The sequence below is a fragment of the Dromiciops gliroides genome, chromosome 1 (assembly GCF_019393635.1).
Source record: "Dromiciops gliroides isolate mDroGli1 chromosome 1, mDroGli1.pri, whole genome shotgun sequence".
Classification (NCBI taxonomy): Eukaryota; Metazoa; Chordata; class Mammalia; order Microbiotheria; family Microbiotheriidae; genus Dromiciops; species Dromiciops gliroides.
The window spans coordinates 591,807,632-591,879,720 of record NC_057861.1 but is presented as its reverse complement, the minus strand read 5'-3'; the positions used below and the strand labels follow the sequence as shown (position 1 = coordinate 591,879,720).

The 72,089-nt window shown below is 40.3% G+C and overlaps 1 protein-coding gene across 2 annotated transcripts; it reads right to left on the bottom strand.

Moving 5' to 3' along the window:
- Positions 1-25,310: 25,310 nt before the first annotated feature.
- On the bottom strand, positions 25,311-64,433 carry TMEM114 (transmembrane protein 114). 2 transcript variants are annotated; one of them, XM_043978724.1, is made up of 4 exons: positions 64,020-64,433; positions 63,194-63,274; positions 29,852-29,989; positions 25,311-25,697 (listed from the first exon to the last, which is right to left on the bottom strand). In XM_043978724.1, exons 1-4 carry the CDS (start codon positions 64,267-64,269, stop codon positions 25,465-25,467), a joined length of 702 nt encoding a protein of 233 aa, XP_043834659.1. In that variant the 5' UTR covers positions 64,270-64,433; the 3' UTR covers positions 25,311-25,464. The 2 variants fall into 2 exon arrangements, with proteins under 2 accessions (XP_043834659.1, XP_043834660.1); XM_043978725.1 differs by lacking the exon at positions 29,852-29,989.
- Positions 64,434-72,089: the final 7,656 nt, after the last annotated feature.

The following is a 72,089-nucleotide window of genomic DNA, read 5'->3' as shown; positions in this document are numbered from 1 at the left end:
AGGGCATTAGCCACCTCTCACCTCAGGGTATGTACTTTCCCTGCTCAGCTACTTTCTTCTAACTCCTCTTAATATTCACTTTCTCCAACCTATACCCTGTGCTGACTGCTTCTGTTCTCTCTGCTGCCTGCTGTTCAGTCTGTCTTCTGCCGCTTTTGCTCCTAGTCTTGCGTTGCTGTTCCTCTTGTCCCCCATCTCTCCTTTCTAATCTCGTCAGCCGCCCTCTTGACCTCTTCTCAGCTCCCTGTCTCCTTGTCCGAACTGAACTCTCTTGCTGTCTAACTCCCAGGTCTATATATACCTTTTCTTCTCTCCACTCGAATCTTGGGGCTTCCTGCGCCCCCACAGACCAAGCTAATCTGCCAGTCAGGGCTTCGGCTGGGGCTGGGGGGGATGCTCCAGCATCACGTGCCTCACCTGAGCCCAGCCTGGACAAACCCGGTATCTCTCGGATCCCTCTGCTCAGGTCGAAGGGAGCTGGGGCTTTTTCCCTGCAGCTGTCTGACCTGGCGTCTTGTACAGTCCACATCTTGTACAGCCCACAGGGCTTTTGGGCTCAGCTGAAGCTGAGGAGGAGGGGGAGAGACCCTGAGGGCCTAAGGCTTTCTAATCTCAACCTAAAGGTAGGGTCCCCAAATCAAAATAAATTTCCACACCTAATAATACCATTTTTACACTTACACCTCAAAAAGATCAAAGAAGGAAGGAGAAAACCCTATGTACAAAAAATATGAAAACTAAGGGGTTCCACATCTTTAGGCAAAAGCTAAACAAATTATGGTATATGAATCAAATGAAACTGTTGTATGATGATAATGTTGTGGGGAAATTTATGGGGTTTGAGGTAGGACTTCTTAGGAATTCCTTTTTAAAGAATTACACCCTCTTGCACATAAATCCAATTAGAATAAAATAATAGTTTATTTAGATTCTAGGGAAAGGAAACCAAGAGAGAATTCCTTGGACTTCTCATGGGGAGAAGGCATGTCACAGAGGTATGGCTCTCTGAGATACCTTTCTCCTCTAGTGGGAGGCAGGCAGATACTATTATAGAAGACCAATGGTGGTCCAATGGAGTGATCATCTGACTGTGGAAAGTTCCCTTATTGGGTGGTGGGTTGGAAGCAGTCTGGTGAGGGGCAGTTGTTCTGTCCAGTCAATCCACTTTGGCAGCATCCAGGCCTAATAGAATTATCTCCTCAAGGGGTGGGGGAGATTGGAATAAAGGGTGGTGGTCCTGGAGTTATCTCAGTCCAGATTGGTGCTGCTTATCTCTTTAGGTGTGTCTGTCCTTTGGTTTAGTTTCTCAAGGAAAAGGTTCTTTGATTTACCCCCAGAAAACTTCTGAGGTATCCCAGGCCCATAGCAATAGGAATAGTTTCAAAGAAACCTAGGAAGAAATGTATGTTTTGATACAGAGTAAAGTGAACAGAACCAGGACAGCAATTTATAGAATAACAAAGCTGTAAACACAATAATGAAAGACTTAAGAACTCTAATCAGTGCAATGACCAGCCATGATTCTAGAGGACCAATGATAAAACTCTCTTATTAGAGAGGTGAGAAACATGTTTTTTTTAACACGAGGCCAATGCAAGAATTAGTTTTGCTTGACTACACATATGTGCAACAAGGGTTTTCATTTTTTTCCCCTCACTGGATTAGGGAAGTAGAAGGAATAGAAAAATAGATATTTGGTTTGTCAATTAAAAAAAAAGTTTTAAGTAAAAAAATTTTAAAAGCTAGCATACCAGAGGAAGACTACAGCTAAGGGACAGAGGGAGACTGAGAGAGCTGACTGAAAGCACATTCACCCTCCTCTGCAGGTGATAGGCATATCAATCAGAGCATCTTTAGTAAACATTGGATACAGTATTGGGTGACCCTGGATACCTGGATAGCTAAAGACAAGGTTAAACAGAGATAGGATACCTGGAAGGAAGTGGAAAAGATATCCAAAGGGGAACAACTGAGCACAATGACTGGGAAAATCAGAGTCAGCAGAGAACAACAAGATGACATCTGAAGGGATTATGGGGCATTGTATAGCATCAGGGGTGTGATTTGCTTTTCCCCATATATCTCCTGATCATAGATACATGCCCCTCTCCACATATGTCCCCCATGAATTTACATCCCAGGCAAGATCTCTTCGTATGTCCAGTTTTCTCACTGAGGATGTATTTGTGGCAAAGTGAGTTTGAGGTTGATAGAAAAGATGTTTTCAAGTCAACCACCATTTATTTATTAAGTACTTACTACACTCCATGAACTGTGCTAAACCCTGGGGAATACAGATACAAGCAAAGATAAAGAGATTCTCTGCTCTCTGGCAGCTTATGTTCTTGAGGGAAATATGGTAAAGCTCAAGCAAGTTCCTAGCTTCTCTCTGCCATCTTGGCTCCATTAGCTCCATTAAAAGGGAGCAAAGGGTAAAATGAGCAGAATCAGGAGAACATTGTACACGGTATCAACAACATTGTGTGAGGATCAGCTGTGACAGACTTAGCTCTTCTCAGCAGTACAGTGATCCAAGACAATTCCAAAGGACTCATGGTGGAAAATGCTCTCCACATGCAGAAAAAGAACTGTGGAATCTAGATGCAGATTGAACCATACTGTTTCTACTTTTTTGTTTTTTTCTTTTTTGAGGTTTTTCCCTTTTGTTCTGATTCTTCTTTCACAACATGACTAATGCTGAAATATGCTTAATGTGATTATACATATATAACCTATATCAGATTGCTTGCTGTCTTGGGGAGAGAAGAGGGAAGGGAGGGAGGGAGAAAAAATTGGAACTGGAAATCTTATAAAAGCAAATGTTAAAAATTATCTACATGTAACTAGAAAATAATAAAATACTTTAATGATAAAAAAAATCAAAAAAGGGGGGAGCAGAAATGGAGGTGGTTGAAGTAGGAAACTAAGGGTGAAATTAGTATCCACAGAGTCAGAATGAAGGACAGCAGATGGGATATTCCACAAAATGGAGGTTCCAAGAAGAATTCAGAAACGGGAGAATGTAGAGGTGTGGAGGGATGTTCCAGGACGAGAAGGGGGTGGGGAGGGGAGGAAAGGAAATAAACATTTATTAAGCACCTATTATGTGCCATGTACTGTACTAAGCACTTTATAAATATTATCTCATTTGATCCTCACAACAAACCTGGGAAATAGGTGCTATTATTATCCCCAATTTATAGTCATGGAAATTGAGGCAAAGAGTGGTTAAGTGACTTGCCCAAGGTCACCCAGCTAGTAAACATCTGAGGCTAGATTGGAACTTGGGCTTTTGTGATTCTAGGCCCAGACTTTTATCTACTTACCTGCCACCTAGAAGGCCACAGGGACTGAAGAAACTTCCAACTGTGTCATTGTAGTCAAGTCTAGAGTCAGAACCAGAGCTATCTTTTTATTTTTATTACTGTTGCATCAGTCAAGACTTTGACTTGAACTGAGTATGCACTCTGACTGAGCAGTATTTAAAAACATGTGGGGTCTCTTGCACTAACTTTGAAGAGGATTCTGACCTACAAAATACCCAGGGTCTAAGGTAGCATTTCAGGGATCCATGGCAGAAATGAGAAAAGGGGAAGTTCTGCTGGATGCTACAAATGTAACACAGGAAGTCCCTAACACCTTAATGTGAATGACTTCCTAAGAACAAAGGTGCTCTGGGCTGCAGGAGAACCCTGTGTCCTGGGAGTGGGGGCCTGTGCAGAAGGTACAGAAATGAGGAGGGTGGGGAAAGGGAAGAGTAGAAAAAGGAAAGTTCGAGTTTTACTAACCTAACAATGTGGGGGAGAGGAGTTGTTTCTTTGTTTGCTTTGTTTTTTATTTTTATCTTTATTTTAAAAATTTTTCTCAATTACGTGTAAAGATATTTTTTGAGTTCCAAATTTATCTCCCACCCACCCTTCCCTCCCCCCTCCGGAGGCCAGCAAGCCATTTGATATAAGTTATACATTACTATCATCTAACCTAACAATTTGGGCCTGCAGTCCTAACTAGTCAATGACCCCAACCTTGTCTGTTCCTAGGATAGAATTGGTTGATTCATCAATAGTCATTGTGGACTGGTAGCACCAAAGGTGACTGTGAGGTCCCAGAAATATGGTCCAGACAGAAGCAATGATGCCCAGAGGAATCAGAAAGGGACTGTCAGAGAAGCTATTAGGAGTGGAAGCCGTCCATGATGCTAGATAACTAAGCAGCAACCGATGATGCGTTTACCCTTAGGGAGTGAAAAATGAGCTTCTGAGGAGCAATGAAAATTAGACCATTTATTGAGAGAAGAGCTGGAGTAGTAGAAGCAGGTGGCTGTGTAGTCAGGCCCTAACTCTACTCCCGGACAGTTCCCTAATTGAAAGAACTGTTCCCAGAGAAGGACCCATTCATTCATTTATTAATTTACTTATTCGCTCATTTATTCATTCGTTTGTTCATTCTTTCATCCATTTATCCATTCACTCACTCAATGGAGTGGATTCAAGCAGTTGATGGCTTCATCTTCTTGTCATTGGCAGAAGTGAGGAGCGCTCCAGAATGATACTAGTGGGTGTTTCCCAGTCCTGTAGAACAGAGTTCACTCAAAAAATGGAGAAAAATCGAGAATTCTCTGAATATAATATATACAACTACTTTCCTTTACAACATCCCTTACACACACACACACCAGTAGCAGTTGTTTTCCAGTTGACTGTTGTTACTGTTTCTCCCCAAACCCTGGGTTTCTGGAAACAATCTTCATTTCTCAATTACAAATGAACAAAGGTATTGCCCCAGAAAAACTCCCAAATGCCTGCTCTTCCTTTACACCTCCCAACTGTGCCAGCCTTCTCCTGTCAGGGAGCTGGAGAGCTTGCATCCCAGAGGAGGCCTGAGTCATTTGCTATTTATTGTTACAGGCGGCTGGATTACCAGCGGGACTGAAAGACATTTCGAGCAACACATGCATCACCAAGGGAACATGCCCTTTTGCAAATACATCTTTTCCTCTCAGCCGTGCCCCCGGCACTGGCACCCTAGGGCATCCTCTTTATCGGAGATTGCAGACACCTGTTATGCAGGGGGATAAAGAATGTCAGAACCTCTGTCACTTTCTACTCCACCTGCCAACTCACCTCTCAGTTTCCTAAGGGCTCTGTCACACTGAATCATGGCTCATCAGGAACTGGAAACCTTAGCTGGAAATTTACTCAGGCTCTAGAGTTCCTCCCCCAGGGATGTCTCTTTCACTCCCTTCTTAGTCACAAAGGGCAACTGTGGTCATGTAGAGTGATTATGAGAAGCCTGAGTGTGGAAGACAGGGATAGGGAATTAGTGCAGGGAAGGACTGGGCAATTCAGTGGAACCCTTAGCATCTCACCAAAATGTCCACATTCATACCCCATTCCCTATAGGATATGCCCAACCTGATACTCCTTTTTGCCAACCCCCAGGAAACCAGATCAAGTTTCTGGCCACATAACTAATAACACTGATCTTCATCTGGCCACACACACACACACACACACACACACACACACACCCCTCTCTGATTGATGGCCCCCAGAACCTCCATTTAAGGAGACTAGCCATGTCTCATTCCTCTCCAGGGCACCTTTTGAATTTCTTCTACCATGCCCTCTCCTACTACACTACCCTTTGGGGAATCCTATTATGTGCTGCCTTCCCCCATTATAATATTTTTTGTTTGTTTTGGTTCTGCTTTTGTTGTTTTGTTTTGTTTTGTTTTTTGAGGGGGGGAAGCAATGAGGGTTAAGTGATTTGCCCAGGGTCACACAGCTAGTAAGTGTCAAGTGTCAAGTGTCTGAGGCCAGATTTGATCTCAGATCCTCCTGAATCCAGGGCCTGAGCTGGGCCACCTGGCTGCCCCCCTCCTCCCCCTCTCCCCCATTATAATGTAAGTTCCTTGAGGGCAGAGACAATCTTTGTTTCTGCTTGTATCTGTATTCTTAGCCTTAGTGCTAAGGCACTGGAGATATGCCTGCCATGTAGTAACTGCTTAATAAATACTTTTTGATTGTCTGCGATTCTGAATTTTTAGCAGTCCAGAGGTCAATCACACCTGCCTACCTACATTTGCATCAGTAATTTTCAAGTGTTTCTGTGGCTTAAAATTTCATGGAATCCTAGAATTTCTGAGTTGTAAGAGACCTCAGCTGCCATCTTGTCCAGTCCATACCCCACAAAGAAGCCTTTCCACAGAAAGCCTGTGAAGTGGTCATACATCTTTTGCTTGAAAACCCCCCAGTAACAGGGAACCTATAGTGGCCCTGGAGCCAAAAACCCTGAGATCAGATCTTACCTTTGATGCTGAGTGACCTGGAGCAGGTGACTTAGCATCTCTGAGCCTCAGTTTCCTCAACTGTAAAATGAGAGTTGCCCTAGATGACCTTGGAGAGCCTTTCCATCACCAGTTCTATGACCCTATGATCTTACATCCAAAGGCAGCCTGATCCACTTTAAGGCCACTCTGATTATTGAGAAACATTTCCTGACATCAAGTCTAGGTTTTCCTTTTGGCAGCTTCTGGTTCTACCCTCTAAGATCAAGAGTGTGCCACTAGGGTTGTACTCAAGGCTTTTTTGGCATGGTAAGACTGGCTGGCCAAAGCTCACATTGTGTTAAAACAGCTTGAAGAACTCAGGTGTCTCAATGTACCTTTAGAGCCTATTTACCATTATTTATACTAATTAGTGAGATGGAACTAGACTTAGACTTCCCAATGAATGCAATCAAACTTTATTAGTCAAATTGTGCAAACAATCAAAATAGGCTCCTCTAAGAACAAGCCACTAACCTGAGACTTAGAGTTAAGCTTCTTTCTTACTAGCATTCATAACAAGGTCCCCTCTCTGCCCAGTTGGAAGCCATGTGTCTCCTCTGATCATACAGCAATTCTCTGCCAATCAGCACTCCCCACAAATGAACATGGAGGATATTTAAGCCTCAAATTCAGGGAATTCATGAACGAAGCTCCCTCTTGCTCCAAGAGCAGGCCAAAGGCTGAGGCATCTGATGAATTTCTTAGAGTGTTTATTTAGTTATTTGTTTTTTATTTATGGAATAAAACAAGTATTTCCATAACATAGTATAATTTTTTAAAAAATGAATACACATGAAACTGCAAATCTATTATGTACAACTTTTTATTCCTTTTAAATATATAACAGTAATCATGTCAATTTTTCCCCTTTTTTCCTTCCTTCCCTCCTCCCCCTGTCCTAGAGATGACTACTATTAGACACAAATAGGTATATGTATGTAAAATTATTCTATACATACTTCTATTTATCATTTTTTATCAGTTCTTTTCTCTAAATAGAGGTAATTAGGTCATTCCTAATTTGTTTACTATATAGTTTGGTCGTTTATCATAGAAAGTATTGATAAAGTTGTTTTAAAACTTTTCTCCTGGTGGTCCAAATACTTGTCAGTTTTTTAACAACACACTCGTGTTGTTTACTACATCATACCACACAAGTGCTTTATCTTACCATTGAAAAAACTTACTCAGACCAACACCATCACAAAATGGAGCCTTGAAACAAAATGGAGTTAGTTATGCTAAGCTGAAAAACGTATTGCTATTGTTCTTATTAAGGTAATAAAAGTAATGAGAGGGAGCAATGAAAGATGATGGTTTTAGAAAATACACAGACCAAATTCTGGTTTACAATTGTTTGCCAGAAGTTGTTTTTGTTTCTGTTGTTTCAAGACAGTTTGTACAATCTTTGAGCTAGAAGACACAAATGGAACATGTTTCTCTTTTCTTTGTGAAGAACATGAGGTGCAGAAGACCTCACATGCTATCTGATGCTGTCATCCTATCTGTTGGTTTTCTTTATCTATTTTTCCATCATATATCTAGAGCTGAAAGGTCATTCTAATCTGACCCCCTCATTTTGACAGAGGTTGAGTGATTCCCCTAAGGTCATGGAGGTAGTGAGTGGCAAAGTCAGAATTTGAATCCATGTCCTCAAACTCTAAACCCAGTATCCTCTTCATGATGCCACACTGCTTTGTTTTTTATTTGTTTATTTTGGGGCAATGAGGGTTAAGTGACTTGCCCAGGGTCACACAGCTAGTAAGTATCTGAGACCAGATTTTAACTCAGGTCCTCTTAACTACAGGACCAGTATTTTATCCTGTAAGAATTGATTGTGATTTGGGGGACCCCATCTTGGCTAAAATTAGAAAGCCTTGGGTGCACCCCACATGGCTCCCTCTGCCTTGGGCACACAAGCCTCAGGCATACCCTGCATAGCTCCCTCCACCAGTGGGGGTATGCACAGAAACCCTGAGCCCTGGCATCCTCCACCAAGTCGGGGTACGCAAGGAAACCCCATGCCCGGGCCAGTCTTGGACACCGCCCCTAGGGGTGCCAGTGAATTGGCTTGGGGTGTGTGGGTGGTCGGCCTGGGTTTCCTATGAGAGAAGAGTTTTTTATTCCGGGGAGTAGAGAAGGGGGGATGGAGAAGAGGAGACAAGACAGGAGGAGGAGATGAGAAGAGAGAGAGAAGAGTTCACGGCAGCAGGAGAGAGAATCAAAAGCAGCTGCACAGGGGGATAGAGAGAGTCAAAGGTGAAGCAGCTGAGTCTGGTGGGCAAGTTTATAGGTCCTATGTCCTACTTTTCTTTGTCCTTATTTCTAAATTTGTTCTCATCAATAAATTTGTTTATCTGAAAGGAGGCTTTCTAATCTTGTTTCTTATCAGTCTGGGAGGAAATAGTTGGGGAGGGGCAGCTCTTCCCATATTAAATTTGGCCTTTACAGATTGGTGGCCTTTATGGGGCTTAAGGAACCTGGGGGATCTTTTTAAAAACCCCTTACAATCCACTGCACCACCTAGCTTCCCTGCACTGCTTTGTTATAAGGGATGATTTTATTGGAGGGAAAGTAAATTGGGAAATGAAAGGCACCAATAAATCTTTTAAAATAAAAAAATATGGTGCATGGTTTTCTGTTCAGAAAAAATAGAATGTTTATTTCATTTTATTATTTGATTAGCATGTCTTCTTGAGTTTGATTCACAATTTAGTTTCACTGTCTCTGAAAATAGGTTTCCACATTTAGTGGTCCTTTATCCGGGAGTATAGTGAAGGCTGTAGGGGAAATGTGGCAATGACTACAACAATCTAAGTAAAGGCAATATGGAGACGCACTAAAACTTTGGTCAAAAACAACAGTTGATTCCAGTACCATACTACCAAAGTTACTGGATATATCTTTCCTTTCTGTTAACAATTAATAAGCTGTTTGAGAGAAATATACTTTGAGGAAGGAGAGATTACTTAGAGTGTTTAGAAAAGAAGTATCTGTTGAGTAAAAAAGAAAATGTATCAGTACTTTTTTTTTTAAAGCTGTAAGTATAGAAGCCAGATTTCACAGGGTTAACTGACAAGAGGCAAAATAGGGGCAACAGACATAGAATGCTTTTTCTAAGAGTTTGTTTTTGAAAGAAGAGAGATTAATAGTTTGATATTTTGAGAAGACAACAAATTCAAGTGAAGGGGGTTTTCAGTTGGTTTTTTTATATAGAATAACAGAGGCATGGGCACATTTATAGGCAGCAGGGAAGGAGCCAGAAAAGATTGGGGATTAGAGGGAGGAGAAAAGGATGAGTGAGATAGTAAACTACTGGAGGAGATAGGAAGGGATGGGATCATGGGCCCAAATAGACGAAGTGGTATTGGCAAAGAGAGGGACCACCTCTTCATTAAGGACTAGAATCAAGAAGGAGGGAATGGGAATGATAGTGAGAAATTTTAAGATATAGAATAAAGAAGTGGGTATGGCAATGCACACCTTTAATCCTCAACTATCTGCCAAGATAAGGCTGGTGGATTTCTTGAGCTCAGGAGTTCTGGGTTATTATAAGCTATGTATATCAGATATCCAGATGAATATTATTTTGAAGAATCCCCCTGGGAACAGGAAGACTAACCAGCTAAGGAGAAGGAAACCAGCCCAGGTCAGTAATCCTGGCCAAAGCTCCCAATAGCTAGTAGGATCAGGCACGAGTACCCTTCCAACCTAGACAAGATGAAGAGACATTCTTAAAAAAAAAAAAAACAGAATAAGGAAGAAAGAGGAAACAGATGGCCTCTATTTTCCCAACAGAGCAAAAGACAAAGTCCTCTTCTAAGAGGAAGGGGATAAATAATCTAAAAAGTGTGAGGAAAAGGAAAAGTTTAGAACAGCTGCTATGGGGATTTTAATAATCAACTGGAGAAGAATAAAAGGACTGTTTTGCTGAGCAGTAAGGGTTCCATTGAGATTAGATCACATAAATTTATAGAGTAAGTGCTATTGTGAGACTTCCTCCAACATTGTTTAAAGAACATGAAGAAGAAGGAGGATGGTGGTATATACCAGGGTTGAGGTTTGGTAAGGTATGTGTTGTGATAAGGCAAGTGGGCAAGGGAAGAGATTTGAATGTGGAATACAATATACAATTGAAGTAGTTATATAGAGAGTCAAGGAAAATGAGGCCAGAACAGGAGGTATGGCATAAGAGAGCAAAAAGGAGTGGAGTGAATGATGATCATAGTGAGAGCAAAGAATAGGTTTCAAAAGATTGGGGCAAAATTGAGAGTAAGGTAAAATTAAAATAAGAGATTATGGTCAGATGGACAAATTTTGGAGTTCTAGCCCATGAAAGTGAGATATTTATAGATGACAAAATGAATGACCTGACAATCCATCCCTGTGTGTGACTGAAGTAGAATGAAGTCGTAGGACTTGAAAAGATTGAGGAATTGGGAAACCATGGTGTTTAGGGATACATCAACATGCATATTGAAGTCCTCAAGTATAATAATGTGTATTGAAGTAGAGAGGAAGATAATGAAACAGATACTAAACACCCCGAGAAAGTAGGGAGAGAGAACGATCTAGTATACAATAGATAATTAGATCTACACTGGATATGAGGATATTGTTGTTCATATTTCACACTCAAAGAGGACCAAATGACATCCTGATATTGGAGCCATGGTACAATGTGTCCAGCCATGGATGATCAGTCCAATACAAGCTCAGAAGGCACTACCACGGGTGGACACAAATACTCTGAACATTTGAGATGGAGATGTCTCTTGATTTGCACAGTTAACATTTCCTTTGTGCAACCACAATTCTGCTTTGCTCATAGAACACAGCACCTTCTTTGATGTGGGTACACCATGCTGGGCGATCTTGTGTAGGTGTCTCCCATGTCTCACAATCCATACTGGAGTTCTTCAGAGAGACCTTGAGAGTACCTTTGTACAACTTCTTCTGACCTCCATGTGATCTATTGCTTTGTGTGAGTTCTCCATAAAATAGTCTTTTAGGTAAATGTATGTTTGGCATTCAGACTACACAATAAGCCCATCAGAGTGGCATTCTCAGTGTTCATAGAGGAATGATCTCTGGGATAGAGAGAGTTTGGAAGTGGCAGTGAGGAAAGATGGAAAGAAAGAAAGAAACAAGCATTGGAATACTTATTGTGTGCCAGATACTTAATGAATATTATCTCAACTGATGTTCACAATAACCCTGGGAGGATTATTATCTCCATCCTACAGTTGAGTTAACTGGGGAAAAACAAATCAAGCAATCTGTTTAGGGTCTCACTGCTAGTAAATCTCTGATGCTAGATTTGAACTCAGATCTTCCTGACTCTAGAGCCAGCACTCTTGCCATTGTACCAACTAGGTCTAAGTTAGGAACAACAAATTTGCCTATTCTCTGGCCCAATGTATGAAGTGAAAAGTGTACGTGAGGGAGTCAAGGGGAAGGTGAGGAGGAGGAGATAACATGGGGGAAGGTGGGGAGGTTAGATTTCTGTGAGTAAAAAAAATATACAAGGAGTTTAAAAGAAAAAGATCTAAGAAGACCAGAAATTTATTAATAATGGAATGGGTGTCCTGAAAGGCACAGTGGAACAGGGGGACAGAGCCAGATGGGAACTCAGGAGGACCATGGCTGATGGGGATGGGGATGATAGAGAAACATTAGCAAGATAAGAGAGATTTTCTCTAAGCCACTAGTGAACATCATTCAAAAGGATTGGGAGGGCAGCTCGGTGGTGCAGTGGATAAAGCACTGGCCCTGGATTCAGGAGGACCTGAGTTCAAATCCAGCCTCAGACAGTTGACACTTACTAGCTGTGTGACTCTGGGCAAGTCACTTAACCCTCATTGCCCCACAAAAAAAATAATAAAAATTAAAATAAAAAATAAAGGATTGGAAGAAGAAGAAGAAGAAGAAGAAGAAGAAGAAGAAGAAGAAGAAGAAGAAGAAGAAGAAGAAGAAGAAGAAGAAGAAGAAGAAGAAGAAGAAGAGGTGAGAGTTTACTGGCCACAGGATAGAGATGCTATTTGAAAGGCTCCTATCCACAAGAGTCCAATGATGGCAGAAAGAAGCATCAGTTAGACTCTCTCAAACACCAGAAAAGAAGGAAGATGGACCTTGCATCAGCTTCTCTACTTCTAAACAAGGCCATGACAGCAAGAAGCAGGAAATTGGCCCAGCTCCGTGGGAATGGAAACCTGTGGTCAGTGGTGGAGGGGGAGGCTTGAGCCCAAGCTTCCTGATTCATAGCTCAAAGACTTTCTCCCCTAGTGCTTAGCATAGTACCTGGCATATCTCACTGACTTGACTACACCAAAATGACTTTTACAAGCTAAATGTTGGGACAGCTACACGTGCAATGGATAGAGAACTGGAGTCAGGAGGACCTGAGTTCAAATCCAGCTTTAGACATTTATTAGCTGTGTGACCCTGTGCAAGTCACTTAACCCTAATTTTCTCCCCCCGCCTCCCGCCAAAAAAAGAAGCTAAGTGAACATGTGGGTAAGAGTAGATAGACATGAAAGGGCACAATACATGAAGGGGAAAACAAATATTATGTTGACCCCTAAATGCTTCTCAAATATGAGGGAATTAAGATTGTGGATCCCTTGAGAAAAAAGACTGTCTTTTGCTTTTCTTTGAATCCCCACTGTTTAGCACAGTACCTGGCAAATAATAGGCATTGAATAAATGTCTATTGACTGACATCCAAACACCAAGGAAGTTAGGGAATATTCAGGCAGCTGCTCCTCTGACTGAAAAAAAAACCAAAAAACCAACAATCTTTTAGTTGATGAAAGCCATCAAATTTGTGGATCAATCAACAAGCATTTGTAAAATACCTACTATGTACCAGGAAATGTTCTAGGTACTGGGCATACAAACACAAAAATGATGTAGCTCCTGACCTCAGGAGGTTTATATTCTATCAAAGGACAAAATATGTGTGTATGGACAGGATGGGGAGGGGGGTGGGAGTGCTATTTCCTTTGGAGTCTAATACCCCTGAAGACCAGGGATCTGACACTAACTCTTTTTTGGTTTTTTGGGGGTTTTTTGCGGGGCAATGGGAGTTAAGTGACTTGCCCAGGGTCACACAGCTAGTAAGTGTCAAGGGTCAGAGGCCGAATCTGAACTCAGGTACTCCTGAATCCAGGGCCGGTGCTTTATCCACTGCGCCACCTAGCTGCCCCTGACACTAACTCTTAATAAAATTTCTTACTTCTTACCCTTACCTTACCTCCCTTCCCTCAAAACTTCCCACTCATTATGCTCAGGTAGGAAACCAGAAGGTTTAAGAATGGAAACATCATTTATGCCATCTGCTCCTGAAGGGAAAGAGGCTTCAACTGCCTCTGGGGGGTTGAGTTTGTCAAGAAATCTACCCCCTTCCCCATTAAACTCATCATTTTTTGTATAGGTCTCACAGTGTCAGATTGCATGGTGCCTGATTACTTCCACCCTCCCACCTACTTCTCCAAATGGGAAGCATCTATCATAGGAAAAAATTTCATGACCCCAAAGGCTTTTTTTTTTCTGGTGCCAATTCATTAGATCCCAAAGTGTTCTGGAAATTAAATGACTCCCCCATGTGTGGGAGTCCACCCTCTCCTCTCTCTGTCTCTGTCTCTGTCTCTGTCTCTGTCTCTCTTTCTCTATCTCTGTCTCTCTGTCTCTGTCTCTTGTGGCTCTCTTTCTCTGTTTCTATCTCTGTCTGTCTCTGTCTCTGTCTGTGTGTGTGTGTGTGTCTCTCTCTCTCTCTACCATATGTCTGAGGAGATTCACTTGTAAATATTTGAAAAAGAGCAGACTGTTGTTGGAATAAGGAGAGAATTATGAATCCTTTGGAAATGTTCACTGAGGCCTAGTATTCACAGAATTCCAGCTGTGGAGTGTCCTGGGCAGAGAATATGATGTGGAGAAATTCTTGGTGAGAAGCGGAGCCTCTGGTTTCTTCTCTTGTTCTGTAGGGGTTGAAGCCAATGTGCTTTGCCAACCTCAGGGCCTATGTAAGTGTTGGCTATTTTTAGCAAAGCACAGAGAGGGAGAAGGAGGGGCAGGAGGTGCAGAGACCAGGCAAAAAAGTAGGCCGTGTCACTGGAGAATACAACCAGCAGTTTCGAAAATAAGGACCTCCCTTTTTTTCCAGAATTTCTTTTTCAGAGCTTGAAGAGACCTCAGAGATTATCTAGTCCAGTCTCTTCAGTTTATAAATGAGAAAAATCAGGCCCAGCAAAGTTAAATAACTTTTTCAAGATCACATAGGTAGTAAATGTTGGACATACGAATGAATCTTTCAGACATATCAATGTAGGTCCTCTGACTCTGAGCCAGTATTTTTCCATGGAACAATCCTGTCATGCTTCTTCCTTCTTTTACACACACCCCTCTGGGGGAAGCTAAGTGGCACAGTGGATAGAGCACTGGCCCTTGAGTCAAGAGGACCTGAGTTCAAATCTCACCTCAGACACTTACTAGCTGTGTGACCCTGGGCAAGTCACTTAACCCCAATTGCCTCAAAAAACCAGAGCCATCTCCAGTCTATCTTGCCACTGGACCCAGATGGCTCTGAAGGAGAGAGTGAGGTTGGTGACCTTTACATAGCTCTCCCTCACTTAAATCCATTTCACTGAAAGTCATGGCATTACCTTCTGATGTCATGGTCCTCTTCGAGAATGAAGGACAAAGAACAACACACACCCCTCCCATTGTATCTTTTGTCCCAGAACACAAAGCAAGGCTCTTCTACAGTAAAAAAAAAAAATAGAAGAGGAGAGGAGAAAGAAAAGAAGGTGAAGAGGGTACAAAAGTAAACTATTTTGTGTGCTGTGCGGTGGAGAGATGAGGAGTGATTATAAAAGAAATATATGCTGGATAAATCACATAGAGACAATATTGGAGTCATTAAGTATACTTCAAACCTCTCTGCCTCCCAAACCCACAGACTCCCAGATCCCACCCAACATCTCATACTCCCCCAAATCCCATTTTCTTTTCTGAACCTAGGCTCCTCCCCCTGGTGGGTCAAATTGACTGGCCCTTCATGCTCTGATTCCTGTTCAAACACCCATACCTCACTCTTCTCCCCAACCCAGAATTCTGGTTCTCTGTTCCATTATTCAGGTATAGACAAAAAAGCCCTAGATATAGAAGAAGCAAGAAAGTATACGATGTGTATGGGGGACAAGGCATACCCCCTAATTTTGCTGCATTGTAACATGTAGATAAGGCTAAAAAGTTGGGGAAATGCAGATCATAGAGGGTTAAGGTATTTGAGCTTTATTAGGTAAAGAGTTGGGAATCATTAATGGGTTTTGAGTCGCTAAGTAACCTGTCCAAAGCTGAACATAGGAAAGACTAATCTGGTCTTAGAGTGTCTGGTGTTTTGGAGGGGTTGGGGGAGGTAGAAATCAGAATGTTGGTTGGGAGACTATTTATAGGACTAGACAAGAAATAATGAAGGCCTGAACTGGTGGGGGGGGGGGGTGTCACATGGGGAATGTGAAAAGGAAAGGGACCAGATATAAGGAACATGTTCTAAGAAGTACAATACAGCATCTTTGAACAACAAATTCTAAATCTTAGGTCATTATATATTATATAGTTGCACATCATTTCTTTTTCTTTTTCTTTTTTTTTTTTTTTTGGTGGGGCAATGAGGGTTAAGTAACTTGCGCAGAGTCACAGAGCTAGTAAGTATCTGAGGCCATATTTGAACTCAGGTACTCCCAATTCCAGGGCCGGTGCTCTATCCACTGCGACACCTAGCTGCCCTATATTCATTTTCTTTCCTCCTCTTTTCTTTTCTTCCTTTTTCTTTCTTTCTTTCTTTCTTTTTTTTTTTTTTGGCAGGGCAACAGGTATTAAGTGACTTGCCCAGGGTCACACAGCTAGTAGGTGTCGTGTCTGAGGCTAGATTTGAGCTCAGGTCTTTCTGAATCCAGGGCAGGTTCTTTATCCACTGCACCACCTAGCTGCCCCTCACATGATTTCTTACCCAGAAAATTCATCTCCCTCTTAAACATGGGATCAGTGAGAGTCTTTCAAGCCACCTACACCTCCACTTCCCAATTAATCCCCACAAAATTTCTCCCGATGCCCCCACATTCACACACAGCACAAAGGGAATAAAGTCTTAAAGACATGAGGTCACTGAATCAACAACCCAAGAGCCCTGAACAAGTCCATAAATTCCTTGGTTTTGTTCATACCATTCCTCTGCCTGTCCAAATTCTTCCCATCCTTCACAACCTCTTAGTTCTCTTTCCTCTGGTTGAACAATAGCATTTGTTGTTCCTACTTTTCTCATGTGCCTATCTTCTCTCTTCAACTAGATTACAAAGTTCTTTGAAGATGGAATTGTAAACTAAACTTCTTTGTCCTCTACACAGCATCTACAGCTATGCAAGCAATGAACCACTAGTTTCATTGTGCCAGTTACACATTATGACCATCAGGTGGCAGCAAAGACCACCCTTTAAATGATTCAACTGTAGCATACATTAAGCATCTTCATTCCACAACATCACTGGCACTGGTCAATCAACAGAGTAAGACTCCCATGGCATCTTTCTGCTTTTCAAGGGAATAGGAGGATAAGCACTTATGACCCAAGTCTCCAGACACCTCTCAGCTTTCTGAGAATGTGCTCCTTCTCCTTTGTGAACTAACTTTATTTGAAGCTCAGATTAAAAAAAAAAAAAACTTGGGGGCAGCTAGGTGGTGCAGTGGATAGAGCACTGGCCCTGGAGTCAGGAGTACCTGAGTTCAAATCCAGCCTCAGACACTTAACACTTACTAGCTGTGTGAACCTGAGCAAGTCACTTAACCCCAATTGCCTCACCAAAAAAAAAAAAAAATTGAACATTTTAACAAGCACTTAATTGCTTACAATGTGTCAGACATTGTGCTAAGTGCTTTACAAATATTGCCTCATTTGATCCTCAGAACAATTTGGGGAGGTAGGTGCTAGTATTTTACCGATGAGGAAACTGAGGTTAAGTAACTTGCCCAAGGATGACACAGCTAGTAAATGAGGGCAGATTTGAAGTCAAGACCTTCTGACTCTGAGCCTGGAGCTCTATCTACTATCCCCCTTAGCTGCCTCTTAGATGTTACTGAAGAAAAAGGGGGACACCATTTATTTTTCCTTCTTATTACTGCCTCCACACAAGTTTAACCATTTCTGAAACCACAGGTTCTCTGGCTTTGTTAAAGCCCTTATAATTCAGAGACTGAAGTTGCCTCCTAATAAATGGCTGACTGAGATGTGCAAGGAGCATTCCTGAGGAACATCTCCTTATATCTCTAAAACAAAGAGGCTGGGAAATGAGCTCTTCCAGTTGAATATTCTTTGATCCTATATAATATCTAAATTATTACTGTGTATTTTCATTATCTGTACATATACTTGCTCCCACTACAAAGCTCCATGAGTATTTATTCATGAGTATCAACAAGTCTTTATTGAGTGCTTCCTATGTGTCAGGCACTGTGGCAAATGGTGGGGATACAAAGAAAGGCAAAAACATGGTCACGGCTTCAAGAAGTTCACATTCTAATTGGGGTCACAAGATTAAAATAACTAGGTATGAGATATAGTGTATAGTGTATAGAGATATCAGTGTAGATGGAAGATTATCTTCTAGAAAACACTGGGCACCCCCAGGCATGGGGAGGAGCAGGAGGTAGGACTAGGAAAGACTTCTTGCAGAAGGTGGCATTTGAACTGAGTCTTGAAGAAAGCTAGATCACAGAGTGTGTGGAGTAAGTGTAAAAAGACTCAAAAGGCAAGGAGAGGAGCAGCTAGGTGGCGCAGTGGATAGGGCACCGGCCCTGGAGTCAGGAGGACCTGAGTTCAAATCCAGCCTCAGACACTTGACACTTACTAGCTGTGTGACCCTGGGCTAGTCACTTAACCCCCATTGCCTCACCAAAAAAAAAAAAAAAAAAAAAAGGCAGGGAGAGGCCGGGATGTGAAGAGCTTTAAAAGTCAGAAAACTTTATATGTGATCCTGGAGGCAACAGGTAACTCCTGATGTTTGGGGTGGGGGAAAGGAGGGAAAGAGAATAAAGGAAATGGCATGGTTACCTACATGATTCGGAAGACCACTTCCACAGGAAACAGTCCACTGACCATCACCATATGTTTGCACAGGCAATTTTCCAAACCTGAAATACATTCCCTTTTCAACTTCACATCTTAAGATCCCTACTTTCCTTCAAAACTCATTGGAATAGAGTTTTAAAATGCACACCTGCCTATGCACACACACAGTGAATTTGGAATCTGAGAGGTCTTCAATTCAAATCCTGACTGCCACTTTCTACCCTTGTGACCTTAGGCAAGTCATTCAACATCACTGGATCTCAGTTCCTTATCTATAAAATGAAAGAATTGGATTGCATGGGATGTATTAAACGCATCCCCCACCTCCACCCTGACCCCCCAGCTGCAACATCCTTGAATACAATCTAAACCAGAGTAAAATGTAATTGGGAAATATGTAACAAAATAAATATAATTAAATACAATAGAACATAGATGATGTTAATTTGTGGTTTTCTAAGTCAATAAGTGCCCTGCCAGGATTCTTATATAAAGTTCGATGGTCTTTGTTTTTATTTGAGTTGGACTGGATGATCTCTAGAGTCCCTTCTAGTTCTGAATTTATGATCCTATGACTAATCACCACCCCTTCGTTAGGCTTTTCCCGATCTCCATGGCTGCTCATGCCTTCCCACCATCCATCCTCCAAAAAAAATGACCTCTGTGTATATTTGGTATTTCCTTACAAGTGTACATGTTGTTTTGTATTTAATGAATACTTGTAAATATCTGTCTTCCTTTTACCCTCCAATCATCTGCCCTCTCATTCCTTTTCCTGTCATTCCCCAACCCAGGCCCACATCCAACCCTGATTCTCCACCCTTTGTCCCCTCCTACTTCTATTCTCACCATCTCTAACAACCCCATCTCCTATGGTGTTCTGGGGAAAAATGTTCATAGGTAGAACAGGTAAGAAGATCACTCAACTCTTATGCTTCAACCTGTGGTTTGTCCATGGGCAATATTTAAAGAGCATCTAGATGACACCTTGCCAGCAATACCATGAAAGGGATTGCTAGATTGCGTAACAGGTTGGAGTAGATTAGGGATTCTTAGTCTGGAGTCTGTGAATTTGACTTTTTAAAATATATTTTAATAACTATTTCATTATCATTTATTTCCTTTGTAATTCTCTATATATGACTTATTTACCTTGTATTAAATACCTGATTCTGAGAAGGGTTCCAGATTCCCTGAACTACCAAGGAGCTCCATGACACTAAGAATTTCTTAAACAAGATGATCTCTGGGATCTCTTTCTAGTACCAAGTTCTATGAATCTGATTCAATGACCTTTTGCTGTGCTACCAGGCGTAAGTTGGTTATCCTCTGACACACTGACTTTTTTGGAACAGAAATACAAATTACCCTAGGGCTGAGCTCCTTTGGTATATACCTCTGCTCCCCCAACCCCCAAGACACAAACACATGAATGTGTGCACACATGCACACACACATTCACACAAACACAATAGTCCCTTGTAAAGTGCTTGAGGAAATTAACAAATATAGAAGGCTTCCATAGACAGTAGACTTCCCCTCATTGTCCTCTCACTTGTCCCTCTTCTCCTCCATCTCTGCTGGTATGGCTCTAAACATTTGGATCTGGTACTTTGTTTTCAGAATTATCTATTATCCAATTATAAAAGCCCCCAATGTGGGTGGGAACTGGGTGGCACAGACAAGGGAGAACAGCAGCCCCTGCTTAGTTCCACCCCCTTCTAGGATCAACCTAAGGAGGATATTGGGTGAGGGTCCTGTCCCTAAAATAAGTTCACTACTATATGGCCACCAGAGGGGAAGGGAAAATTAAAGGAATGAAAGAAAAAGAAAAAGAGCCATATCCCCATCCCTCCCCAAAGGCTGAAGGTATTGGCATAAGCTATTTATTGGAATTGACCAAGGACACAATCATCAAGCATAGTCTCATCTTACAGAAACATGTACATTCATCTGACATGATACAGATTTGGCAAATGAAGAAGAGCAATCTCATAGATAGAAAAAAAAACCTACTGGGAATAGCTAGGTGGTACAATGGATAGAGTGCTAAAGCCTGGAGTCAGGAAGACCTGAGTTCAAATCAAGTCTCAGATACTTATTAGTTGTGTGATCCTGAGCAAGTCAATTAACCTCTGTCTACCTCAATTTATTCAACTGTAAAATGGAGATAACATTATCTACCTCCTAGAGTCATCGTAAGGATGAGATAATATTTGTAAGAGCACTTAACACAGTGTCTGGTACATAGTAGGTGCTTGTTTCCTTCCTCCTACTTAAAATAACAAGTTCCCAGCCCTAGAAGGAACTGGGTCTCTATTTTCCAAATCCATTTTCTGGATAGGTCTCTATTGGCTTTGGGATGAAACTGAGGGATTTTTTTTTATAAGGAAACGCAAGTTATATCTTGCTGACTTTGTAGCTACCTTAGATAGCCTTTCTGAGACCACCTCCTCACCCTACCCCCAGTCCTAATGGACTATGTCAGAAAGAGGAATAAAGAAGGGAGGAAAGGGAACAATCTCAGGGACCTACTAGAAATGAGACAAAACAGAAACTTCTCGTTGGCAGAAGGAGATAGAAATAAGGAAACTTCACACTTTGTAGAGTAGAAGAAGAATAAGACACTCTAATTAAGGATTCATTGAATCATGGAGTTCTTATAGAACCTAAAAAACTGAAAGCATCCATCCTTCTGCCTTTGGGGTAGACTGAAACAAGTTTCACTAGTAGAAACATAGATTCAGAAAGGATTTTGAAAGGTCATCTGAATTCCCCATGAGGTTTACATATCATTATCCTAAGTCTGACGCCAACTTAGTCATATGACCTTGGACAGGTCCCTTTCAATTTCTCTGTTTGTTTCATCATCTGCAAAATGATGAGGTTGTACAAGATGGTATCTAAGTTCCTCCCAGTCTTAAGCCCTATGATTTTCTGAACATCTAAACCATAAACAGGTGTCAAAAAGTACTCACATTTGCCTTGATAAAAGGGTAAGGGAAGGCATCCACTTTCCATGGCATCAGGTGTTGAGTTGAATATTGGTAGACTACCCTTAACACAGCCTGCATATCAGTCCTACACAGTGAGATTTCTCTGAACTAAATCTGACTTGGTTCCAACCTTCCAATAAGTACCCCAGGGTGAGAGACGATGAAAAAAAAACCTTTAAAACAAAAACAGAGTCATTTACACATGTGAGAGTTTAATAAATGTCAAAAATGTCTGCAGCCAAGTTGGATAGAACAAGATGTTAATGAGGTCCAAGTCATAAATTCAGTCCCCATAGAGACCAACAGACTTGGGCCAAGAAAAGATGTTTCCTGGCTGACTGCAGTATGGCAGATGGTCCCATTAGCCACAAAGAAGACTAAGCAAGAATGAAGATGGCTCAATGAATTCTGTTGCCACTCCTGTGGAAACAACTTGAATTACATGTCCTTACTGAAAAATGAGCCAGGTATGTCATCTTCCTATATGAAGGTCAGACCCATAGCTCTAGGTATAAATTCAGCTAACTATATTACCATGTAAATCAGCTCAGTATCATAAAATGTCAGAGCTGGAAAAGACTTCAAAGTATCTACAAATCCTCATTTCAAAGAAGAAGAAATTTTGGCCCAGAAAACATAATACCTAACAACCCTTTTGGGGGGGGCGGGGGGGATTGTAGACTAACATGCATATAAGAATAGAAGAACCACAAATTTATCTATCTTAATTCATAAATGCTCTTCTCTTTATGCTCCAAATAAGGTGATTTTGCATTAATATAATAGTTTCTGTCTTGATTAGAAAACATGAAAATGTGTGCAGGATCACTACTAAAACTAGTAAAGTAGTCACTTTTGTTCAGTCATTTCAGTAGTGTCCAACTCTTTGTGACCCCATTTGGGGTTATCTTGCAAAGATACTGGAGTGGTTTGCCATTTCCTTCTCCAGATCATTTCACAGATAAGGAAACTGAAGCAAACTGTGTTAAGTGACTTGTCCAGGGTCACACAGCTAGTAAATGTCTGAAACCAGAACTGAACTCAGGAAGATGAATTTTCCAGATTACAGGCCCATACTTTCTCTACTGTGCCACCTAGCTGCCCCAGTGCTGAATATAGCCAAGACCAATGAACACTTCCATAAGGAAGCACTTCTGACCCAGACATGAAGCATAATATAATCTAACACTTCACACTTGAATTGAAAAGCAAAACAGAGAGTTTTAACTTATTATGAATTTGTTTATTGTATGAATTTGCTTATTGTTCTTCTGATCATAGGATCACAAACTTAGAACTAGATAGAAGGGACCTCATAGGTCATAGCATCATAGAGTTAGAGCTGGAAGGGTCACTTAGACAACACCTAATCCAATCATTTTACAGATGAGAAAACTGAAGTTCAAAGAAGTTTAGTGACTTGTCCAAGGTAACACAAATAGTAAGTTGAAATTTAAGATAGGTCCTCTAATTTCAAATTCAGTACTCTTTCTATGATACTTCAATGCCTTTTCCTTTCTAATTGGGAGTTTACTGATTCTTTTTCCTTATGGTCTTACTAAATGTTTTCCTAGCTAAGAATTTGCTTATTGTTCTTCCTTTCTAACTGTGAGTGTGCTCATTTTTCTTCCCTTTTCATTGCAAAATTGCTGATTATTCTTCCCTGCTCTGAATATTGGTCACTAGTCTGTCCTTAGTTCGAATCTAGACATAAATTTGAAGGAAATTGAGATCAGACTTTTAAAAAACACAGACATACTTCAGAGCACTCAGCTCCCAAGAATGAATTTAAAGAATGTAAGGAAATTGTATTTTTTCAGATGACTAAGAGAAGTGTGCTCCAGGCTTCTCAGGTGGCATACAAAGCCAGGGGTCTGTTTATCATCCTCATTTGTATTTATACATTTCTGTTCTAACTTATCACATTTTGTATTACATTTTATATTATTTGGTAACCATTCTACCACTAAAAACAATTTTCCACAATTTACTTGTAATAATCCAGGGGCGCCTTTGTTCTTTTTTTTTTTTTTCAGTGAGGCAATTGGGGTTAAGTGACTTGCCCAGGGTCACACAGCTAGTGTTAAGTGTCTGAGGCCAGATTTGAACTCAGGTACTCCTGACTCCAGGGCCGGTGCTTTATCCACTGAGCCACCTAGCTGCCCGGCACCTTTGTTCTTAAAAAGAAAAACCTGAGGCTCAGATTCTAAGGCATGAAGAAATTGAATTGTAATAGGAAGGTGCTAGGTTAAGCATAAGGAAGCTCTTCCAGGCCACGATATTTGGTTATCAGACACTGGAGCTGTGTAATCTACTTCTCAGATGTGCTTTCAAGGTAAGAGTATATTCATCTGGTGGTTTCTGTGCCATCCTGTCTAGACACAGGGGATGTACTATTTGATTTTTTTTTAATAATCTGTTCCTCCTAGAGTAAGAGTTCTTAACCTGAGGTCCAAGAACCCCTTAGATTTCCCATGAACTGGATAGGAAAAAAACTATATATTTCTTTTCATTAACTTTTGTTAATGAACTTATGTAAACATGTTTTTTGTTTTATAAATTTTAAAATGTTATTCTGAGAAGAGGTCCATAATCTTCACCAGAGGAGTCCATGATACAATAAAGTTTAAGAATCCCTGTCATAGGGGGCAGATAGGTGGTGTAGTGGATAAAGTACTGGTCCGGGATTCAGGAGGACCTGAGTTCAGATCTGACTGCAGACATTTGACACTTACTAGCTATGTGACCCTGGGCAAGTCACTTAACCCTCATTGCCCCCCCCCAAAAGAATCCCTGTCCTAGAGAATTGAGTACATTTGTACTAAACAGGGTTAAGGTGATGTATTTCCTGTCCCAAAGAAATAGAACTGCCATTAGCTTCCAAAATACTTGGGGAGTTCTACCAGTAAGGAACAACTTTTGTCAGGAACCCACTGCCTGGAAATACTGTAAGGAAGGTTACCTGTTAAGAAGGGACTTAACAAATAGCTTCTTAGAGAAAGGCATTCTCCATCTGAGAAATCAATAAATAATGACACCAATCAAAATAACAACATACAACCAGGAGCAGTGTAGCTATTTCATCAAGGTGGAGATGTGTTTCTTGTCTGAAGCAAAAAACCATAGCACTCATTACTGTCCTTAAAGTCCTTCTGAGTCACAGGTATACCTGTGAACATTGGATGCGGTTCTAAAAAGCAGTCTATAAAATCAAAACTGTGTGAATGGAATGCTATCCTAAATATGGTAGGAGGTTGACTACTTGAAATACTGTAATGAACTTTTGTGCACAGTGAATAAACAGCCCCGAATGCATTAGGCTTCTGAGTTATGACATTTCCATATTGGATATGCTAAAAATGGGGCATACTAAAAAATTCAATATATCTCCACTTCAGATAGAAGCTATGAGCACAACTGGCAGGCAAAGAATTTTAAGAATTTTATGAAACATAACAGAAAAAAGATGCGTATCAGAACCTGAAATCTGAAAGAACTTTACTCAAAAGCTAAGCCATACTACATTTCATCAAACTTGTTGGTTTATATACAACAAACGACCTCCACTCCAGCCTACACAAGTACACACATAGACAAATAGTAGATATAAATATCAAGAGTGGCACCCACTCTAATGACACAGAGACAGTGGCCAAAGCCATAATAAAAGTCCGTTGGGGAATGGAGGGAATAGGAAAAAGTAGCACATCACATCAGTAGATTCAAAGGTCAGTATAAAGCTTTGGCCTTTGCTTTATGGAAGTGCCTCCCACCAACTCCCATTCTTTTTTTATTTTCTTTTTTTTCTTTGGTTTTTTTTTGGGGGGGCAGGGCAATGAGGGTTAAGTGACTTGCCCAAGGTCACACAGCTAGTAATTGTCAAGTGTCTGAGGCCAGATTTAAACTCAGGTCCTCCTGAATCCAGGGCCGGTGCTTTATCCACTGTGCCACCTAGCTGCCCCCTACCAACTCCCATTCTTGCCAGGGCCAAGACACCCCCTGCATTAACCCTTTCATATTGCTTGGTCCTGTCTCCGTTTCAAGCCAACCACCCTTGCTGCTAGTAGGAATGCTGCCCCAGTGAGGAGTTCAGAGATGAAGGAGATCCAGCCGAGAGCCAAGGACCATCCGAACCTGATGTCCACCTGGTCCAGGAGATCCTTCTCTTCCAAGAGACAGACTGCTTCTTGGAAAGCTGCTGCTGAGTAGGCAATGTAGACACTGATCCCAGCAAGAGTCACCAAGGCTAAAGAAAAATCAAAAGAAATTAAAATTTGTCACAGAATCACAGCCATAAAGTCTCAGAATTGGACCAGAGATGAGCAGTAATCTAGTCTAAACTATACCCCCCACCACACCCACACACACAAAAAGAATTCTTTCTGTAACATGTCCAACAAATTGTCATTCACCCTCTGCCTGAATGTATCCAATGAGGGGAAACCTACTACCTCCCGAGGGAACCTATTCTACTTTTAGGTAGTTCTAGTTATGAGAAGATTTTTCTTTATATTAATACAAAATGTTCCTCTTTACAACTTTCACCCTTTGCTTCTAAGTCAACCCTCTAGGACTTGGCAGAGCAAGCCTAATCCTTCTTAGGATGTAGTCTTTCAAATATTCAAAAGCAGTATCATGTCCCCCTTCTCTTCTCCAGACTAAAAATCTCCAGTTCTTTTAACTGATCTTCATTTTCTCTAGAAATGTTAAGAAATAAATACCTTCTCTGGACTTGTCCTCTCAGGAAGGTTTTATGTTTAAGAACAAATGGTTTTTGTTGTGTTTTTTTTTAAAGGAAATTTGATTAAGGATAGAAACTAGGGGTGTGCTAGTAAATATCAACTGACTCCCAGGAGGAAAAAAAGTGCTCGTGAGACTTTCAAGTTTAATCCAAGTTATTAATATTTCCCTATCACTTTATTGAGTCTATACAATCAATAAAACAACAAATCAAGTCCTGATTTGTAGCTTTTACTGATTTCCAAGGCGTACAAATTCACAAAAAACATTTATCAGCCTTTGTGAGGCAGGATGATCTAGCTCTAGCCCACCCCTGGTGAAAAACCCATCTTTGAACAAAAAGTACCTCTTATCTTATTAAGTTCTTTGCTTTTCCCATCCCCTAAAGGGCTTAGTCTGTGACAACCACCCCCAAAAAGGAATTCTGTGTGCTGTCTGTCTGTCTGTCTGTCTGTCTGTCTGTCTCTCTCTCTCTCTCTCTCTCTCTCTGTCTATCTTTCTGTCTCTCTGCCTCTATCTCTCTGTCTCTGTGTGTCTCTCTCTTACAGTATTGATCTTAAGGCAGAAACCTTTTCAATCCCTAAGGAGAAATAATTACAGAATCTCAGAGTTGGAAGGCACTTTAGTGGCCATGTAGTCTAACTCACACCTGTATAGTATCCCTTCTGCAATGATCACAGCATGTGATTCATTCAACCTTTAGTTATTAAATTAAAATACATGTAATACTAGTTGGAGGGATAGGAGAGAAATCCCTTTTTGACTCCTGATTCCAGTACAAAAGCACTTTTATGTAGTAGAAAGTATACAGGAGTAGGAGAAGGGACACCTCAATTCTAGACCTGGGCCATTGCCACAACATAGCCATGTGGCCTCAGACAAATTACTTCATATCACAGGTCCTCAGTTTCCTCCATTCTAAAATAAGGGGGTGGTTTAGCTGATCATCCCTCATAGCCCTGAAGTTCTCTGCTTCTGGGGATCCCTTGATACTTCCCCTTGTCATGAATTTGGGGTGGGGTGGGGCAATGAGGGTTAAGTGACTTGCCCAAGGTCACACAGCTAGTGACGATCAAGTCTGAGGTCAGATTTGAACTCAGGTCCTCCTGAATCCAGGGCTGATGCTTTATCCACTGTGTTGTCATGAAATTTTATAGGCAAAACAATCCAAACCCCTCAGAGATGTACAGATTATTTGAGTTCTCTTTTGGGGTTAGTACTATTTTAATAAGACCTTTTCCTTACCTTCCTAATTAAATGACAAAAAAAATTCTCACCCTTCATCGGGATGTGTACTTTCCAAAAAGAAATATGCAGAAAAAGACTCACCTCTGGGGAAGAAAGAGTAGGTTGTCACAGAGAATTGCAAACTCTAGGATTACAGAATACAGTAAATTCAGGTACCCTGTTTTCTGTAGTAATGAGTACCCTGGAGGCCCGAGGGAGTTGGGGATGGGGGGGTGAACGAGTTCCCTACACAGAAACTCCCAATTGTTTTATTAAAACATTTGTGCTTCCCCCTTTTTGCTACTTAGAGAATTTCAATCATCTCCTTTTTATTTGAGATTTTTCACTCATTTGTGATATTTAACATAAAAGTTTCAAGACGTAAGGCCAGCTAATACTGAAGATATGTATTAGTTACAAGCACAGTCTAACTTAGTTAATTGATTTACAAGAGCAAGTTCTAGAGGGATCAGGTAATTCCAAGGGAACAGAGCACAGTGAAGCAAACAGGAGCTAGGAGTTGAGAATCACTCTGAATACAACTAGGCTGGTCTCAGTTGATCCTTAGGGTGGAGGATGTTGTGGTAGGCTATAGGCATATAGTCTTAATTATATCAATTAGGGGAAAGAGTGTGCATGTTAAGCTTATATTTCCTCCTGGGCATCAGAACTGCAATGCCAGAGAATAGGTATTTGGTATGTGCTGGAATTCATCTATGGTTATAGAGGTTTACTAAATATGTTCTTTTTCATATTCAAATTTTATTTTTAAAAAACTTTCTTTAGTGTAACAACAAGTTATTGTTGAGAAATATATAAAATAAGAGATTCTACAAAACAAGAATTAAATAAAAACATGCGAATTTAAATATTTCATCCACTAAACTTAGCTGATGTCAATCACTGCTTAAATTTGGCTTTCCTTTCTACCCTCAAAAGAACTTTTAATTTATATCCTGGGTGCAACCTTATCAAGACAAACAATTTTGAAAGACTTTAAGAACTCTGATTAATGCTACCAACCATGATTTCAGAGGACCAATGAGGAATCATGCTACCCACCTCGTGACAGAGAGGTGATGAACTCAAGGTATAGAAAGACACCCATTTTTGGACATGTGGAACGTAGGGATTTATTTTACTTCACTATGAGTATTTGTTACCAAGGTTTGGTTTTGTTTTGTTTTTTGTGATTGTTGTGTCCAGTTGAGGAAGGAGAGAAAATAAATTATTGTTCATTGAAAAACAATCATTTTGGTTTGGTTTTTAACAACAACAAAAAAAACCCTTATAAGCCAAGTATTGTATATCCACAGGTAGCTTTTTCTGTTTGTGCAGCCCCACTTGGGCTAATTTCATTTTTTGGACTTTAAAACTTGGCCTGAAGTAGCTATCAAAATTCTTTTAAATCATTCTGTTTAAGCTGATGATTCCCTGTTGGAACCTTATCTGCCTTATTTCTGTAAGTCCCGGAGACAGCAAGTTTTTCTAAATGTTTCTCACCCACAAACCAAGGTAACTCCACACCTACTCTCAGAAAAATGATCATCCTCTCATCTCCGCACCCCATTCTCCCCAGTGGATAGGGGTAGGAATGGCCCCATAATACCAGGTTTTCAATTCCCTCACCAACTCAAGGAAGGAGATGTTATTGCAAAGCCACCTGTATCATACCAGGAACAACTTGATTTCTCATGTACAATCTGCACAGGAAAATTGAAGACTGTGAGAGTTACCATTCTCCGATTTGAAGAGCAAGACATTCAATGAGCATTTATTAAGCACCTACCACATACCTGGCACTAGAGTGCAAAGACAAAATAAAGGGAACTGAGACAAAAAAATTACAGCCCCTTTCTTCAAGGGGCTTTACTTTTCCTTGGGAGATACAATATGAACATATATACTTACATACAAAATATATAAAGCATAATTCTAGGTTGAGAGGTGACTAGCAACTGCAGGAGAATAGGAATTAGGAAAGGCCTGGAATAGGACGGTGCATTTAAGCATAGTTTTGAAAGAAGCTGGAAAGGGGAAGCTAGGTGGTGCAGTAGATAAAGCACCGGCCCTGGATTCAGGCAGACCTGAGTTCAAATCTGACCTCAGACACTTGACATTTACTAGCTGTGTGACCCTGGGTATGTCACTTAACCCCAATTGCCTCACACACACAAAAAATTTTAAAAAGAAAGAAGCTAGACATTCTAAGAAGCAAAGGGGAGGGAGTGAATTCTAAGGTATGGAGAGACAACTTTTGCAAAAACTATGTAACTTGGTGCTATGACCAAGGATTCAGAGCAAATACCCTGGAAATAACCCACTTGCAAGGCCTAAAGGAAATCTGGGTGCTTCTGCTCTTGGCCCAAGGCTCATATTTCTACATAATTATTTCTTATCATTTTAAACTCCCAAAGGGGTTTGGTAAAGTACCTCCAAAAAGGAAAAGCATCCCAGTCATGAGGAGGAGCAGATGGGCTCTGGCGAGGATGCTAATAAATCCCGTCATCCCTCCAAAGACCATCAGGATCAGGCTGAGCGGCAAAAGAATCACAAATGTCCCATGCATAGCTTAGGAGAAACACACAAACAAAAGTAAAACAGAAATGTGAATTGGATCTGCTGAAGTATGCCAATAAGAATGCCAGGTCAGGCTAGGTGGTGCAGTGGATGGAGCACTGGACCTAACTCAGGAAGATCTGAGTTCTAATCTAGACTCTGGGACTTAGTGGCTGTGTGATTGTGGGCAATTCACTTAACCTCTGTCTGCCTCAGTTTCTTCAATCATAAAAGAGGAATAATAAGAGCATCCACCTCCCTGGGTTGTTGTGATACCCAAATGAGATAGTATTTGTAAAGCACCTCGTGCCAGTGTGCCTGGCACACAGAAGGCATTTAATCAATGTCTGTTTCCTTCTATTCATTATGACACTAGCAACTGGAATCATATCATTAAATTAAAATTCTCATTTTACAGATGAAGAAACTGAGCCCGAGACAGGGAAAGTGACTTGCACAACATCACACTAGTCAGTGGCCCAACCAGGACTGAAATTTAGTTTAGAGCTCTTTCCAACTGCCCCACTACCATTGCTCCTGCCATTGTTCCCCACTTCTGCACTTCGGTGCAGGTTCCCTTTGCCCACCACCACCAGCCCCACAATCCTGTGGCCACCAACCCCACACCACACTGCCACCCTTTCACTTAGTCTGAGGAGAGTAAGATTTCCAGGGGACCAGAGTGCCAGAGGTGAGGTTGAGATGAAACAGATGTGGATCCAAAATCTTTAAAGGAAACCGTGTCTTATTATAGAGTAACTCTGTCCATGGGCCAAGAAACAAAATAATACTAATGAAGATTAGATAGATGAACATTCATGTTTCCAAATGTTTTCCTGAGACTCATTCAAAAGTGTTCCTCTTCTCTTTTCTCTTCCTCCTGTAGGGGAGCAATTCACTTCAATTCCAGGCTACAGTTTTCCTTTCTTAAATTAGTGCTAGTGTCTTAAATACCTTTATGCTGGAAATCATGATGTTTACAAAATATAAACAAATACTTTTCCCCACCCCCAAAGCAAGGGGAGGAAAAGGCAGTCTGTGTGGTTCTTTATGCAGATGATACCCCATAAAAGACAGAAAGACCCGCTGGTCTCTAGGGACCAAGCTAGGCCTGTCTCAAAAAGGATCTAACCGGGGAAGCTAGGTGGCACAGTGCCCTCAGGAGGACCTGAGTTCAAATCCGACCTCAGACACTTGGCACTTACTAGCTGTGTGACCCTGGGCAAGTCACTTAACCCCCATTGCCCTGGAAAAAAAAGTATCTAACCGCAAAAGTAGTCATTAAGAGCTTAATGTCAGCTTAGAAGGAGGCCTCCAGCAGAGTGTCCAGGGGACCTGTGCTATTTAACATTTTTACAAATGATTTGGCAAGCTTAGAAAACTTGTAAATGGTCCATAGCTGGAGAGATTACTAACTCACACACTGGGTGAGAGGGTCATGATTTTTTCACAGGCTAGACACTGGGACAAATATAATAATATAAAATTTCATAGGGATGAATCAAAGTCTCAGCTTGGCTTCAAAAATCAACCTCACAGGAGGTGGAGAAAGAGAATGAGAAGGGAGCCCCATACATTGAAATCAAGTTACAAAACAGGTGCTGTCTGGGCAACCACACCAGGGCAGGGGGGGGGGGGGGCGCAGATTTAGGTGCTATATATCTTGTACTGCACAGGCCCAGAGACCCTCAAGTACTAACTTACCTGGAAAAAAGATTTGGGATGTTGAAACATATAATAAGTTAAGGGTTTTAGCCTTCTTTGTGGTGATTATTGCAGAGGACTGTTAAATTCAAACAAACATGTTCCTGATATTACAAACATTAAAAAAAAAAAGACAACTGGCAATGACCCAGGATGCAGTGGGTGACTTTGGCCCTTCTAAATTAAGGTCTTTTCCAGATCTCAATTTGTCTGAGACCACAGCCATTCAGTGACTGAGAGCTGGGCAAGAGCTGAGACAAAATATGGTTCAGGAGCTGTAAGTTATCCCTGTGCTACAAGTCTCTTAAGTTTGAGCACACTTTCGCCCATGTACTTGTGGGAGATTATGCCACTGACTTGGTAAAGCATATGTTTTGTACTACTACTATTATTATTATTCCATGATAATGTTAAGGGCTAAAATTCTAGCTAAACTGTCTAAAATATCTAATGAGTGGTCGCCAATAAATTATAAGCTTTAGCAAGAGTTAGACTTTTAAGCATTTATTAAGGAGAATAAGAATTTGGTAAAGAGAGAGAGAAAGGCCTAGATTCCGGATAGGAGAGCACATTTCTAGCTCCCTTCTCTGCCAGAGTCCCCAGGAAAAAGTGAGAGCGAGAGCCAGTCTCTTCCTTCCTCCTCCCACTAGCCCGCGTCACTTCCTGACGCCAAAGAAAAGACTCCTGGTCTTGCCCTCAAAGACCTTCGCTTCATGGGTGGAACTCTTCTACAGTAAGTCTCCAGCAGGTGGCGTCATTCCAATCGTTACAATAATAAATCTTTCTGACTAAAAGCTAAAAAAAAAAATCAACCTCACAAATATAAACTGGAAAGGCAAGGACAGTTTGCCTGGATCAATATGAGTCAATGCTGTGGTATGGCCAATCTGTATACTCGTAAGTAAACACAAGACCCTAACACTTGGGAGGTTCAGAAAAGACCTTGGGAAGACAGAAGCTTTTCATGGGGGACAAAGCAGACTTGGGCTGTATTCAAGAAGCAGTGTCCAGGACTGGGGTGATGATCTTCCTACTATACCCCGCCACAGTTGGACAACATCTGGAGCATCGTGTTGAGTTCCAGAGGCCACAATCTTGGAAGGCTATTAATAAGTTGGAGATTGTCCAGAGGAAAGTAACTGGGATGGTGAAGGGCCTCAAATTCAAGCTAAACCAAGATTTGTTGAAGGAACTGGAGATATTTAATCTGAAGAAAAGAAGACTTACAAGTGGATTGAAGGAAATGTGCCAGGCATGGAGCTAAGCTCTTTACAAATATTATCTCTTATTATCTCCATGGTGACACAGCAGCCTTGTAAAAATGTTCCTACGATTCTCCAACAAATGCTTCTACAAATGTTCCAGCAGTCCTGGGAAGTATTATTATTTTTCCCATTTTATAGATGAGGAAACTTAGACAGAGAGATGCTAAATAAGTTGGTCAGGGTCACCCAGCTAGTGAGTATCGAGGCCACATTTGGATTCAGGTCTTCCAGACTTTAACCCCAGTTCCCTATCCACTGTACCACCCAGATGCCTCTAAGAGGAAGAGACATCAGAACCATCTCCAACTATCTGAAGTACAATTATATGGAGGAGAGATTAGCTCCAGATCAAAGAACCAAGGCAGGGAGGGTGAGGAGCAGGGGTTTTGGGAGTAGTTACAAAGAAGAAAATTGAGGTTTGATTTCAGGAAAACCAGGACTGAACCCAGAAAGGTGAATAGTAATTAGAGCTATGGCAAAGAAGAAGGAGTTGCTTCAGGAAGCAGTGAGGAAGCTTCCTCTTTACTGAAGATCTTCAAACGGAAAGAAGCAGGATGGATGACAGCTTCCTGGGATATTGTTACAAGGGGGAATTATTGTTTAAGCCCATATCTGAACAGAGGGCCCCTGAGGCCTCATCCAACTTGGAGATTATGCCATTTTCTTTCTTGCCCATTGAGAATTGCTAGACTTCACTGCCATATTTTTTCTCCATAGTGATGTAGCAGCCTTGTATAAATACTTCTATCTGAGTTCCCCCCTTTTAAAAATATTAGATCCAGGGGCAGCTAGGTGGTGTAGTGGATAAAGCACTGGCCCTGGATTCAGGAGGACCTGAGTTCAAATTCGGCCTCAGACACTTGACACTTAGTAGCTGTGTGACCCTGGGCAAGTCACTTAACCCCCATTGCCCCACATAAGATAGATAGATAGATAGATAGATAGATAGATAGATAGATAGATAGATAGATAAATGATCAAATGGATAAATAAATGAAAGACTAAATAAATGAATGAATGAATAAATAAAATTTTAAGTTTAAGGGGGGCAGCTAGGTGGCGCAGTGGATAGAGCACCGGCCCTGGAGTCAGGAATACCTGAGTTCAAATCTGGCCTTAGACACTTAACACTTACTAGCTGTGTGACCCTGGGCAAGTCACTTAGCCCCAATTGCCTCACTAAAAAAATAATAATAATAATAAGTTTAAGGGGACAGGACTAGAGAAAACAGGTCAAGGGAAAGGCATTTGACACTAAAAAGATTACATCCCTGCAGCTACTATTCCTAGTTACAAAGGAAAGTATTTTGAGGAGAGAGAGTATAAGGGTATATCCTTAAAACTTAGGAAGGAAATCATCACAAGGCTAGATCAAAGTTCCTAGAAGCCCCACCCACAGCTGCTTCCTCTCTCACTGAATGTACAAAATTCAAGTTGCCCAATAGGTCATAGTGCAAATGCCCAAATGCCCTCTGAATAGAAAGAACACTAGATTGGGGGTGGGGGGGGAGCAGTCCAGATTCTGGTCCTAGCTCTTTAACTATGTGGCCTTAAGCGAATTTCTTTGCTCTCTGGGGCTGTTTCCTTATCTGTAAAATGAAGGGGCTGGACTAAATGATCTCTAAGAGTCATGCTTATATTTCACGATTCCATGACTCCCTAGCTCACTTTCAGTAACAACCTTTTGGGTAGGCAGAGTGGGCTTCATTTGGTGTGATTTGAGAGAATCACCGCCCCACCACCACCACCACCAAATAATTCTCCCTCATAAGTCTGCCTCTGCTGCCTAAAATTACCTCATTCTAGTATCAACCCTCCATATTTAGTTTCAATCTTTGGATTCATGTCATTCTTTGTGAATATCATACCCACTGGGAGAGCAGACAGACACATTAAGTCTCGTGTATGGAAGATTTATGGAAAGAAATGGATGTCTTACTGAGAATGAATTCATCAGATCTTTTCCACCTTGGGATGGATGAAAAATGGTAAGTTTTTGATATGAAGAAGGATGGAAAAAGCATAAGGGAACTGAGTCAGAGCCAGGACTAAGGGAGTAGGAAATATATACAGCCAACTGCAAATAGTAGGCCCAATCAAGAGAGACACTTTAAAGTTAGGAAGTTGTTGTTCAGTCATGAACCTACTCTTAGTGAGCCTATGGATTTGTCCATGGGGTTTCCTTAGCAAAATACTATAATGGTTTATTATTTCCTTGTCCAGTGTGTCCCCATTTTATAGATGAGGAACTAAGGCAAAGAAGGGTTAAGTGACTTGGGCAGGGTCTCACAGATCTTCCTGAGTCCAGACACATATTCTCTCTGCTACCCTGGTTAGAAAGAACAGGGTTCAAATCAACGCTCACATACACACACTGTGTGTCCCTGAGCAAGTTACTTCAGGTTTCTGGGCCTCAGTTTCCCCAACTGTAAAATGAGGAGGTTGGACCTTTACGGACCTTTCCGATCTAAATCTATGATCCTAATTGTACATTAAGGTTTAAATGAACAAGTATCAAGGACATCTTTCCAAAATGAATTAGACTCAGCCAGAATGGTATGTTGTAACAAGACAGACAAATCGGGGCAGCTAGGTAGCGCAGCGGATTAAACACTGGCCCTGGATTCAGGAGGACCTGAGTTCAAATCCAGCCTCAGAGTTGACACTTAACTAGCTGTGTGACCCTGGGCAAGTGACCCTCATTGCCTCACAAAAAAACCAAAAACAAAAAAGCTCCTACATTGAGCCCCTACTGTGTACCAAGTACCATGCTAAGTAAGCTATTTAAAAATCCAGGGGAAGACCTAGCACATTGAGTAGGCTGATGTATGGAAGATTTATGGAAAGAAATGGATAGTAATCACACAGATGAAGTGTGCAGAGATTGCAATCTGCTCTGATTGAAGGAGTACCCAGTGATCAAAGCACAGCCCCACCAAACTGTCTGCAGGGAAGTCAGCTTATTGAAGGCCTTTCTGCAATTACATTTTAAGGTCCCTAAAAATAGAAACTCTTACTCTTCTTTGTATTCCTCACAATGCTACTAAGCAAATCTTTGTTGTTTTGTATGTATGTATGTATGTATTATGATATCTAGATAAAACATTGAGTTTTTTAAAAGTGAGTTGAGGGGGGGCAGCTAGATGGCACAGTGGATAAAGCACTGGGCCTGGATTCAGGAGATCCTGAGTTCAAATCCGGCCTCAGACACTTGACACTTACTAGCTGTGTGACCCTGGGCAAGTCACTTAACCCTCATTGACCCACTCAAAAAAAAAAAAAGTGAGTTGGACTAGACCAGAATGGTGGTATTTTAAGCATTTCCATTAATAAAAGCAGAAGCAGAGTAGTATTGCTTTCACCAAAATAAACTGCTTCTTTCCCATTGGCTCATACTTTGTCATGGTAGGACTTTGGCCGGGGCACACCCATGCCTTCTTCTGGCTCTGCACTGGGACAGAATGCCACCACATGAGGGAAAGGGAGACAGTTGAAAGGGAGGGAGCACTGAAAGAGGTTGACAAAAGGCAAGGTTTGTTTGGAGCTGTGCCTGTCCCCTTCCACCCACAGACGCTGCTGACCAAAAATGCAAGATGTGCTTCTTCTGTTTTACCATCTACTTCTTAGACATGGAACCTAGATCTCTTAGCAGGGCTGTTTCAAAAGGGGTATAGGCCCAGAATGAATCCCACTGTGTATACATATACATGCATGCACATATATACACATACATATACATTTACCCATGTATATACATATATATACTTATTGTGCTGAAACAGATTTGTACATACATTCATGTATACACATATATCTGTATATACCTATACATACATACATGTGTGTGCATGTACATTTTCCCATGCATATATACTTATTGTGTCTAAACCTATTTGTACATACATTCATGTATACACATACATACGTATATGCCTATACACATATACATGCATGCACATATATTCACATGCATATACCAATAGAACTTGTAATTCCATTAGTGAGCAACCACTGCAATTTCAGCAATGTATAATCAGAAAGAGTTGACCAGACATTTAAGAGGTTATATGACTTACTTCAGGTCACACAGCCAATATGTGTCAGAGGTGGGCCTTGAACCTAGGTCTTCCTGGCTTTGAACCCACTCTCTCCATTCATTATTCCAAGTTGTCTCTCTTATATACACAGGTCTTTTTTTTATCACCATGTATCAGAATCACCTACTCCCATCCCTATGAGGCCCCCATCCTTCCTCCCTGACAACAGATAGGCCCCAAATCATCCCTTATTTTAGGAAGTCTCTACCCATGGAGCACAACAACTAAAGAAAGGCTCTATGAGAGGAGAAGCATGCACAGTGAATAGGGAAAATTTGGTTTCCCCAGTGCCTCACAGAGGCTGGAAGACCAGGTGAGCTTGGCTTTCTGCCAAGTTTCCTGTTGAGAGCCTGAGGTGGTTATGAAATCATTAAGGAAACCATGAAATGACTCCATTCCCACCAGCCCCAGATCCAAGACTGCTATCACTATATTTGGCCAAATTATTAAAAATGAGTTTTTTTAAATAATATTGATGAGAAAATCCATATCCTTTCACTGTCGTCATAGGAGGAGATGAATGTAGAAGATGATCACCCTCCTATTAGTTCAAAAGAATGACAAAAAGACATCAGAGCTTATAAATTGGGGGCTGAAAAGCCATTGCAGCCGGCTTTTTGTTAATATTCATCATCATTTATATAAGAACTTTAAGCTAGACAGTCCCTGCTCTCAAATAGTTCATATCCTAATTGATCCTGCTCTAATTGTTCATATCCTAACACAGATGAAATTATTATAAAAATCATCATCCTAATTCTTAGTCTTTGGACTGTCCTCATTTTTCCAAAACACCGTCTCATCAGGATTCTCATTTTAGACTCATAATGTCCCAGTGAGGTAAATGGGTCAGATAGATTGTTTGAAAGATGGGGAGAGATGAGGCACTAAGTGGCTTACACGGTTTGGAGTAGATTTGGAAATGTACCGTCTGAGAGTTCCTGTGGTCTGGTGGAAGGACCCTGTATTCGAAGCTATAAGATTACAGATTTAAAACTAGAAGGGATCTTATAGGTCATGAAGCCCAATGCCTTCATTTTTTAGATAAGGAAACTGGAACTAAAAGAGATTAAATGACTTGCCCAGGGTCACACAACTAGTAAGTATCAAACCCAGGTCTTCTACACTCCAAACTAATGCCCCTCCCCTACACCGCCCTTTCTCTCTTGTAAGAAGACACCAATTCAAATCCTGGCTCTGTTCTTTATCAGCTGTGTGACTTGAGCTGGGACACTGGAGATCATATTCTACAACACCTTATCTTACAAAAGAGCGAAATGAGACCTAGAGGTTAAGTGACTTATACAAGATCACAGAACTTATAGTAATAACAATGCCAGGGCCACAATCCAGGTCTATCCAATCTCAGGACTCCAACAAAGCTTATCTTTCAAACCATTCTTCAGAATATGAGGAAGGTCATTAACAGAATCTGGAGTGACAGGAACAACACATGCAGAAAAGATCTGGAGAAGATTCGGAGACAGACATGCTACAGAACTTGAGCGAGGGTAGAAGGGGGTGGGGAATGGGAATCCAGAGAGTAAGAAGAGTCCACTGGACCCCTGGGAGGGTTAGAGATGTTCTGGAAAGACGTCTGGATTAAAATAAAGGAGAATCAAGGGGAACTAAAGGATTCCCCAAAATATAGAAATTCTACTCTGTTCTCTGTTGGAAGTCAAAAGATTTACACTTCATCCAGATCTCTGCCATGTACTAGTTCCGTGACCTTTGACAAATCACTTCTGAATTTTCATTCCCTTATCTGTAAGATGAGTATAATAACCTCTGCCCTGCCTCCCTCAGTAGTTGTGAAGATCAAAAAAGAAAATATATATAAAGTTTTTTTAACTGCAAAACACCAACCTTGTAATTTTCTTCTTTCTTTTCTTTTTCCCTTACTTTTTCTTTTCTTTTTTTTTCTTTCCTCCTTCCTTTTTTTCTTGACTTGGAATCAAAAACCTGGGTCTGAATCCCACCACCACCAATTGCTGAACATCAGACTATAGTAAAATTAACATCTCTGGGTCTCAGTTTCTTCAACTATAAAATAGGAAAAATAATCATTTCATTTCCCACCTCACAGGATTGCTGTAAGGGGAATATTTTGTGAATTGCAAAGTGCTGTATCAATTCCTTCCTTTCTTTTCTTCTTTTCTTTTTGAAACCAGATTAAATGCTGTGGAAGGTCTGCACAATTAGGGAAACAGATTGTGTGGTATTCAAAGGCATTTACCCATAAAAGTGATTTAGTTGCGGTAATAAGCAACTAAGAATCCTATTAATGTTAATGAAGTCCTATTCCTCCCAGGGTCTTATAAGAATGTTTATTCTTCTAGAACTGGGTACGGAGGGGGGAGGAAGATGGGAGGCATAAGCCAGTGTTTGGTAAGTGGCACGGCCACATGCCACAGTAATTGAAAGTCGCCATTGCTATCTTTCTCAGTAAGCTGTCTCTGGGGACACCTGATGCCTGATTTGGCTGTTACTTTCCTCTGTGCCAAGCACTTGATGTGGAAATGGCTTTTTCATCCAGATTTTCCAAACAGAACCCCTCTCTCACCGCCAAGGAAATAGTTTTAATGCTCAGCAGAAAGCTTTAAATGGAGAAAGAAAGAGCTTTGAGAGGAACAAGGTTCCCTGGCCTAATAATTGGAGTCCAAGGTCAGCAGCCTGAAAAGAGAAAATTCAGCAGCTGTCCTGGTGCCACATATCTGCTTCTTCCAAAGTTTTGTGCAGTGGTTTCAGAGAAAACTCAGAAAAAAACAAAGTTCCAGCCTCTATGCACCTAATTGGAAATGATCCTATTCTTCTCAGGGAACAAATAAATCCCCTCTCAAATATTTTAACTTCATACAATACTACTAGTCTTATTCTCAGAGAAGTTTTATATACTGGGGAACCATGTTATCATGAAATCCTCCTGGGTGTATGTACCTCTTTCTCCAGTTTTCAGAGGTGGGGAACTATGGATGCATAATGTCACATACACAATCAGAAACAATAATTGTTTTCACTGAATTGCTTTCTGCCTCCCCCCCACCCTTTCTTTCTAAAATCTTTGTTCCATTGGTTGGCTCAATGGTTGAGAGAGGAAGGGTTCAAAACTGGATTCCAGTCACAAATTTGGATCCTGGAAAACCAAAGAGGGTAGCTTTTATATATATATATATTTAAATTAAGGTGACATAAGAACAAGAAATTAACAATAAAAATAATATTTTTTATAATGAGATCTTTCTAATATTCCTAAACCACCTGAGATGGGGTACAAGAGAGACCCTGTCTCTATCACCACAAACCTGGGCAGGTTAGAACTTCTGGATGGTTCAGTTCCCCCATTTTTAAGGCAGAGATAATAGTGTCTTCTCTATCTTCCTCTTGCCATTTAAATGACTTCATGATCTGCCTCCTCTTCCAGATTTAGTGCACGCTGCTCCCCTCCTCGAACTCTGTGATCCAGTCAAATGGGTATATTTGCTGTGCCCTGAACCAGGCATACCATCTCCCACCACCCAGAATTTTGAACCATCTGTTTCCATGCCTAAAAGACACTCCATCCACCTCCATCTCTTAGAACCCCTGGCTTCCTTCAGGGAAATACTCAAGTGCCACCTCCTATGAAAAGTTTGTTCTGACCCTCACCTCTTGGCTTTTTTTCACCTTTCATTCCTTCTGCCCAGTTTGTAATGTTCTCTCCCTCCTCAAATGATCTGGTATGGACTTTTCTTTCTTTCTTTCTTTCTTTCTTTCTTTCTTTCTTTCTTTCTTTCTTTCTTTCTTTCTTTCTTTCTTTCTTTTTTTGGCGAGGCAATGAGGGTTAAGTGACTTATCTAAGGTCACACAACTAGTAAGTGTCAAGTATCTGAGGTCAGATTTGAACTCAGGTCCTCCAGAATTCAGGGCCGGTGCTTTATTGGACTTCTTTCTATATATCTCTCCGAAGAAGAATGGAAACACTTCAAAAGCTAAATTCTTTTTGTTATGCTTTGTCTTTGTACCCCAGCGCCTAACATAAAATGCATTGGAAAAAGTAGGCACTTAATAAATGCTAATTAGATTGGACTGCAGCTGGGATCTTCCATGTGTCTTCCCCATTCAAATGTGAGCTCTCTGAGAATAGGGACAGTCTTACTTTTCTATTTGTATATGCGGGCTTTGTACATAATAAGTACTTAACAAAGGCTTTTTTCACTCTTTCATTTATTGGATGTGATTGGGCAAATCAAATGAGAAAATGTATGCAAAAGTACCTTAAAAAGCATAGCATGGTCTAAAATTGTGAGGCCTTATTACTGCCACATTTCCATGGACTCAGTATACTGAACTGTCCTCATGGGATCATCATATTTTAATTTGTATCATCTTTATCTCTGTCTCTTTCTGGGTGTTTTCTTCCAGAAGAAAAGAAGTGAATGGTGTTTCGTAAATAGCTATCTAATTTCTCCACATTTGGAGGGAGGAACTCTGCAGAACTCTGTATACAGGTTATATTACCCCTCCTAGACTATAAGTTCTTTAAGAAGAGTGACTGTGTTTTATTTTTCTTCATATCTCTCTCATTGCCCACATGTAGTATGGGCTTCATAAATGTCTGCTGATAAATATGTGAGAGGGATGCTGAAAAATGGGCATACTCATTGTTGGTAGAACTATGAATGGGTACAACCATTCTGGGAACAATTTGAAATTATACACAAAATGTTACTAAACAGTGCATGCCCTTTGATCTCTCTACACCCCTCCCTGCTAGGCCTAAATCCTAAATACATCAAAGAACAAGGAAAAGATTCTATGTTTACAGAAATACCTTTAGCTACTCCTTTTGTATCAGTAATAAAAAGCCCTGAGACTAAAGGGATGCCCCGCCCAATTGAGGAATGGCTGAACAAGTTGTGTTATGTAAAAGTGATGGCATACTATTGTGCTGTAAAAAATGGAGAAATAGATTCATTTGAAGTGACAGAATAAGACTTGTGAACTGATATAGAGGGAAGGGAACAGAACCGGAAGAATAATTTATATTATCATACCAATATTACAAAAAAATGATCAATTTTGAAGACTTATATAAACTGAAGAAGGATGAAATTAGTGGAGCCAGGAGCACAATTTACACAATAACAACAACACTTTAAAGACAAAGCATTTTGAAGGCTTGTCAAGAGTAAAAATCAATGCAATTACCATCCATGATTCCAGAGGACCTATGATGAAACATGTTCCTGAAAGAGAAGTGACAAATTTAGGGTGCAAAATGAGCCATATATATTTTTGTATGTAGCCAATGATGAAATTTGCTTTGCTTGATTGGGCATAATGGTTACAAGTAATTCATTTTTATGTTTTTTCAATAGGGTGCAGGGAGAGAGAAAACAGATTTCTGTTCGTTTTTTTTTAAACAGAGAGGTGGGGGTGCTACCAATGTGGAATCTCGCATGCACTTTCCTATAAGGTATCTATGATTGTTAGTTTTGCTTAATTTTTTTCACTATTCCAAGAGATTTCAGAATAGGGATACTTGCAAATGTTTGTAATGTAAAAACAAAAACACATCACTAAGACTTTTGGGAAATAAATAAATGTTTGCTGAATGAACAAATGAATGGCATCCCAGTAAATAATGTCACGTTCTGCCAAACTCTCTATTTTAGTGGGTTCAACAATGAAGCTAATGAAATCACTGTATGACCCAGATAATTCCTCTGTTCCACAGATGGCCTCTCTGATCTCCCTTGTATGCTTTGGAGCTAAAAGAAACCTTCAAAGTCTCCTAGTCCAAACCTCTTCTTTACAGTTGAATGAAAATGAGGTCCAAAGAAGTCCAGTGACTTGCCCAGAGGTGCACAAGAAAAATAAGGGACACGCAAACCCGGGTCTTCTGACTTCAAATCCCATGGTTGTTGAACCAAAACCTCCAGTAGCCCTATGAGGTAAGTAGGGAAGATATTATCTTCATTTTACTGGGAAATAAACAGGCACAGGGAGGGGGAGGCAGTGAGAGAGTGAGAGAGAGAGAGAGAGAGAGAGAGAGAGAGAGAGAGAGAGAGAGAGAGAGAGAGAGAGACTTAATTCAGTAGTCCTTGCCTTAAGTTGCTACCACAACATTGAGGTAACAGTTGGGATTTTATGATATTCATCTGTTGGATCATCAATGAAGTATAATTTATCTGTTCTGCAGAGTTCCTCCCTCCAAACTTTGAAAAATTAGATTAACTACCTACCAAACACTATTCACTTTTTTTTTCTTCTGGTAGAAAGCACCAGAAGAGAAACAATTGCATTTAAACTGATTTCTAGAGTTATCTAAATGGTTTCAAATCAACCGAAGAAAGCTGGAAGCAATCCGAAGAAAAATGCAAACATATTAGTTTTCACACCTATTAAGTGACAAGGTTTGATTCAATGATCCCTAAGATCCATCCCTTCCTGCCCTAAATCTATGAACCCTATGTCAGGTAGCATTAATATGCTGAACTGTGAGGACGGTGGAAATTACATAGTTACAAATGTGAGGATGCAGTTAGGCAAAAAACTAAAAGTGCTGGTTCTCTCTCTCTTCTCCAATATTTCTAAAGCACTTTATCTTTTCTCTCCTTTGATCTCATCACATTCTACTTCACATTATATTTACCATATGTTTTATCCCCATCCTCACCTCTCCTCTATAAATATAATCTGCTTAAAGACAGGAACTATATCATGTTAATCTTTGCATCTTCAGTGCCTTGAACAAAGAAAGGACATAATAAATGTTTGTTGGAATGAAATAAATGCAACAAAATCCATTTTAAATGGTGGATTATAACAATCACTTTACATTTCAGTATTTTCAAAGCAAGCACTTTTACATGCATTATTTCATGTAATTCTGATAATAGTCCATGAAAGAAGAAAGGAAGGGATTATTTCCCTCATTTAAAGATGAGGAAACTGAGGCCATTTCAAGACAACTTGGCATCAGAATGTTTTGGAAGTATAATTTTTAACATAGGGAATGCTAGATGCAATGTTACTTAAAATTTGTCCCGTTATTTCAAGGCCATCAGTTTTTTGTTGAGCATTCAAAGCCTTCTTTTAGAGCATGACCTCAGTGAAGCCTACCACTCTCCAGTCACATCCCAATTTCACCATCTCTTAAATGGGGATGATACTACTTTCCCTACTTACCTGAGTGGAATGGTAAGAAGATAAATGAAATGCTGTTTGTGATGGTGCCTTGAAGAATGTTAAGTATTCCACCTCCCAGCCTTTTCTAGATTACTCAAGGCCTTTCCCCATCCTGCTTTCCCTCTCCTTGGAACATTCTCCAGTTTGTCAACATATTTATTAAACCATGGTACCCAGAACTGAACACAACACTCTTGGTGTAGTCAAACCATAGAGGAGACGGTGGGGTATGGTGAGAAGACCTTATGGTGCAATAAAACAAGCTCTGACCCCAGAATTAGGAAGCATAGGTTATAACACAATCTCTGCCATTCACTAGCTGTGTGACCTTGGGCAAGTCATTTCCATCCTCTGAGCCTTAGTTCACTTAACTTCAAGAACAAAAGAAAACTTTGAACTACATGACTTCTAACATTCCTTCGGGTTCTAAAATTCAGACTCAGCTTCCCCTTCTGTAAAATGGAAATAAAAGCATTTGCACTAAATACCTCACAGGTTCCTTCTGAAGAAGACACCTTAAGGAGCCCCATAAATGGGAGGGGTTATTGTTATGTTCCTAAACTACTGGTTGGGAACACCTGCATTAAAAGGCAGAAACCAACCATAAGAGTACAACTCCTATGATTTTTGTGCCAGGTGGTATTGAGAAACCCTGGATACCTAGATTTGTAAGCTACATGGCATTCATCTCCAAATTACAGCTGAGAAAATAAAATCATTTCTCATTTAGAAATTAATTAGGTTTCCCAGTGTCTGCTAAGCCCTGGTTGACTTTGTGTATTTTTTTCCAGACACATTGCAAGCTGACTGACTGTGCATGTTCAATTAAATGTCTGGGTAAGAGCAGGCTCCCTGTGGAATAGTTGTAAAAGCTCCAGTTGGGGGGAAAAAAAAGTTGAGGTTTTTTTTTTTCTTTTTATTCTCAGATTTTTAGGACTGGGCTTCTGGAACATGAATATTGATTCTTAATTCTGCTCTCTTTTGAAATTAATTCATTCTTTACAAGGCTACATTATGTGATAATGTTTCAGACAAAGCTTATCCTTTGGAACTGTGAGTTTGGTAAAGCGCTGAATATTTAGAGCCTAGATCCTGGCCCCAGTGGACAGAATTGCTAACCATCCTCTCTTGCAAATCAGACATGGAAAATGGACTGCCTGGTAAAATTATCCCTTGCAATTGTATGGTGCTTCAGAAATCTCAAAACCTTTTTACATACATTATCTAAACCAGCACAGAGTTGTCAAGTACAATTTTGTTATCATTATTTTAGTAAGACTGAATGAATGCTTTTATCTCCCTAGAAAATTAAAAGTAGGGTCATCCACCCTTGAAAAGACAGGATCAGCACAATGTAGTAGAAAGAAGATGGACCCTGAGACTTGGCCTATGGTCTTTTCCTGACTAATGTCTAGCACAGTGTTTTGTGCATAGTAGGTGATTCATATTTTTTTAAATGTTTCCTGAACTGTGTGATTCTAGCATCATAGATTTGGAGCAAGAAAAAACTCTAGAGTTCTTCTAGTCCAACTGACTTCTTTACATAGATGATGCATTTGGAGTAGCTAGGAGGTGCAATAGATAGAATACTAAACTTGAGGGGGCAGCTAGGTGGTGCAGTGGATAAAGCACCAGCCCTGAATTCAGGAGGACCTGAGTTCAAATCCAGCTTCGGACACTTGAAACTTACTTGCTGTGTGACCCTGGGCAAGTCACTTAACCCTCATTTCCCTGCCCCCCAAAAAAGAAAGTTCTGTGTGTAGAATACCAAACTTGGAGGCTGGAAGACCTGAGCTCAAATCCTGCCTCAGACACTTATGAGCTATGTGGCCTTGGACAAGTATTTAACTTCTTTCACCCTCTCAGTTTCCTCATCTGTAAAATGGAGATAACAATAGCACCTACTTCCTGAGATAGTTGTGAAGATTAAATGAGATAATATTTGTAAAGCACTTTGCAAATGTTACAATGCTATATGAATGTTAACTATTATTATTATTGAGGGTAAGAGAAGGAAAATGACTTGCCTGAGTTAAAATACAGAGTAAGTGGCAGTTAGGATTAGAATTCAAGTCCTCTGACACAAATATAGGGATCCTTCTTTCCACTGTACCACACAGTCTTGGACAAGGGAAAGCATATGTAACAGAAGTTGTACCCTGGGAAGATGTCTAGGAGTTTCAGAGGCACATTGTCCCTGGGATTGCTCACATATGCCTATTCACACACACACACACACACACACAATTGTGTGTGACTTCCATTTTATACAAACCATGAGATGCTTTTAGTTTTCTCACTGAAGAACCCAAGATTCATTTGCGTCTTCTAAAAGAAAACAAATTTCCAGCCCTGTACCTTCATCTACCAAAAATGTTCATTGAAAGAAAGAGATGAATAAAAAAGGAAAAAAAAAACTCAGAAAGCTATAACAGCCTACTGCTGAGAGGAAATGTGTTTATGTGTCTGTCCCATTATTGACTATGTTCAAAGAGTCTTTCAATGTGAAAATCTGACTTCCATAATCTCTGCAAGGTCAGTGAGACCTAAGGTTATTAGCTGAGTAATGCTGATGTTTGTACAGAAAACTCAAACGCATGCATACTATGACTGAGCTAGGTAAAGAAGGAGTAGCCAGAAAAAAAATTTTTAATTAAAAAAAAAATTTTAGAAATTAAAAAAAAAAAGAGGGAGTATCCAGAATCTCCTAAGGATGAAAAATTTCACCCTTTCACATTAAAAGTTCTTCAATCAGATTCTGAAATTTCTAGAGAAAGCTCACTGTGCCTTAGATTAAGAAACAGTGTAAGGGGTGGATTTGTTTTTAATATTGTGTTCCAAATGCAAGAGCTAGAAGGTCATTGAGTCTATGGTCTCATCACTTTACAGATGAAAAATTAAGTCCCAGACAGATTATGTTGTTGAGGTAGCTAGGTGGAATAGTGGGTAGAGCACTAGGTTTGGAGTAAGGAAGGACTGAATTCAAATCCTACCTCAGACACTTATGACCCTGGACAATCACTTAACCTCTCTCACCCTCAGTTTCCGCATCTGTGAAATGGGAATAATAATAACACCTACCTCATGTTGTAAGGTGATAATGTGCTTTGCAAGCTTTAAAGTGCTATATAAATGCTAGATAACCTATGAGTTCCCTTCCAATTAGAAGACAGTGATTTCATTTCCCTTGCAAGGCTACCCTAGGCACTTATTTTTTCTGAATTTCAGCCAGGAAAAAAAAAGGCCAGTGGGAGAAAAGGAATGGAGGCACAAACAGATATGGTTTGCCTCCTGCATACCCATTTCCACTCCCCTTCCCAGTACGGCACTAAGTCCTATTCCCCACCTAGGAACAAATCTGCCCTTACTAGAAACTGCCTTCCCTCCAGTTCTCTGATCCCCTAACACAGCAGTTCCCTGATGATACAGAATGTTGCTTACCCCCATGGGACAACCATATCCTAGTGGACTTGATTTCTTCAGGGGATAGCCCATTTCCAGATGTTGGGGCTCATGGTCCATCTGAATTTCCTTTGATTTTGTTTGGGGACAAACATTTAAACAAGTAGACTTCAGCTTGGATATATAACACCATCTGTTTCAGTTATGCCTCCTGCAATGTGCTGAATTAAATTATGCCCCAAGTGGCCTGACAGAATTAATATTCCTCCCAAAATGCCTCACTTACTCCTACTTGTAGCTTGTAGCTCTCACACTAGAATAGAAATAATATCTTACATTCAGCTAGTGTTTACTACTTTTTATCCTCACCAGAACTCTGTAAGGGAAGCATTATAAATATTATTATCCACTCAGGAAACTGAGTCTCAAAGAAGTTAAGTGATTTGCCCAAAGTTACATTCAAATAAACCAAGTATCTGTGACTTCCTGTGTCTGTGAACTACCAGTCCAGGGAAATCCCTCTGCCATAGATATGGCAACTGGCAAATGATTCAATGGATAAGTCTTAGGGATCCCTTAGTAATAAAAGTTAAAAGACTTGCCCAAGATAACAGAAATGATAAGTATCAAAGGTGGGAGGCATAAGGGAAATATAAACCCAGGTCTTCCTGATTCCCAGTCAGAACTCTATCCCCTACCTCCAAACTACCTCTATGCCCAAGATCACACAGCCAATAAACTATAGAACCCAAGTCTTCTTGGGTCCCCCAGTGACCTCTCCATTACACCACAGAAGTATTTGACTGATAGAAAACAGGGGGAAAAAATAGTATTATAGTCCATTTTTACAGAAAAAAACTGAGACTTCCCTTTTACTTCATCTAGGCTAATCTCAGCATTCCTAGAACACATCATCCATTCTTCAAAGTCCCCACAAGGCCTTCCATGACTCCAGGTCACATAGATCTCTAGATTTTCTATAATACCATAACAATCTCCATTTTTGGCTCCTGATCATATACCAAAATAAATGCCTTTTAACATTAATTTTCACCCTGTGATCCTACATGGTTTCAAATCATAAATTATCAATCTCTAAAGAGAAGGATAATGGAGAAGTACATGGTACTATATAATCTGTGATATATTTATTACCAAGGAAATAATTTACAGAGAAGGCAATACAAAGAACGTCATCAAGCTGTATGACCAACATAGGAGGTAGGTCAGTCACGTGGTGAGAACAATAAATCATCAATGGACAGAGTTCTTGCTCTAGTAGTACCCACATAATGTCAAAAGATCTAGAGAAAGATCTCTAGCACAATGTTGAGAATTTATGGGAAGACATGAACAAGAGATATATGAGATGAAAATTCAAGGATGGGTCTCAATGTATACCACTGGAAGGTTTACCATTGGATGTTCTGGTAAATATTTAACAACCAATTTTCCAGGGGAAAAAAAATGTAAGCATGGACATACTCTTAGGCTTTACCTGCATTGTTAACTCTTTCTCTATCACTTTCTTAAATCTAGATAATTAAGGAAATAAAACAATCAAGCTTTGATCTGCAGTGTTTGTAGATTTCTGAGGTGTAAACATTCACAGTGGAAAATTTAACAAGATCTTGAAAGTCAACTGGCTCCTGCACACACCTGGGAAGTACCTACCATAATGAGATCAAAGATACATTGAAGTATCAAAATATAAATAATATACTGTTTTGTACTGTTAATCATTTAATCTGTGTATGACCCCCAAATAGAGAGCAAGCTCCCAGAAGAAAAGGATTGTTCCTTGTATAGGCATATCCTAAAGGCTCACCTAATGTTATTTCACAAAAAATATATTAACCCATTATAAGGAGACTAGTGATTTTGTTGTTGTCAGGAATGTGAAACAAAAGAATTTACAGTAGATGTCACCAGCTCTGATGATTCCAACTGCACCTTTGAGTTTAGCCCAACCAGATTTATATGGAAACCAGGGGCATAAGAGGAGAGTGTGACTGGGGTGAAAAGTCCCACAGCTCTTTTTCACTTTTACTAATATGGAGTCTGGGATATTTTGAAGACTGAAATTTAACAAACAGAAGTATGAAAAGAATTGAAAAGGGTTTTCTAAGAGCCAATATGTAATCTAATTTCAGCGGACAATGCTTGAACCTTACTCTTATCAAAATTGGCTACAAAAGGGAATAACAACCACACTCAGTTGGGTATAGAAATCTATGTTACCCTCCAGGAGAGTAGGAGGGGAAGGGAATAAGAGAGGTTCAGGGGAAGAAGGACGGCTGATAGTAGGGAGGGCAGATTAGGAGCAAGGCAGTAGTCAGAAGCAAAATTCTTCTGAGGATGGACAGAGTGAAAGGAAAGAGGAAAATAAAAAAAGAAAGGAAGATAGAGGGAAATAGACCATAATTATAACTGCAAAAGAAAATTTACAGCAAGTTTCTCTGATAAAGACCTCATTTCTCTAATTTTTACAAATTAGAGCCACTTCCCAATTGATAAATGGTCAATTTTCAGATGAAGTAATCAAAGCTATCTATGGTCATCTGAAAAAATGCTCTAAATAACTATTGATTAGAGAAATGCAAATTTAAAAAATTCTGAGGTATCGGACTAACTAACATGACAGGGAAAATGACAAATGTTGGAGGGGGTGTAGGAAAATTGAGACACTATTGCACTGTTGGTAAAGTTGTTAACACATTCAACCATTCTCGAGAGCAATTTAGAACTATGTCCAAAGTGTTATAAAACTGTGCATTCCCTTTGACTCAGTAATACCACTCTTAGGTCTGTTTCCCAAATAGATTTTTTAAAAAGAAAGAAAAAGCAACTATATGTACAAAAATATTTATAGTGGCTCTTTTTGTGGTGGCAAAGAATTGGAAATTTAGGGGGTGCCCATCACTTGGGGAACAAGTTATCATATATGATTGTAATAGAATAATAGTATTGTGCTATAAGAAATGATAAAGAGGATGCTCTAAGATAAACCTGGAAAGAATTACATGAACAAATGCAAACTGAAATGAGCAGAAACATTAGAACATTGTACACAGTAACAGCAATATTATATGATGATCAGCTGTGAAAGACTTAGCTATTCTCAGCAATACAATGATCCAAGACAATTCTGAAGGACTTATGATAAAAAATGCTATCCATCTCCAGAGAAAGAACTGATGGAGTCTGAATGCAGATCAAAACATACGTGTTTTTTTCTTGTTTGGTTGGTTTTGTTCTGTGTTTTCTACCATAATGTGACTAATATAGAAAAACATTTTGCATAACTGCACATGTATAACCAATGTCAAATTGCTTGTCTTCTCAAAGAGGGGTAAAGGAAAGAAGGAAAGAGAGAAATTGAACTCATTTTTTTTTAAATGAATGTTAAAATTTTTTACATGTAATTGGAAAAAGAAATAAAATATTTTTAAAAGGGCAGCTAGGTGGAGTACTGGGCCTTGAGTCAGGAAGACTCATCTTCCTGAGTTCAAACTTGGACTCAGACACTTACTAGCTGTATGACCCTGGGCAAGTCACTTAAACTTATTTGCCTCAGTTTCCTCATCTCTAAAATGAGCTGGAGAAGGAAGTGGAAAACCACTCCAGTATCCTTGTCAAGAAAACCCCAAATGGGGTCCCAAAGAGTTGGAAACAACTGAAAAGACTGAACAACAACAAGCACAAAATAATCAAGCACTAAAAAACTGAATGAGTTGTCTAAGGTGAGAATTCAAGTCCACTGCAGAGTTGGTCTCCCACTACCTTCAGTGAGGAGACACACCCTAACCAATGTTAGAGAACATAGAGTTATAGCTCTGATCCTTAGGTATACAGAGACAATGAAAGACAGTGGCAAAAGCATCAGTCTCAGCATCGGAAGACCTGGGTGGTAGGTCCAGATATGCTACTTACCAGCCACCATGACTCTTGACAAATCATTTAATGATTCTGAGTGCCAGTTTCCTGAGAAAGACAGTAAAAATTTGAGGACTGGCTCCAACACTGCCACTGACTTAAAGAGTGACTTTAGGCACATCATGCATTCACAATCTGCAAAATGGTGATAATAACAACTACCCCTGCCTGCATCTAGGTGGTGAGATGGATAGAAAGAGCACTGGGTTTGGAGTCAATAAGACAAGTTCAAATCCAGCCTAAAATACTTCCTAGTTTTGTGACTCTCTCCCCCTCAGTTTTCCCAAATGTAAAATAGAGATAATAAAAACACATACCTACAAGGTTGTTGTTAGGATAAATACTAGCTCTTGAGATGGAAAGAACCTTAGAGATCACCAAGTCCCACCCCTTTATTTTAGAGAGGAGGAAATTGAGGCTCAGAAAAGTGAAAAGATTTGACCGATATTGTTGTTTGGAATTATTATTATCATTCATATTGGAATCAAATGAAATAATTTGTCTCCGAGTGTTTTTGAAACTATAAAGCACTATGCAAATGTCAGATGTTATTATTATTATTATTATTAGGATGTTCTGTCTGTCCACCCGAAATGCTATGGCTGCTATACAAAATTTCACCAGAGACAGAAAAGCTGCTCCCAGACAATGTCAGTTATCACCAGCAAGGATTAGCACCAATGTCCCTAGCAGCAAATGAGAGCCCAATTACCAGGTTCAGGCTTCTCTCAAAGAAGTGAGAGACTAGTCTTTTATTCTTCCCCAACAGCTAAAGCATGACCCAATAACTGAGCCAGAACTACAATTTCTAACTGTCCCCAAACCGTTATTTCAACAGAAGCAAAAAAAAAAAATGATACCTCAAACCTATCCCAAGAGGTAAAGCTTCCCCCTGCCTGACTTACAGAAAGGTAAGGCCTGCAGAGCCTGAAGCCACAGGAAAACATAGAACATTGTTTTTCAGATACTGAACTTTGCATTACTTCCAGAGGGGGAAGAAATGAATACAGAAAGGACATATTCCCTCCCCACCAGGTAACCTACTTCTTATGCACATGTGGTATTTAGACTCCCTCCAGAGCTTTGAGAGCCTGTAAATTCAATTACATATCCAAATCCCATTTTTATTCATGGCAACTACCACACTACCATTTAAGATTCCATTTGGAGGCAATTTGGTAGATGCGGTTTTTTTATTCTCTGAATCAAAGTAAACTACCTAATCGTAGTCTCTGTCATTGCTAGGACAGTGAACAATGGGTGTATAAGGCAGTGAGACTCTTTTTATTGAGGTATTCTCAAAGTCAGTCTCATCTCCTACTGCTATGCCTCCTCTGGCTGTATTTAATTCAAGAGATCAGAGTTCCAGCCCCACCCATCTCCGGTGCTAGCTTGATGTGAGAGCTTGGACAAATTACCCCACAACAACAGTATCAGAGCTAAAAGGGACCTTGGAATCCTGGCTCTGTTATTTTTTACCTCTGTGATATTATGTAAGTCATTTCACTTTTCTGAGGCTCAATTTACTCATCTTTAAAATAAAAGGATGGGATTGGATGATCTCTAGTGTCCTCTCCAACTCAAAAGTTTAAAATCTCACGTTTCTATTAGATTATCTAGTAGAAGTCATTCATTTTGCAGGTGGAGAAACTGAGTCTCAGAGAGTGACTTGCTGAAGGTCATACAGTAGTTAGTGGCAGAGCTAGGTCTTGAGCCTTATTCTCTTTACTTCTAGTAATTTTTTTTTCAACTCCATCACACTACCTCCCCTCAAAGTAAAAATTATTGCCTAGAAAAAAAAAAAAAACTATTGCCTATCAATCAAATCCATTGCCAATTACAAATAGCCCAAATGAACAAATGTGAAACTTTCTTGCCTTTCCCCATCTCTGACTGACAAAGGTATAAGTTTTTCTAGAGGAAATTTATAAAGTGTCTATTTGAAAACTGCCAACTCCTCATCAATGAACTGTAACACAGGGACTAAATTGACTTCACTCATTGTCATCTCCAGGGCTAAAACAAAACTGAAGTTTGATCTTCATTTAATGTTGTTTCACTTTATTATCATCAACAAAGCAGGCATAATTTGACCTGCCCTCCCTCCCTCATAGTGTTGTTGAAAGGATCAAATGTGGAAAACAGAAATTAAAATTATTAAGTATTGTTAAATGTCAAGCATTTTTTTTTAATTTTCTGAACTGGTGATTTCTCTGTTGCAGAGAGAGCTCCCTTGTAAAGAAACTCCCTCTGTCAATCCTGATTTGCAACTGTTCTGCAATTTATAGATTTAAAGAGTTGCTTGGGGCACTAAGAGCTTAAGCAATTGGTCTAGGTTGAGTCAAAGGCATGATTTGAATCCAGGTCTTCATGTACACTACACAATTTTTTTCTTACCTAGGAAGAAATCTATACCACTATGATTTTATAGTTGTTCAGTCATTTCAGTCATGTCCAACTCTTCATGACCTTATTTGAAGTTTTCCTGGCAAAGATAAGGGAGTGGTTTGCCATTTCCTTCTCCAGTTCATTGTACAGATGAGGAAACTGAGGCAAACAGAGTTAAGTAACTTGCCCAGTTTCACATAACAAGGAAGTGTTTAAGACCAGATTTGAACTCACCACCTAACTGCCGTATACCACTATGATTATCATCTAAAATCCAGAAGTTCTTAACTTGGGGCCCAGAAACTTGATTTTTAAATATATTTTATAACTATTTCAATATAATTAGTTTCCTTTGTAATATTATATATTTTGTTTTAAGAATTTAAAAGCATCACTCTGTGAAGGAATTCATAGGCTTCATCATGACATAAAAAAAAAATTTTAAACCTCTGCTCTGGATTAAATCTAATTCTCAAGGCTACACAGAAGTGTTAGTTTGCAAACATTTTGTTGTTCAGTCATTCAATCGTGTCCAACCCTTCATGACCCCATGGACCATAGCACACCAGGACCTTCTGTTCTCTGCTATTTCTTGAAGTCTGTTTAAGTTCATGTTCATTGTTTCCATGACACTATCTATCCATCTCATCTTCTGCCATCCCTTTTTCCTTTTGCCTTCAATCTTTCCCAACATCAGGGTCCTTTACAATGAATCCTGTTTTCTCATTATGTGGCCAAAGTATTTAAGTTTCAGCTTCAGTATTTGACCTTGCAGTAAAAAGTCTGAATTAATTTCTTAAGTATTGACTGATTTGATCTCCTCAATGTCCAAGGGATTCTCAAAAGTCTTCTCCAGCTCAATTTGAAAGTGTCGATTCTGCAGCATTCATCTTTCCTTATAGTCTAATTCTCACAGCCATACATTGCTACTGGAAAAACAATAGCTTTGGCTGTACAGTCCTTTGTCAACAAGGTTATGTCTCTGTTTTTAGTGTGCTGTCCAGATTTGCCTGAGCTTTTCTTTCAAGGAACAAGCAACATTTCATGTTGCAGTTGCTATCTGCAATAATCTTTGAACCCAAGAATATAAAATCAGACACTGCTTCCATTTCTTCTCCATCTATTTTCCAGGAAATGATGGGACTGGTTGCCAAGATCCTGGTTTTTTGTGTGTGAAACTTCAAGCCAGCTTAGAAAAGCTTAGACTCCTCTTTCACCCTCATCAAGAGGCTTCTTAATTTCTCTTCACTTGCAAACATATTTGGAAGGAAAAGCATCTGGGATTCAAAAAATGAGTGCCATAAAGGGGTAACCTGTGCTAGGGACAGACATTGTCTAGTTCATAATTTTGACCAGCTCCAGCCCATGATTTAGGAGCAAATACAATCACTAATCATTAGTAATTTGGGGACATAAAAATGGACAAGAGGGGCAGCTAGGTGGCACAGTAGATAAAGCACCGGCCCTGGATTCAGGAGGACCCGAGTTCAAATCCAGTCTCAGACACCTGACACTAGCTATGTGACCTGAACAAGTAACTTAACCCTCATTGCCACGCAAAAAAAAAAAAAATGAACAAGAGTCATAGGATCATAAATTTGGAGTTGGAAGGGACCTTAGAATCAATCACTTAATATAATTCCCTCCATATTGTTTCACAGGTAAAGAAATGAGGGCCCAGAGAAATCAAGTCACTCACCAAAAAAAGTCCCACCAAAAGGCAGCAAGTAGTTGAGTTGGGATGTGAATCAGTCCCTCTGATTCAAGAGCCAACATGCTCTCCACCACATCATGTGGCCTCTCAGGTTTTCTCTACTTCCTCTACAATGCTGCTATGAATGCATACAGTAGACAATCTATTGATGGGATCTAAAACACTGAGTAGGTTTTGCACATCTGGGAGTGTGTACATACTCACGACTACATAGATGCCCTCCAAAATGTTTCCTTCTTTGGAGGAATTCCATATTCTACATGTTTTATATTTACTTTGCATATACTTAGTAACAGCTACCATTTATATAGTATCTCAAGGTTTGCAAAGAGCTTTATGTAATTTACTTCATTTGATCTTCACAACAACCCTAAGGGGAAGATCCTTTACTATTATCCCCATTTTGCAGATGAGAGAACTGAGGCCAAAAATTTAAGTGATTTGGACCATGGTCACACAGCTAGTAAGTGTCAGGGATAGGACTCAAACTCAGGTCTTCCTGACTCCAAATCCAGTACTCTGAGCCACCTGGCTGCCTACCAATGTACCTATTAATGCATATGTTTGTGTGTCTGTGTCTATGTATTTTCACCCAAAGAATATAAACTCCTTGAGGGCAGAGACTACTTCATTTTTGCCTTTGCATCACCAGGGCCTAGAAAGGTATCTAGAGCATAGTAGGTGCTTAATAAATGTTTCTCAATTTATTAATTGACTATTAAATCCATTCTATGGAGAATAAAAATATTTCTTGGTAATAATACTTGCTATTTGGCATTTTTATAGGCTATTAGTACTACTTCAAGCTTAAAAGTCTTGGGATGGTCTCCATAGTGATTAAAAGTTTACAAAGCATTTCACATGTTTCACATTTGATCTGAGATTTTGCCTCTCAGCATAGCACTTCAAAGTTTCACTCTCATATCCCAAACCAATTGGATGAGCATTCAGTGAGTTCTTCTTTCCCAACCAGCAATAATTCCATCTTCCATTCCAGCTACCATAAGTACTCAGAGCTAATTTGAAAGATGATAAAAAGACAAATGCTAAATCTGGATAGCCATTTGCCCATACAGACACTGTTTCTTAAACCTAGACAAAAAACTTCACCTCTCCCTCCAGGCCTATTTGAAATAAAGGTGCCACAGTGAATACCCTCCCCATTCATTAGACTAATGTTCCTATTGAATACCATTTACTGGGCTGTTTTAATAAAATTAGAGTATTAAGATAGATTAGGGAGCATAATAAGGCATAACAGCACTCACTATTTGCCATTTCATCTCAGTAGATTGCTTGTCACTGAAGTATTCTCTGAAATAAAAAGAGGAAGGATTGTTCATAGAACTTCACCCTCCCCACAATGACTTCAGAAAACTGAGAAGTGATGGTAACTTCTGATGATACCTTTCTGATTTCTTTAGCTTCATAGAAAAAGTTGGGGCCTAAAAATATGCCTGGTGTTCAAGAGAGACAACTCTGAAATAATGAAAGAGGTTAAGTCAAATTTTATAACTTTTTTTGGAAAATAAGATTTGAGGGGATGCTTTCTCTGAGATGACTAAGCAAAATGGGTTTGAAGAGACAGTCTGCTCCTACCTGGAGATAAGTCATGAATTTTCAGCTAATCTTCAAGCAACCTCTTGACCTAGCCTCATTATTTTTCAAAAGCTCAGGACAGTGAGCAAAATTTTGATATAATCTCCCTTCTACAGAAATGTTGACCCTCAATCCTGATTATGAGTCTTCAACCAAGAAGTCAAGAGAGTAATAATAAACTGAAAAGCCTGTGTTGACAAGGTCAAATCCTCAATGGTCTCCTGGATTTCATTCAAGATACAGCTGTTCCCTCCTATCACCCTGGAACAATGTAAAAGCAAAGATTACCTTGCCTAGAACAGATCTCACTGACCTGCAGAGGACATCCCCTACCAATCAATCAGCAAGCACCTCATCCTGCCTCAGAATACTGAGAGAACACTAGAAGTTTTCAACAATTTGGTCAGATGCCTTCAACAAGAATGAACATGACATCAAGGTCAGCTACTGCCCTAGGGGCAAATTATTTAACTTGAAAAGGCTACAAGCCAAGACTAAAGTGGAAGGAGAGTTATACACGACTTTTGTTTGCAGATGATTGTGCACTCAGTGCAGCCTCTGAGATGGAAATTCGACAAATTATGGATCAGTTCTCTGCTGCGTATGCTACTTTTGGCCTAACAATTAACACAAGAAAAATAGAGGTTTTCCACCAGTCAGCACCACACCATCAGTTATAACAAATGGAGAAATTCTGAATGCTGTAGATAAGTTCACTTCCCTTGGCAGTATATTTTCCAGGGATATACACATAGATGAACTTGACATGCACATTTCCAGATCTAGCTCAGTGTTTGAAAGTTTCCAAAGGAAAGTGTGGAAGAAAAGAGATATTAGACTGCCTACCAAACTATAAAGTGATACTGATATCCAAGAAAGAGGGCCATTGAAACATTTTTAAATGCACAAATGGAAAAAGAAGGACGTTCAGAAGGAAGCACAAATAAGGAAGACTGTTTTGAAAGTAATGTGTAGGATTTCTAATACTTCTTTTTAAAAGCAATATGAGGGGGGCAGCTAGATGGCGCAGTGGATAGAGCACCAGCCCTGGAGTCAGGAGTACCTGAGTTCAAGTCCGGCCTTAGACACTTAACACTTACTAGCTGTGTGACCTTGGGCAAGTCACTTAACCCCAATTGCCTCACTAAAAAAAAAAAAAAGCAATATGAAATGGATCTACAGAACCTTTGTGCTAACCTTATTGTTGTATGCCTGTGAAAGCTGGACAGTATATCAGCACCATGCCAAGAAACTGAATTCTCTTCATTTGAATTGTTTTAGGAAGGTTCTAAAGATCACCTGGCAAGATATGGTACCAGACAATGAGGTCCTTTCTCAGCTGAACTGCCAAGAATTCAAACTCTAATGCAGATATCACAACTCTGATTGGCTAGCCACATTGTTCAAATGCCAAATATATATTTATCTAAAAGATTATTTTACAGAGAACTCACACAAGGCAAGGGCTTACATGGAGATCAGAAGAAGCAATACAAGATCATTCTCCAGGTCTCTCTGAAGAAATTTGGTGTTAATTCTAAGAATATGAGACACTGGCATGGGACCATCCAGCATGTCATACCTGCATCAAAGAAGGTGCTGTGCTCTATGAGCAAAGCAGAATAACAGTAGTTCAAAAGAAACATGAAATGCACAAATTTAGAGACACTTTAATTGTTCATATAAACTATTTGTGCCCAACCTGTGGTAGAACCTTCTGACCTTGTATTGGTCTGATCAGCCACAGTTGGACACATTGTGCCTTGATTCCAACATAGTAATGCCATTTTGGCAACCAACTAGGAGAACTTGTATTTTGCTTTAATTCAATTCAAGAAATATTTATAATGCCTACTTTGTACAAGGAAGACATTCAGGTCCTGCCTCTGACATCACCCCAGCTGTGTGACCCTAGACTAGTAATATAATCTCTGAATGCCCCCAAGAAAAATGTTGATTTGCATTGGTAGAAGGAGTTTCTTCATCAGAAGTTTCTCATACCAGTGAAATCAACAATAGTCTCATCTCATTAGAACTGAAGTTTCTTGTGAGTAGAAACTGTTTTATTAATTGTTTTTGTCTCTCCAGTGCCTGGTATCTAGTAGGCACTTTAAGTGCCCTAGTTAAATTAAGAATTTAATTCTAGGAAGCTATCGGAACACAAAGCTAATATAAGAGCTTACAGTTCAGTAGATGGCTTAGAGTTGAAAAGATAATAACGTTGCTTCGCAAATTAAATTGTAAACTTTTCAATGGTAGGACCTATGTCTTATCACCCAATGTATCTAGCATAATGCCAGAAACAAAGTAAGCACTCAACAATTACTTGTACTGAACTAGAAATATTGCCAGATGGATTTCTGGCCAAGACTCCCTAAAAAAAACAAGATCAGAAAAAATCTAGACACTATATTTCAAGAAACCATAAACAAAAACTGCCCAGATCTATTTCAATTCAGAGGGCAAAGTGAAAACAGAAATAAGCAAATGATCACTTCCTAATACTACTAAAGTAACTGTTGTAGCTAAAATATAGAGCTTCCACATCAAAGAAAAAATCTATGTCAAACATCCAGAAACATGCAGTTCAACTTCCAAGAAACCACAGTCAGGATCACACAAGACCTGGACGTTTTTATCAAAAACAAAAGGAGATCATGGAATACAATGTTACAAAAGATGAACTATATAGACTTGCAACCAATAATAACATCCTGCAAAGCTAAGTATAAATGGGATGGGGAGGAGAGGCAGGAAATGGACTTTTGATGGAATATGGTACTTTCTTTTTTTGTTGTTTGTTTTTGTGGGGGTTTGGGGGGGGGCAGGGAAATTAAGGTTAAGTGACTTGCCCAGGATCACACAGCTAGTAAGTGTCAAACGTCTGAGGTCAAATTTGAACTCAGGCCCAGAATATGGGACTTTCAATAGAGACTTTCTGGTCTATATAAAAACCGGAGCTGAGTAAAAACTTTAAAATACCAACACAAGAGTTCAAAGAAATTTAGAAAGGCAAATAAATCTGACCAATTGGAAGGGACTATATGATGATGCAGTGCTAACATTCTAATAATTACTTTCTGAAAAGAAACAAGTGTCATTTCAGAACCTAAATTTTTGAAGGGTTTTTGAGGGAGTTAAATAAGAAAAACAGAACTCGTGGGGTGAATACTTCCTGTATTGATAGTTTAAGAGGAGAACAAAAAGCAAAAGGAATGCATTAAAATAGAAGGGAGCAAGAGGGGGATAAAACTTGCTATTTCTCATAACTGGAGTAAGAAAAGGAAATATGAAGGAAAATGTGGAGGGAGGGACATCCGATGAACCTCACTCTTAAATGAAATGGGAAAAGGAGGATTGAACATACACACACAAAATTTGATATAGAAATACCTCAGAGTCAATGGGGAAATAAGAAGGATTTGAGTGTTATAAAGAAAGAGGATGATATCAGGGAGGGAATCATCACAAGCAGAACAGTAAATGTAAACTAAAAGTGAGAAAATCAAAAGACTTGGATTTCAGGAGGTATCTATCAATTGGTGAATGACTGAACAATGGCTGATATATGGATGTAACAGAATATAATTGTGCAATGAAACATGATGAGAGACAAATACAGAGAATCCTCAGTAGTATGAACAGATACAAAATGAAATGAGCAAAAGAAAACAATTTAAACAAGGAAAACAATATGGAAAAGAGAAAAAACTTTGAAAGATTCAAGAACACTTAGTGCAATGACCAACCATTTCCAGAGGACCTCTGATGAAACATTTTATCCACCTCCTGACAGATGATGAACTGATGGTGTGAAAGAAAGAGACATACATTTTTTGGACATGGCCCCTATGCGGGTGGGTTTGTTTTGCTTGGTGTTACTTTTTCATTATAAGAGGTTTGGTGTTTGTTTGTTTTTTTTAATTTCTCTCAATTTTTAAAGAAAGAAGAAAAGGATTAGTGATGCTGATGTCAAAAAAGAGGGGCCACTGAAACATTTTTAAATGCACAAAAGGAAACAGAAGGAAGTTCAGAAAGAAGTACAGATGAGGAAGATAGTTTTGAAAGTAATATGTAGAATTTCTAATATGCTTCTTTTTAAAAGCAATATGAGATAGAGATTCATGTTATCATATACGATCCTTTCTGTTTTCCATTGTATATATGGAAATGCTCCAAGGGGCAAGGGGTAAGGGGCAAGGTGTATAAGTTCAAAATAAAAAAAAAATAAGTGTCGGGGCAGCTAGGTGGCACAGTGGACAGAGCATCAGCCCTGGATTCAGGAGGACCTGAGTTCAAATCCGGCCTCAGACATTTAACACTTACTAGCTGTGTGACCCTGGGCAAGTCACTTAACCCCAATTGCCTCACAAAAAAACAATTGACCTGAAAAAAAAAAGTATCCCTAGACTCCTGGACTGAACCCATGCACTGTCATCATTCTGAAGAAAGCTAACAGTCACTTCACCTTCTTGTATGTATAATCCTTTCTTCTTCACTCCACCCCCACAGAGATATGTCTCTCCTAACTTCAGAGAACATTTCGTTTATTCTATGCCTTATATCCCAGAATGCATAACAGTTCATTCACACATATGACACAGCCCTCAACATCAGTTGAGTGAAGCAAACCCCTCAGTCCTCCAGTTTCCCCTTTTGTGAAATAATATGTTCTTTTGTGGGGGCAGGGGCAGGGCAATGAGGGTTAAGTTACTTGCCCAGGGTCACACAGCTAGTAAGTGTCAACTGTCTGAAGCTGAATTTAAACTCAGGTCCTCCTGAATCCAGGGCCAGTGCTTTATCCACTATACCACGTAGCTGCCCCTGAAATAATATGTTCTTAATCATAGAATGGTGGGGAAAATTCTCCACAGCCCCAAACTGTGGGCACTAAATTGACATAAATGAAAGAAGAAAGGGAGCATGATAGTACGACAAAGCACCCTACACTGGTAGGGCAAGTCTAAGACAGTTTGGGCTACAATGGATAGAACACCAGGTCCACAGTCAGGAAGACATGAGCTCAAATCCAGCCTCAGACATACTTACTAGCTGTGTGACCCTGGGCAAGTCACTTAACTTCTGTTTGCCTCAGTTTCCTCATCTGTAAAATGGAGATAATAATAGCACCTATCTCCCAGGGGCGTTGTAAGGATTAAATGAAATAATAATGGTCAAATACCAGGCACATTGGTGATTATATATATATATATGTATATATATATATGTATATATATGTATATATGTATGTGTATGTGTATACGTATATATGTATGTGTGTATATGTACATACATACATACATATTAGCTATTATTATTTTTATTAATTATTAATGAATAGACCTGGGTTTTGTCATTGCTCTCTGTAACTAGTTGTGTAACCATGAACAAGTTAATTTCCTTATGAAGGGCTAAGTCTAAGATGTCTCTCCAAGGTCCTTTTCATCTCTAAAAGTCTGTGAATTTCTAGTGTGGATCCTATAGAACTTTTAGTAGTTAGATTATTTTTCTTTGGCAGTACAAACTTCTTTCTCCAGGGTTGGCAGACAAATTTGAGCTTGGGAATTACTCGGTCTCCTCTGGCACTTAGTCCCCCCCATCCATCTCCAGTATTTTACCTCTGTTTCAGATAGAAGGGAGAAGAGAGTGTGAGGAACAGTGTGTATCACGCTACTTTCAATGGAGCAAAGGCACCATTTGTAAAAACCTTACTCACATTTTTACCCACCTCCAAGGCTAGGATCCATTCCCCCCCCCCACACACACACACACAAACCTCCTTGCTTCCCTCAATGGCCAGCAGGGAAGGTTAGTGGGAGCTGGAGAAGGCCCTCCCTAAGATGCTTGTGTGGCTAGCTTGAAAATGTTCCACCCACCTCCCACCGTCCAAAATGCATGTAGAATTTCCCAATCCCACCACAATCCCTAGAGTAAGACTCACTGAGAAGTTGTCTGTCTGAGTCCGAAATTGTCACGTTCTCCTGCCAGAAGGGGTTCATCAGGGGTGTGCACTTGCTTTGGACTATTGATGGAGGAAAGGTAGAAAAAACGTAAACATGAGAGGTCAAACCATTCAGAAGTAAGTGTATGTGTAAAATGGGAGTTTCATCCCACAAATTAAGATACTGAGAGAGGAGGTGGAATCTCCCAACTATACCCATTTCCCCATTTATACATGCTCTTCAGCAGAAAGTTCCCTTAAATCAGAAGGCGATGACTGGGATTTCATAGCTAGGAATCCTTCTTCTCCATTTATTTATCCTAACTCTTCCCCATCAACAGCCCCCAGTGCTTTCCCTCCCCCAACATATTTTCATCCACCAAATCCCCTTAGGAGTTCTGAGTTTGTTTTTTCGCTGGGAGATCTCTGAGCTAACAACTTTTTGGACCCCAAGATAAGAGCCATGAAGAAACCCCGAGTGACTGGCTGAAGAACCGACCGGAATGGAGACAAGGAGATGGAGGTAGACCCCTGGGGGGGAGAGGGAGAGAAGGGGCTCAGAGATGGCAGGACATAGACATCTCTGGAAAGCTTAGGCTGGAATAGGACCCATTAGGGCTGGATTGGGAAGGCAGAGAGGGGAGGGGATGCCAGGCCCTGCAGGAGAGATGGGGAGGTTTGGAAAGCTGTCTCAGAAGGAGGAAGAGTGGGAGCGAAGCAGGGACCCCGCTGTGTCCGGATTCCCTAAACTTGTTACACACACACACACACACACACACACACACACACACACACACACACACACACACACACACACGCCCCTTACCCCGACAGGTCCTCCAGAGCCCAGAGTGCGAGCTGAGCGGCTCCGGTTGGCTCTGGTTGAGGCCGCCGGCGTTGCCACTACTGGGATCCCGGGCCCCGCCCGCCCCCGGCCCCCCCGGGCCGCGCTGCTCCAAACGGGCAGTGTCGATGATGTACCAAAAGTCTGTGCCGATGGCAGCTGCCAGGAGGACAAAGCTGAGCGCCCCCGACAGCGCCGCAGCCCCGGCTAGGGCACCCAGGCGCACCCTCATCCCGCACCGGACCCCAGTCCGCCTTCTGGCTCCCTGGCCAGACAGTGCTCCAAAGCTTGAACGGCAGCAATAGAAAGCGGAGCGGGAGCAGAAGCCACGATCACCAGAGGAGCCTGAACCCAGGAAGAACTAAGCCCTACACTCCTCCAGGTGTCTTCGCTCCCCGCCCTCACTGCCACCTTCCTCCACCCTCTCACTCCAGCGCCTTCTCTCTACCCTCTCACTCTTAGCCCCACCCAGCATCCACACCCCCTTCCCCGCCCCTTCTCCTCTCAAGCTCTCTCCCTTTCCCTACTTCTCTCTTTGGTCCTGAATAAAGCTCTTCTCTCCTCTATTTCATCCACCCTACAGGTCCTCTCTCCAGGACACATGGCTCTTCAAGCCCCCCTTTCCTTCGTTTCAGCCTCCGACCAGCTTGACCTAAGTAAGAGCACCTGCTGAGGGTGGGATAGTCCCTCAGCCTGGAGTGAGCCTGGGAGGGCTTGGAGCAAAGCACAAACCGCAGGCACTGAACAGAAGCGATCTTCCGGGCTTTCCCAGTTTAAAAAAACAAATCAAGAGGAGAAAAGTGAAAGGACCAGATCGCCCTCCTCCCTTGCTTCCACAAACAGAAACACCTTTCTGGATGCATAGAATCAAAGTGATGGGAGGGACCTCAGAGGTGGTCAAGTCTACGGCACAATCTCCTCTATAAAAGTCCTCGAGTTCAATTTCACCTCCTGGCAGAGAGAATTTTCAAGTGTAGCGTCAGAAGACCAAAATGCCCCAAACTAGAAGCCCAATCAACACCATAGCAAGGAAAAGGTGTTTTCCCCTGGTTCTGCCAAATAATCTGAATGACAAAGAACTTCCTTCTAATTCCCATTTACCTCTGCTTCTGAAAATCCTAATAGTGTCTAGGTCTAAAACGACAGTTAAAGTTCAGAGTTGGGAAGACTGCCCTCCTTACCTAGGAATTATAGAATTCCGGGACAAGAAGAGACTACTGATCATCTAATCCAACTTGCCTCCTTTTACTGACAATGAAACTGAAAACCAGAGAAATGAAAGGTCTTGCATAAAGTCACAGTTAATGACAATCTTAAATCGAACTCATAGAGGTAGCATGTCATTTAGAATACAGAGGTCTCCCCCAGCATTAAAAAAAAAAAACCTGGGTTCAAATTCAGCCGTTGACATAATATGACACACACAGGGGTTTTGTCCTACCACTTAGCAAGACTAAGTGCCAGAACAGGTGTCAATGTGTATTGATAGACAGAATTTCCTCACCTAGAGTTCCACATACCAATAAAATCATAGGTCCCAACCCCACCCCACACTACCCCCCAAAATACTAGTCTTCTTACCACCATACCTTGCTGTACCTCCAGTTTAATAGGGACACAAGTGCAGATGGAGATGTCAACAGATACAAAGGATCATTAAACTGCTGTGATATTTATATATGTCGAGTTTCATGAACTGCAAGGGTATTTTTTTTCCAAGGGATAAACACGACTACATTCTGTTCTTTTGCTTTTAAAAGAACATGGATACTAATGTGGTTTGTTTTAATGAATTCCAGGGGCCTTTTAAAAGAAAATGTCAGACTTCTTTCAACATGTTCACCATTTAATCAGTCAAAGAGACATTTAAACCCTGGAAACTTTACTCATAATCATCAAAACAACCAGGGTCTGAGTGGTGATCACTGAATGCCACTGTGTTCCCTCCAATTTCCACTCTCTTTCATATAGAAGACAAAATTAATTTTCTCAAAGCCTGATGACAAACTAGCTTCATACAATGAAGATGAAAGAATCATGGAAAATTAGAGCAAGGGACTTTAGGAGTCATCTAATCCTTGTTTTATAGATTACCTGGAGAGGATGAGTGACCTGCCTAAGATTACTTAGAGCATTAATAACAGCTGGAAGACAGAAATGTTGTAGTGGAAAGAACACAGAGCTTGAAGTCAAAAGACTTGGTTTTAGTAAAAATGTAATGTTATATGAGTCAACAGCGTGACATGGCAGCTAAAAAACTGTTAATTCTCTCCTAGGTTATATAAACAAGGAAGGTGATGGTGTTACTATACTCTATCCTGGTCATAGCCCCTGTGGAGTATTATGTTCAGTTCTGGGTCCCATATTTTAGGAAGGATACTACAGATAAGCTGGAGAGTGCCCAGAGTTAGGCAACCAGGATGGTGAAGGTCAAATCATATGAGGATGGGCTTAAGGAACTAGCAATGTTTGAACTGAAAAAGAGAAAACTTGGGCAAGAACAAATATCAATCTGTCTTCTAATATCTGAAGGACTATCATGTGGAAGAGGGAATTAGCCTTGTTCTGCTTGGCCCCAGAGCAAAAAAAAGTAGGAATGATGGGTAGAAGTTGCAGAGAGGCAGTTTTAGGTTCAATGTAAGAAAAGGCTTTTCCAGTACTTCTGATAAAGGCCTCATCTCTAAAATATATAGGAACTAAATCAAATTTATAAGAACCCAAGTCATTCCCCAATTGAGAAATGGTCAAAGGATATGAACAGGCAGTTTTCTGATGAAGAAACCAAAGCTATCTATTCCCATATGAAAAAATGCTCTAAATCTCTAATGACTAGAGAGATGCAAATTAAAACAACTCTGAGGTACCACCTGACACCTATCAGATTGGCTAAAATGACAAAAAAGGAAAATAATAAATGTTGGAGAAGCTGTGCAAAAATTGGAACACTAATCCATTGTTGGTGGAGCTGTGAACTGATCCAACCATTCTGGAGAGCAATTTGGAATTATGCCCAAAGGGCATATACCACTTTTGGGTCTTTTTCCCAAAGAAATCATGGAAGGGGGAAAGGGACCCACATGTACAAAAATATTTATAGCTGCTCTTTACGTGGTAGCAAGGAATTGAAAGTTGAGGGGGTGCCCATCAATTGGGGAATGGCTAGACAAGTTGTGGTATATGAATACAATGGAATACTATTGTGCTATAAGAAACGATGAGCAGGAGGAGTTCAGAGAAACCTGGAGGGTCTTGCGTGAGCTGATGATGAGTGAGATGAGCAGAACCAGAAGAACATTGTACACAGTATCATCAACATTGAGTGTTGATCTACTGTGATGGACTATATTCTTCTCACCAATGCAATGGCACAGAAGAGTTCCAGGGAACTTGTGATGGAAGAGGATCTCCAAATCCAAGGGAAAAAAAAAAAGAACTGCAGAGTATAGATGCTGAATGAACCATACTATTTCTTTTGTTTTTGATGCTGTTGTTTTTTTCTATTTTGAGGTTTTTCATCATTGCTCTGATTTTTTCTCTTATAACATGACTAATGCAGAAATATGTTTAATGTTATATATATATATATATATATATATATATATATATATATATCCTATATCAGATTACCTGCTGTCTAGGGGAGGGGGGAGGGGGGAGGGAGGGGAGGGAGGGAGAAAAATCTGAAATTATAAAGCTTGTATAAACAAAAGTTGAGAATTATCTTTACATGTAATGGAAAAAAATAAAATACTTTATTAATTTTAAAAAAAGGCTTTTCAAAAAACATAGGACCTCTTTAAAAAAGAGAACACATTGCTTCAAGAAGTAGTCAACAAGGAGCAGCTAGGTGGTGCAATGGATAGAGCAACGGCCCTGGAGTCAGGAGGACCTGAGTTCAAATCTGGCCTGAGACACTTAACACTTAATAGCTATGTGTGACCCTGGGCAAGTCACTTAACCCCAATTGCCTCACCCCCCAACCCCAAAAAGGAGAGAGAAGTAGTCAACTACCCCTCAACCTAGGTCTTCAAGAAAAAGCTTCACTTTTTCAAGCAAAAGATCACTTTTTCAGTATGAAGTAAAGGAGATTCCTGTCTAGGTGTAAAGGAATTAAAGGGCCATCTAGGTCATAAATTGAATGAGATGGCCACCCAGGTGAGAGAGAGACAAAGACAGATCTATCTATCTATCTATCTATCTATCTATCTATCTATCTATCTATCTATCTATCTATCCACATACATATATGCATTGTGTATTCATGTGTGAGCTGTGTGCCTATTTAGTATACATATGTGTAATATTTTCTGCCAATTACATGTTAAAAACAATTTTTAACACTTGGGTATTTTTTTTTAAGTTTTGAGTTCCAAATTCTATTCCTCCCTTCCCCTTCCCCTTCCCCTTCCCCTTCCCCTTTCCTTGAGATTAAGTGATTCTGGTTCAAGTCAAGGCTCTACAGAGTTGGGGGACACCCTTGTGATCTATTAGTAAGTTACTCATCCTCTCTAGACGTCCAATTCCTCATGTTAAGAAAAAATGGGGGATTATAATACTTTCTCATGCCATGTAGAATTGTACAATACTCTATAAGTTCCATTAAGTCATGGGTGAGAATACTCCCTTCCCCACTGTAGATTACTACCCCTCTATGCTTTGGTAGCTGGTTTCTTGAGTTGCTATGGCAAAAAAAAAAAAATCTCATGATAGTCAATGTTCTGGTGATAAGGTTCTCAGAATTTAGTTAGGCTGAAACAACCTTCTGCTGATGAGCTTCTGAAAACTTAACTAGGTTAATCTAGGACATAGTTGATCACTGGCCCATATTCAACACCTTTCCAGCTAGGTGGAACCTGGCAAAGTATGTGTTTCTTTGGTATATAGCCTTTGATGGTCATTCCCCATATGTAGTATTACCCAACTCTAGTGATCCGACCCTTCTTCCTTTCTCACCCCACCCCCCAAACCTTTACTTGACACCAGGATTCAGGATGTCTTCATGTTCCTCAACCCAAGAACAGTGTCTCAATGCTCTCCTCCTTTCCTACCTTCTCTCCCACCAAAAATCAGAATCCTCAGCTAATGGGAAAATGTTTCAGGTATCCTCTTGCATGTTCCTCCAGCACTATGACTCAGGCTGGTAAGTCTCACTCTCCTTATTCCTCTTCCTCAACTTACTATCCTCTGTCATTTGAGTTCCCAAAGTCATTCAAGATGATGATGGATATGGGGTCCAAAAATGAACTGTCCAAAAGTTATGTGAAGACTAATTCTACCAGAAGTGTGATTCCTATGATACCATTGGCAGAGGCATAATCTCTGTGGTTCGGTGCTGTTTTCATTATCACTGGCCAGAAGCTTGAAATGGAAGTGACTATTGAAAAACTAAGACCTAAGCAGTTGAAGGAAAAACAGGAACCAACGAGCATAATGTGAGCCACATTTTGTACCAGGAAAGTGTTTACCCTGTGGAAATTTATTTTGATTTGGGGACCCTACATTTAGGCTGAAATTAGAAAGCCTTAGGCCCTCAGGGTCTCTTTCTGTGTGGGAGGGGCTGGTGCCCCTCCTCCTCAGCTTCAGCTGAGTCAAAAAGCCCCTGGGCTGTACAAGACACCAGGTCAGACAGCTGGGGGGAAAAAGCCCCCAGGTTCCCTCCACCCTGAGCAGAGGTATCTGAGAGATGCTGGGCTCTGGCATAGCCTGTGCTGAGGCACGTGAAGCTGGAGTGCACCCACCCCCAACAGCCGAAGTGCTGGCTGGCAGATTAGCTTGGTCTGTGGAGGCGCAGGAAGCCCCAAGATTCGAGTGGAGAGAAGAAAAGGTATATATAGACCTGGGAGTTAGACAGCAAGAGAGTTCAGTTCGGACAAGGAGACAGGGGGCTGAGAAGAGGTCAAGAGGGCGGCTGACGAGATTAGAAAGGAGAGATGGGGGACAAGAGGAACAGCAACACAGGACTAGGAGCAAAAGCGGCAGAAGACAGACTGAACAGGAGGCAGCAGAGAGCACAGAAGCAGTCAGCACAAGGTATAGGTTGGAGAAAGTGAAGATTAAGAGGAGTTAGAAGAAAGTAGCTGAGCAGGGAAAATACATACCCTGAGGCGAGAGGCAGCTAATGCCCTTATTGTATTAAAAAAGTTTGAAGCACAGAAGGTGGAAAAGAGACTCACCAAAATGCAGTCAGGTTGTACATTTTATTTCCCTGTATTCTTAATTTTAAATAGTATCTCATAAATAAACTCTGCTTTGATTATTTAGTTAAGAGCCTTCTTAATCTTTAGTTTATCGATTTGAGAGCAGTGTGGTGGAACTTTATAATCGGCCCATATTAAATTAATAGCAGTTAGCCAAATAGTCAACAGTCCCAGAATTAGTACCCCAGTCAGATTAGCCCCCCAAAATCAGGCCCAGTCAAAAATATTTTTACATTTGAATGGCGACTGCAGCAGGACTTATGGCCCAATTATAATTTTTCTAAGCTTATCATTTTTACATAGTTATAATTTTTCATAAATCCAAAATTATATAAATTTTTCCAGATTAGATATACTTATTAATAATTAATTTTGGTACAACCCTTATGTTAGTAAGGCTACAGTCATTTCTCTAATGAAAAAAGTAGAAAAAAGCAAGTGCTTACTATGTGCTAAGTACTGTACTAAGTACTGGATTGCAAATTTAAAATCAAGACAGTCCCTGCTTTCAAGGAGTTTACACTGTAATTCAGGGAGACAATATATATATAAGAAGATTAAGCAACATGCTGGATGGAAAAACTTAATGGTGCTGAAGGTACAGTAGCAGGGAAGATGGTAAGGCCTTGTGGTCCTCCATCTTAACAAAAGGGTTGTATTTGGTGACTCCTGGCTCATCCAAATGATATGAACAGCCAAGCCCAGGAGCCTTCGATGGGCCCAACCCACCACCACTGGGAAGAGAGAAGTAGACCTGAGAAACTGAGAAGGGCACGTATGGGTGGCTGGGGTAAAGAAGAGGAGGAAGGTCTCTCAACCCCTCCACTATCACCCATTCCCATTAGTGCCCAGGCCCCCCTACCTCTGGCCACCTGAGGTAATTTTACCCTTCCATTACAGCATTACTTTTGCTCATTTCTTGAGGTTTAATACATTCTTCTGACTTTGTTCTATCAAATCTTTGGTCCTTATCTCTTCTTTCCTATCTCCTTTTCCTTCCCTATAATCAACACCTTCTCCTCCTTACAGTAAAATAATATACTTCTTTCATAACCTGACTAATGTGGAAATGTTTTGCATGACTACACATGTATAACATACCGAATTGCTTGTGTTCTTAAGGGGGGGGAGATAATTTGGAACACAAAGTTTTTAAAACTGACATTTAAAATTGTTTTGACATGTAATTTGGGAAAAATTCTAAATAAATGGAAAATGGATGGATGGATGGAAAGAAAGGAAAGAAGGAAGGAAGGAAGGAAGGAAGGAAGGAAGGAAGGAAGGAAGGAAGGAAGGAAGGAAGGAAGGAAGGAAGGAAGGAAGGAAGGAAGGAAGGAAGGAAGGAAGGAAAACAATACACTCCTTTTTAATGTGTCCCCTTCCATTTTCTATCTTTCTGTATGTCTTCTTTTTCCTTTTTTTCCTCAGTCACTTTCATCTGTTACTATGAGACTTCTAGCTTCATGTGCCTGTTGTATGGCTTATGTGTGTTTCTCTGCCTAGAATTAAAGCTATTCTTCAACATCATTCAGCCCCCCATCATCAACTCTCTAGAGGTGTGATGACCTTCTCCTCATCCCTTTCTCTATTCCCGCTTCTGTTGTGGACCTTTTCTGTTCCCCTGGACTCCTGTCCAATTCCTGTTGGCTTTCTATGGTCCCACTTCCAAAACTAAGAATCAGAAAACAAGTATGAGTTAATGCAGTAACATAGAGGCATTAGAAGATAGATCACCATCTAGCTAAAATGGACCCCAGAATAATGTTCTTTCAGTATTTCTATGCTTATACCCTTTCATAAAAGGTACCCACTCCCCAGGGATATTGGTGGTCCAGGTTGAGTGCAAGTGATTAGA

What these genes read in the sequence shown, in the direction of transcription:
- TMEM114 (XM_043978724.1), bottom strand. Translation starts at nt 64,269, where the DNA reads ATGAGGGTGCGCCTGGGTGCCCTAGCCGGGGCTGCGGCGCTGTCGGGG. An exon ending in GCTCTGGAGGACCTGTCGGG is followed by an intron (nt 63,275 to 64,019) that starts GTAAGGGGCGTG and finishes CTCCATCAATAG; the next exon opens with TCCAAAGCAAGTGCACACCC. An exon ending in CTCAGACAGACAACTTCTCA is followed by an intron (nt 29,990 to 63,193) that starts GTGAGTCTTACT and finishes GTTTCTCCTAAG; the next exon opens with CTATGCATGGGACATTTGTG.